The 72,089-nt window shown below is 38.3% G+C and overlaps 1 protein-coding gene and 1 long non-coding RNA gene across 3 annotated transcripts; both read left to right on the top strand.

Annotated features, from left to right (window-relative positions):
* Nucleotides 1-46,450: 46,450 nt before the first annotated feature.
* LOC107807373 (uncharacterized) lies at nt 46,451-48,502 on the top strand. The gene is made up of 2 exons (XR_001652892.2): nt 46,451-47,106; nt 48,145-48,502. It is a non-coding gene; the product is annotated as an uncharacterized LOC107807373 (long non-coding RNA).
* A 7,004-nt stretch (nt 48,503-55,506) lies between these two features.
* On the top strand, nt 55,507-60,453 carry LOC107807379 (fructose-1,6-bisphosphatase, cytosolic). 2 transcript variants are annotated; one of them, XM_016631739.2, is made up of 12 exons: nt 55,507-55,964; nt 57,210-57,257; nt 57,365-57,439; nt 57,523-57,584; nt 57,665-57,731; nt 57,835-57,948; nt 58,102-58,188; nt 58,747-58,817; nt 58,903-58,968; nt 59,515-59,601; nt 59,689-59,764; nt 60,101-60,453. In XM_016631739.2, exons 1-12 carry the CDS (start codon nt 55,806-55,808, stop codon nt 60,209-60,211), a joined length of 1,023 nt encoding a protein of 340 aa, XP_016487225.1. In that variant the 5' UTR covers nt 55,507-55,805; the 3' UTR covers nt 60,212-60,453. The 2 variants fall into 2 exon arrangements, with proteins under 2 accessions (XP_016487225.1, XP_075082541.1); XM_075226440.1 differs by having other exon boundaries at nt 57,210-57,261; nt 57,369-57,439.
* Nucleotides 60,454-72,089: the final 11,636 nt, after the last annotated feature.

The raw sequence follows: 72,089 nt of genomic DNA, 5'->3' as shown, positions 1-72,089 counted from the left end.
TGGTGGCTAAATTCATGGTCATGATTACCTCGATAAACGACAAAAGTTGTGTTGAATCATGGGATGACGCGTGTTCGGGGCATTAAATACAGAGACGTGTGTCTATTCAACCGTCATAAGCCTTCAGAGGGAGTCATAGTAATTCCCGACAAAAGAGTATTTCTACCAACTTTTCGGTAACACAAAGTTGTGTCACCAGAAAGTAGAAGGACTATCTATATAGGGTAAAATATGCTTTGACACGTGGCCACCAAAAAGAGGGACACGTGGAACCCAAGACGGGGGTATGGCTAAGATCAAAGGCAGCTATTCCGTTTGTCACCGAAAAGAATAACGCTCATAAAGATGTGATAAATACTTTTCTCCCGGTAGCATTTAATAGAGAATATTATGCGACATTAAGAACGATTACCAATTACGGGGAATTTGGCATTTATGTTCACCATTACGTCTTCATCAATGACCCTCATAATTGACATTAAAGAGGGGTACGATCCTAGGACCTCCTTCCCTAGACGTAGCTATAAATAGTGAGCTCAGTTATCATTGGAAGAGACACAGATTTTTTAACAAACTTATGCTACATTCTATTCAAAATTTAATACAATTTTATCTTCTTGCTTTTTGATTTCATTGCTGTTGAGCCCGGTAACCTTGTTCCCGGAACTGTTGTTTATGTTATTTTGTCTCCATCTCAAGGCTAAGTATTGCATAATTCTTCAATTATTTTATTATTTCAGGATCAAATTAATTTACTTGTTTAGAAACCACGTATAAATTTAACAGTACCTTTTTACGGGTAAATAATATGTATAAATTAAACTCATATTTAATTGCCAATGCAAATTGGGAGTTTAGCCCGTAAAATGAGTTTTTTTCGGTTAAGAATTATTTGAAAAATACAATTAATTCATTTTATTGGGCACTAGATCTCGATCACCTTTAAATTATTTTTCCAGCCATAATCCTAACTCCAAAATCAACTCCAGTAATTTCTGAACAAAATGACAGATATAAAAGTTCCAAACTAGACTTTACAGTTCTAGAAACGAAAGCAGAAAGGTGTCAATTAGATGTCAACAAAACAAACCTTCAAAAAAGAATGTAAAGAATCAACACAAACCTCACAAACTGAAGAAACCAAGTTAGAAAATCTGATGAATTTAAGTGAACATAAAAGATCGATCATTTTCTTTGAACCTGTAGAAAACAAACAAGAACATAAAAAATTAATTACATTGTGTAGAAAGTAAGAGATTAAGTTACAAAAAACATAAGGGAAGAAGAAAGAAAAACGAGTGAGAAAAGATTCAGAAAAATATAGTTCTTTATTAGATTTTGTTGTTTTATAGAAAATAGAGAAATGGAGAGAGGAAAGTCAACATTATAAGTATGGTATTATGTAACGTCTTTATATTATGATTCTTCTAGTGAATCTGAGCTCATTAGGGAAGATATTAATAAGTTTTGAGATAAATTTTAAGAGAAAAAATAAATAAGATGCCTTTATTTTTTCGCAAATATTTTAGGTAAGAAAGAATGCAATAGAAAAATAAGGACAGAGGGTGACTTCGAGGCCTGCAATGCCGGTAGGTATATCTTGAAATCTCCGATATGAAAGTTCTATTCGTTGGTGCCTAGCCTGGTATGAGGTACCTCGATCTGCACAAAAATATGTGCATAAGCATAGTATGAGTATACCACAATGGTACCTAGTAAGTATCAAGCCTAACCTTGGTAGAGTAGTGACGAGATCAGGTCAAGACACCTACTGGGATAATAAAAGAGGTTGAACAAGTATAACTCAGTATAAGTAAAGGAAAGGAAATGAGGAACCGAAGAAGTACAACAATATAAGCCACAACTGAATTTAAGGCAATAAAGCAACAAGGGAGGAACACATAATAAGAATACCAAGAAAACGATACAGACAAACACAAATGATGTAAGTGAAAGATTACAACAAGAATCACAAACGAGGTATCGTCTCGTATCTCATTTCACAATCACAATCACAATCTTTCCTTATACCGCCGTGTGAGCTTACATTTTAGATAGTTTTGAAAACAGTATTCCCGAAATAGATACATACACTTTAGCCCCACCTTATGTCGTCGCGTGGCTTCAAGTAATTTTCTTACTAGCAACACGCACATAAATCCCACCTTATGCTGCCACATGCATATTAACCCCTATCCTTATACCGCTGCATGCACATCAATATCATAATATAGTCAGAACTTGTACCACAAGTGCCCATATTCCATAACTTGCCAAAAGAATCAACAATACCGATATTTTCACAATAAATAGCCCATGACTCAATCACAATATGTACAAGAGTCTCGACAATAGCAAACTGAAAGTGAATAACTCAACAAGAATGGTATTTTAACAAATAACAATTTTGTCTCAATGTGATCACGACGTTTACAACTTCAACACTAATAAATCATGTTATTACATTAAAACAACAACTTCAAGTAAGCAATTCAACAATTAAAGGAGTAACAAATAATAAGGAAGATAATAACCTCAACTAAGCATATAAGAGCAAATAACAAGTAAAAGGTGGAACAAGTGTTAACAATGTCAAACAAGGCATGTGATGGCAGATTAATACACGTAAGGGTAGACTAACAATGAAAAATATAACATGCTATAAAAATTCAATTAAAAGCATGAAAATGATCTAAATAAACCAAATCAGTCAATTACCATATATAGCCTGTGTACCTACTCGTCACCTTGCGTACATGGCTTCCACATACCACAAATAACACAAACAACTCAAATCCTAAGGGGTAATTCTCCCACACAAAGTTAGGCAAGATACTTACCCCAAACAAGCTAACTCAATCCACTAGTAAGCCTTTTCCGTAAATATCCAACTCAGAACAGCTCGAATCTAGCCAAAATAACTTTATACCATAAATACAAACCATAGGAAACTATTCTGGATAATAAAGTTTCAATCTTTAAAGAAAATCAAAAAGTCAACTCAAAAAGTCAATCCTGGGACCGTGTCTTGAAACCCCGACCAAACTTACAAAAATTCGAATACCCATTCAATAACGAGTCCAACCATACTAAAATTATTCAGTTCCAACCTCAAATCGACCTTCAAATCCTCAAATTATAGCTTAGGAAGCTTTCACAAAGATTCTCTAATTTATCCAACTCAAAACACTAATTAAATGATAAAAACAATGATGAATTCACGTATAATAGTCAAATCCAAGTTAAAATTATTTACCCCGATCAACTCTTTGAAAATATCTCCCAAAACCGAGGTCTCTAACTCAAAAGATGAAAAATGGGAACAAACCCTCGATCTGTCCCATTTCAGCCTAGTAATTCCGCTTCTGCAGACCAACAATCTCTCCTGCGGCTCCGCACCTGCGGCAAATCCATCGTAGGTGCGGATTTCACTTAAGCCAGGGACTGCAGATAATCTAGGTGGCAATGCAAGCCTGTAGGCCGCCTCTTCCACTCTCTCAAGGATATCGAAAGGGTCGATATACCTAGGGCTTAACTTGCCCTTCTTCCCGGACCTCATCACACCCTTCATACGTGAAATCCGGAGCAAAACTCGCTCTCCCTACATTACGAACCTTCCGATCAGCATAACTCTTCTGCCTAGACTGTGATGTACGAAGCGGATCCTGGATCAACTTGACCTTCTCCAAGGTATCTCGAACCAACTCTATGCCCAATAATCTAGCCTCACCTGGCTCAAACCAACCAACTGGAGAACGACATCGCCTGCCATATAGGGTCTCATAAGGAGCCATCTGAATACTCGATTGGTTACTGTTGTTGTAGGAAAACTCCGCAAGCGGAAAGAACTGATCCCAATAACCCCCGATATCCATAACACAGGTACAAAGCAGATCCTTTAATATCTTAAAAGTGCGCTCGGGCTGTCCGTACGTTTGGGGTGAAATATTGTACTCAACTCAACCCGTGTGCGTAACTCATGTTGTACGACCCTCCAGAAATGTGATGTAAACTATGTGCCATGGTCAGAGATAATGGATACCGGCATGTCATGAAGTCGAACAATCTCGCGGATATAGATCTGAGCCAGCTACTCTGAAAAATAGGTAGTCACCACCAGAATGAAATGAGCCGACTTGGTCAACCTATCCGCAATTACCCATACATCATCAAATTTCTTTTGAGTCTGAGGGAGTCAAGCAACAAAGTCCATGGTAACACTCTCCCATTTCCACTCGGGAATCTTAAGTTTTTGAAGCAAACCTCATGACCTCTGGTGCTCATACTTCACCTACTTACAATTTAGGCACCGAGCTACATACTCCACTATGTATTTCTTCATCCTCCTCCACCAATAGTACTGCATCAAGTCCTAATACATCTTAGCGGCACCCGGATGAATGAAATACCACAAACTGTGAGCTTCATGAAGAATCAACTCACGCTAGCCTAACCTCAACCGAGTAGTGACGAGGCCAGGTCAAGACACCTACTAGGTTATGAAATAGAAAGTATAAAAATGTAATATAGATATGTAACGGGAAATGAAGAATAGCTGATACGGAACAATATAATATCAAGAACTAGTACCAGAAGTTAATACTAGAAATAACATAAAATAAGCAACTAAAGTGCTGCAATGATCATGTACGGACTATAACTGCTAGAATGAATAAGAATGAAGCAACAAGAAATATTCCTTCCACAACACTTTGCAACATGAAACAAACAACAAGAACACATCAAGGTACCGCCTCATGTATAATGAAATCAAACCGAGGTACCGCCTCGTATCCACATTTCTCAATTTCAATCACAATCTTTCCCAATATCGCCATGTGAGTCTTACATTTGAAAATAGGTTTTAAAAACATTTTTTCCGAAATAGTTACACGCACTTTAGCCCACCTTATGATGTCGCGTGGCTTCACGTAGTTTCCCTACAAGCAATCACACACATAAGTCCCACCTTATGATGCCGCGTGGCTTCACGTAGTTTCCCTACAAGAAATCACGCACATAAGTCCCACCTTATACCGCCGCATGCACTTCAACCCAAGCCTTATACCGTCGCATGCGCATCAATATCATATTACAATAATAACTCGCACCACAAGTGCCCACGTTTTACAACTTGCCAACAACAATAATATCAATATTTCCACAATAATAGCCCATGGCCCCACCACAACATATACAAGAATACCAACAATAATAATGGATGGAAAATTCTCAATAAGATAGATGTTTGAACAATAACCAACATCGCCTCAACGTATTAACGACTTTCACAACTTCAACACCAAATAACTCAACGATGAGAAAATAATGTATAACCACGATATTAGATAAGACTAGCTCACAATAAAGAAAACAATCTTCAACATTGAATCTCAAATAATGGAAGTCAACAAGTAAAGGGGCAACATGAGTAATTAATTCAAACAGTGATAATTAATAATGAAGAGATAACATACAACAATAAAGGGGACAATAAGTTCAACTAAAGCATGGGGCAATTTAGCAGGTAGGATGTAGAACAAATTCTAAACAAGTCAACTAAGGCATTTAAGGATAATCTTACACAATTAAATATGATTTGACTATGAGAATTTAGAACATAATATGGCATTTCAATTAAAGCAGGAAAATAGTCTAAGTAGGCCAAATCGGTCAAATACTATGTACAACCCATGTACCCACTCGTCACCGTGCGTACACGAATTTCACTTCGCACAATGGAATCAAACAATACCAATCCTAAGGGGTAGTTCCTCCACACGAAGTTAGGCAGGACACTTACCTCAACTAGGCAAATTCAACACTTAGAAATACCTTTTCCCTTATAATTCGCCCCCACATAGCTCAAATCTAACCAAAATCGACTCAATATCATCAAACAATGCTAGGGAATTTAATTGTAATGGATAAAGTTAAAATTTTTACACTTTTCCCAAAAAGTCAACAAAAGTCAACCCGGGGTTAGCCCGGTCAAAACTCGGGTCCAATGGTAGATTCCATCTACCCATGACGCCATGAGTTCATATATGTGATTAGTTTCAAAATCTGAGTCCAATCGGCTCTCAAACCTCAATTTCTTATTTTTCAAAAACTTGACAAAGTTTCATAAATTTTTACTTTGATTCACATGGTTTTGATGTTAAAATCTTAGATATATTGATGAAGTATGATTAGAAGTAGATTAGAATCAATTACCCACGGTTTGTAGGTGAAAATCCCCTCTCATAATCGCCTCCTACCGAGTTTAGGGTTCAAAAATGAGAGAATGAACTCAAAATTCCCGTCCTCAGCTATTTGTCCAGTCGTAGATGTCGCATTTGCAATTGTGACCCCGGATTTGCAATTGTGACCCCTGCAAATGCAAAGAATCACTCGCAAATGCGAAGTCCTTCCATCTCTACTGTCATCGCAATAGCGATGAATAGTTCGCAATTGCGAACAATGGACCCTCTGCAAATGCGACTATGTTGATCGCAAATGCGAAGAAGCTCTCCCCAGGTTCACTTCACAAATGCGAACATTGGGTTCGCAAATGCGAACCCAGCAAACTTGGCCTACCTTCGCAAATGCGAACTCAAACCTCGCAAATGTGAGATCTGAGGTCTGTGCAGAAAAACTAACAACTTTGATTTCCAACAACACTCCGCTAAGCGTCCGCAACTCACCCGAGCCCCAGGGGCTCCAAACCAAACATCCAAACAAGTCTAAAAATATCATACAAACTCCCTCGTATGATCAAAACAGAAGAATAACATCTAAAAGTATGAATTCAACTCAAAAACGTATGATTTTCAAAGAGATTTCAAGAACTTCTAAATCCTTAACTAAGCGTCCGAATCCTATCAAACCAAATCCAAACGAAACCAAATTTTGAAGACACATTTCTAAATGCCATAATAGACCTATTCCAAATTCCAAAATCAAATTCTGAGCTCAATAGATAAAAGTCAACCTACGGTCAAACTTTTCAACTTAAAATTGCCAAATTTTGGCAATTCAACTCAAATCAACCTACGGACTTTCAAAATTAATTCAGGGCATACGACCAAGTCTGAAATCACGATACAAAACTATTGGAGTCATAAAAATATAGTTATGTGGTCGTTTTCACAAAAGTCAAAGTTTGGTCCACATTTTCAAATTTAGACTTCTAAGTCTAGAATCAAGAGTCCAAATTAACTTGAAATCTTCTCGGAATAAAATTAATCAGCCCCGCAAGTCATAAAAGCACAAGCACACAAATGTGAAGCAATAAATGGGGTAATGGGGTACAATTATACAAAATGACCGATTGGGTCATTACAACTTCTAATTATTTTATGGATTTAAGTTCATTGTTGAAGTTGTTACGTTACTTCTTCCTCTTCCATGATTGCCACTACCTTATCCTCGTCCATTCCCAGGATAGCTCTTTTACCTCCATAATCCTTAAAGGATACTTGAGTTTTAAGAAGTTTCTCCAGTGGCACTTCTTGTCTCCTCTTGATCTTTTCTTTGTGAGCTTATAAAGAACACTCTAATTGATCCACCGTCATAGGGTTTAAATATTTAGTCTCCTCAATAGCATACATCACAAAATCAATTTAGGTGTTAAAGTGCAAATGATCTTTTCTACCACACAAACATCTTCTACGTCCCCTTGTATCTTTTTAATTGATTGATAACAACCTTTACCTTTGAGTAATAATCTGAAATGCATTCATATTCTTACATTTTTAAAACTTCAAAATCACCCCTTAGAGTTTAAAGTTTTACCTTTTTCGCCTTGTCCACTCCTTGGAGAGTATTTTATAAAATTTTCCAATCTTTTTTTGAGGTGGTAGCATTGGGCACCTTCTCAAACATTACATCATCCAAACATTGATGGATGAGTGTGAGGGCTTGTTGATACTTCTTCCTTTTATTTGCCAAAATATCTTTTCTATTTAGCGGCAACTTCCTAAGTATCGGGGCATGTCCTCTATCTACAATTTCTCACACATCCTGGGAGCCAAGAATGACTTTTATACGTAGACACCATTTCTTATAATTATCTTTTGTAAGACGGGAGTACTGAAAAGAAAACGGACCATTGTTTGCCATGGCTCTGACACCATATTGTTGAAAAAAAATAATATCCTATCCATAAATAATAAGAACAAAAGAGTAACAATGACACTAAATTTTTAATGGGGTAAAATACAATACCTAAAAAATATAATAATATTATAATATTATAACCTGGTAGTATCAAGAGACAAGTACAACTTTAAAAGAAATAATACTCTTTTATGTTACGCACTTCACTATAATATTACTTTCACTCTCGAATTGTGACGATCCGATAGGTCATTTTGAGTACTAACTCTTAATTCTGAGCTCTGAGACCTCCATTAGCTTCATTCAATATTTTTTGGTTTGCGTGCATGGTCCGTGTCATTTTTTGAAAAACTTTTATGTGAAAATTTAAAGAAAATAGGATTTTTAGCTTTAAAAGTAACTTGAGTTGACTACGGTCAATATTTTATGAAAACTACACTGGATCAGTATTTTAACGATTACAGTAGGTCCGTATTATGATTTCGGACTTGGGCGTATGTCCAGAATTTAAATTAGAGGCCCCTAGGTTGATTTGACTCATTTTGTCAAAAGCTAGTAATTTGAAAGTTTGAAAATTTACTAGGTTTAACCGTAGGTTGACTTTATGGATATCGAATTTAGATTTAGATTTCGGGACTTGGTATAAGTCTGTTTTGATAATTGAAACTTGTCTGCAAAATTTAGTGCAATTCGGAGTTGGTTTGATATGATTCAGACGCTTAGTTGTGATTCTAGTTGTTCCTGAGTTTCCCTTTGAAACTTCATTCATTTTAATGTTCGATTTGTAGTTTAGATGTTATTTTGGTGATTTGATCGTGCGAACGAGTTCGTATGATGTTATTATACTTGTGTGAATGTTTGGTTTGGAGTCTGTAGGGCTTAGGTGACTTTTGGACGCGTTTCAGATGAGTTTGGATGGTATGAATTCTACTGGTGTCTTTCCAGTTCTAGTGTTCAGTTGCAGATCTCGCATTTGCGAGCCTCGATTTTATGGACAAAGGTTCACATTTGCAAGTATGGTCTGGGATTGGGTAACCTCGCATTTTGCAAGGAAATAGTTCGCATTTGAAAACTAGCTAGGGACGCTTTTGCGAGCATTGGGTCGCATTCACGATGCTGGCATAAATATAACATCTTCGCATTTGCAAAGAATCTGCCCGCATTTGCAAATGTTGGGTTTTCACAATTGCGATTATTTTCTCGCATTTGCGACTTCTGGGCTTCTGATGCACAATTCACATTTGCGAGCTTTGCTTCGCATTTGTGATGCTAGAAATTGCGAATAATATATCCCAATTGCGACATCTGCATCTGGGTAAAAGAGGAAAAATCAGGACTTAGCTCATTTTACACCATTTCTCTAACATAAACACTCTAGAGGCGATTTTTCAAGAGATGTTTCTTCCCAAAATAATTGGTAAGCAACTCTAATCCAGTTTTTTTTAAATTCCCCATTACTTTTCATGAAATTTCAATATCAAATTTAGGATTTTCATGGTACAAAATTAAGGATATGGGTAGGAATTGGAGATTTTGTAAAATTGAGGTTTAGACCTCAAATTAAGGTCGGAATTCAAAATAAATCACATAATCGGGCCCGGGGTGAATGGCTAATCGAGTTTTGGTCCGAACCTCGGGTTTTGACCAAGCAAACCCGGGTTTAACTTTTGTTGACTTTTAAAAAATTGATCAAAATTGAACCTCTCTCGTTAATGTGTAGTTTCTAAAGCTTATTTTGAATCGTTTGATTGATAATTTGCTAGATTTGGTTGGTTTGGAGGCTTGTTCAGACGGTAAGATCGTGGTTGATTGATTGCTTTGTTCGCGGAGTGAGGTAAGTGTTGTATCTAACCTTTACTTGAGGGAATTAGGAGTTGTTGAATTAATTATTATGTGAATTATGTGGGGAAACGTCGTATATACGGGGTGACAAGTATATATAAGTTGTCATGGGATTTAGCATGCGGGATTTAGATATTTATTTCCATGTTCGATTATTCGTTTGATATTTCTTGTTATATGCTTTAACTGTTACATGTTCTTACTCAACTTCCATGTTATATTTGTTACTTGTCATTTAACTGCTACCTTACCTTAATTTGTTCATTCCTCACATGATTTTTGCTTATTTGTTACCTGTTTCTAATTGCTTTAACTGTATATTTAAATTGTCACATGTTTTACCTGTTTTTATTGTTCTTATACTATTTGATGTACTCTAAAATATTGTTTCTCCGATTATTTTATGGTTCTCTACTGTCTTGTACGTTCACCTTCTTGATGTTGATGTTTTGTAAATATTGTTGTTGGATTGTTTATGTTGATGTTTTTAAATATTTTTGTTGAATTTCTTATATTGATTATTTGAAATTGTTTGGGGAGTGGGGTGCACGCCGCAATAGAAATTGAGAGGTATTGAAATGAAATAAAGGAATAAGGACGGATTTGTAACGACCAGAGCGGTTGTTTTGAGTATTACAATCCCGTTCCCCCGTTTACTGCTTTATTTATGCTTTATAGTTGTTGTGTGACTTGCCGGGGTAATTGGTTCGGGTCCGGTGAGGTTTAGGAATGAATTGAGACACTTAGTCCCAAAGATGAAAACTTAAGTTGAAAAGGTTGACCGAATATTGATTTATGTATAAACGACCCCGGAATAGAATTTTGATAATTCCAATAGCTCCGGAAATTTTTTTGGAAGTCCGTAGTTAAATTAGGCTTGAAATGGCTAAAATAGAAATTTAAGTTGGAAGTTTGACCGGGGAGTTGAATTTTTGATATCGGGGTCGGAATCCGATTCTTGAAATTGGAATAGGTCCGTTATGTAATTTATGACTTGTATGCAAAGTTTGAAGTCAATCGGACTTGATTTGCTAGGTTTCAGCATCGTATGTAGAATGTTCCGACGTTGTTTCTTCGAGAATAAGTGGTATCACATTAAATAAATGAGATCCAAATTCAGTTTTGATTGAAGCATTAGATCAGTAATGAAATTTCAGAGCCATAGCAAAAAGAATCGTCAAATTCAGACATTGTATGAGAGACTTATACCAATTTCTGTGTCGGGAAAGATTTTCCGTCGCCGCTAGCACCCAGAGTGGCGTGGGGTGCTAGCCATGGTGCTGGGAATTATTGGGGTTCTTGAAACTACGCCACAGGCAGCGCCCCACGCTACCTGTGGCGCTCAAAAACATCAAAGGCTCTATAAACGGAGTGTTTGGCCATATTTGACAAAAATAGAGTTGGAGAGCTCGGTTTGGGCGATTTTCAGAGGCAAAAATCACAAATTGGACTGGGGTAAATAATCTTAACTTGATTTGGTCTGTTATTCAAGAATCTAACACTATTTCCAGCACCTATTTCATGATTTGGGGGATTATAATAGAAAGTTTTCAAATTTTGATTTGAGGGTTTGAAGGCCGAATCAGAGTCGGAATTTAGTAATTTTTGTATGGTTGGATTCGTGGTTGAATGGGCGTTCATATTTTGTAACTTTCATCGGGTTCCGAGATGTGGGTCCCACTGTTAATTTTTGAGTTAATTTCGGGGTTCTTTTTTGTGAAATTTAGAATTTTCATATGGAATTGATTCTTATACCTCGTGTTGATTGTATCGAATTATTTTGACTAAGATTCGAGGTGTTCGAAGGCCGAATCATGAGGAAAAGACTTATTAGAATAAAGAATTGCTCGGATTGAGGTAAGTAACAGTTCTAAATTTGGTCATGAGGGTATAAAATCACGAATTTTGTGATATGCGATTGGTTTTGAGGTGACACACATGCTAGGTGACAGGCGTGTGGGCGTGCACCATAGGAATTGTGACTTGGTCAATTCCATGGAGCCGTGTAGTTGAATAATTTATTGATATCCGTACATTTTTCACGTATTAGAGAATTCGAACTATAAATCATGTTTAAACCATGTGTTGACACTGTAGGGACCCTAGAGGTCGTGTACATGTTGAATTATCTGCTAAATTGTTATTTTGTACTCAGTCATAGTTTTACTTGCACATTACATCTCAGTCTTTATTGTTCATTATTGATGCATCATATCATTGTTGTTTGGGTTGCTTATCATGATTTCTGAGAACCCGAGAGATTAGAGAGGTTGATGACTGAGTGAGGTCGAGGGCCTGATTGTGAGGATATTTATGGGATCGGGATGCATGTCGTAGCATGTTTCATTGTTATATGCCATGATTGGCTTGTTATAGCGCTTGGGTTGAAGGAGCCCCTCCGGAGTCTGTACACACCCCCAGTGAGCGTAGGTACCTACTGAGTGCGAGTGCTAAGTGATTGAAAGGAATGAGTGACTGTGAGGAAAGAGTGATTGTGAGGTTGGAGTGAATGCGAGGATTGAGTAACTGTTGATCTGAGATAATGCATTGGTTTCATTATTGTGGCACTTCAGTTGTCATATATCATTGTTTTTAAAAAAACATTCTGAGAGATATTATCTTCTGTTTCAGATGAACTTGATATGAAATTACTGTTTGGGTCTTAAATGTTGAACTTGAAAGTATGCCTACCTTCTTATGTTGGAAATTACTGTAATTGGACTTAGCTATGAAGCTCGTCACTACTTTCAGTTCTTTATTTAGTATTGTTACTTACTGAGTTGGTTGTACTTAAACTACAACCTGCACTTCGTGTGCAGATCCAGTTGTTCCCGGACACAGTGGGTGTTGATTCATTCACACATTTGATTTTTCGGAGATTTCTAGGTAGCTGCCGGTGTTTTGCATACTTTGTCTCTCCTTCCCTATCTTCTTGTTTATTGTATTTGGTCACAGACTATTATAGACCGTGTTTTCCAGACTTGTGATGTATATATGCTCATGTACTTTGTGGCACCCCGATAGTTGGGAATTTCGCGTTATGTTTGGGTTTTTTTAATCCCATTTTTGACAATTGTTGCTATTAAATCTGTTTTAATTCATTCTTGTTAAAAGTATTTGAAATATTTTGTGAGAAGTTGGCTTGCCTAGTACCATGTTAGGCACCATCACGACAAGTTAGGATTTTTGGGTCGTGACAAGTTGGTATCGGGGCCTAGGTTACATAGGTTTCACGAGTCATGAGCAGGTTTAGTAGAGTCTTGCAGATCGGTACGGAGACGTCTGTACTTATCTTCGAGAGGCTGCCGAACCCTTAGGAAATTTCATTTTCTTGTATTCTATCGTGCGACATTGATTCAGCTTGAAACATAACTCTTTGAATCCTTTCCACGCATTCGTGTGCGCATGTGAGCGCTCGGTATCGTCTGTGCATCGCCGGCTTGTGATTCTATGAATGAGGTTCGAGATGAGTATTCTGTATTTTGGTGATCGTCCAGTCTAGAGGACTTGAAGTCGGGGTTAGACCGCATCTTAAGCTCAGTAGTTTCGGTTGTGAGAACTTGTGCGTTTGGACTTATGCGTTTGGTAGTATCCCTATGAGTGGAATTTGTGGCTCGATGAGCGGTTGAATGACTATATGATGAGTATGATGTGAATGTGGGATGTGTTCAGATGGGTTGAATGACTATATGATGAGTATGATGTGAATGCAGGATGTTTTCAAATAGGTTGAATGAGACAAATAAAGTTTATTTATGACTCAGGAGTTTTTTATTGGGTACTTGATTCCTGTTTTGATGTGATGTATAGTCTTGAGTTGTGAGTGCGTTGAGGGATCTGTCATGCTGTTTAATTGTAGAGAGAAGTCGATTTTTATGTCATGTTGATGAGTTCAAACTCAGAAATATTAAGTGATTTTGTAGTAATTGTGGCTGTGAATAGCAAGATGCCAATTTGAGGCTAAGCAGGTGGGTTATCTCCTGCGGAGTAATTTACGCATGTGTGTTCCTTATAATGTTGAGTGAAGGGTTTCTTTTCTCCTAGCGGGGTATATGTGTTGATATTTGAGTTTGGATTAGTTGAGAAAGTTGACTTTACCATCACAGGGATGAAGGCGAGCTTAGTAGATGATTTGAGGTATTTTATGGTTTGTGTTACCTGAGCTTGTGAAGAATTTTCGTGGAATTGACTGCGGGATTATGATAATAGTAGAGTATGGGTATGGTAAGTTATCAGATGTTTTGTTATATGGCTTTGAGCCAAGTGGGGGGGGGGGAGGGTCTGCTATCTACGATTTGATTGCACGATTATGTGCGGTATTGGTTTTGATCCGAGGCATACTTTTTGATTAGTTATGACTTGCAGAGGTTGATATCGGGGATTAATCGAGTAAGAAAAAATCTTGAATGCGGGTTATATTGCACTTTATGAAAATATGAAAAATCATGAAATGATTAAATTGTTATTTTGAAAGAGGTAGTGCACACGAAGTATGAATTTGATTGGTGGTGTTAAGGCAAGATTACTTCTTTGAGGGTTGTTGTGCTAATGGGGCTTGTATCTTACGGCCCGTTTGGGCGGTACAATTTAGATTTGAGCATAGTGGGTGACTTTCCAAAGGGTTTTAATGGATTCAAAATGTATATGTGTCAATTCAAAATTTTTCGGAATTTGTATATCGCCAGAATCGGTTATTTACACTGGATGGTGTCGGGACTTGCGGTAATTCTGTATGGCTATGGATTCTACATTTCAGGGAAAAAAGGTAAAAAGGAATAATTTTAAGTCTATTGAAGGTCTTTTCAGTATGGGGGTCTCGGTTGTGGTACTTTTGTGGTGCGTAAGAAGAATACAGTGGCTTATGGGCCTTAGGGCGGTATGATTTTATGTTAGGATGTCTTGTAGTGAGCTTTGGGTAAGGATCATAGTGTTCTGACAAGGAGAAGTGTCAACTTAAGGGTAATTCTGAAGAAACTCTAAGTAAATAGGACAACTGGGTAGTAGGTTAGACCAATATGGTAATGGTATGCTTGGTTCTTTTAGGTAATTATGATGTGGTGAGACTTTACAGATGTTTTGGTGGCAATATTCTTGGGTTTGGTGACCTGCGTGGCTTGGTCGAGTTAGAGGAATTCAGTTCTGATAGTTTGGTTATGTGCAAATGGATGTTAAAGTGTTCTTGATGGTTTCTACCATGGTTTGAGCCAGATAATTTCTACCGGTGTGGGGAACATGTTGTGTATTATGATTTCCTCTTGGAATGAAGCAAGATGGAGGTTTCTAACTGACCGGGTATGTAATTTGTTGGTGACTCAGAGTTGATAATGAGATTCTCGAGCTTGTCACATGATGGCATGATAGATGTGCTGTGTTGTGTGGGATTAAGATTTACATATATAAGCTGGCAGTTTATTCTTGAAGAGAAGGTCATGAATTCTGGATAGAATGGTCAGTTTCAGATATTTAGATTAATGTTATGGAATTTAGCATGATTTGGATATTTATTTCCATGTTTTCGATTATCCCATGATATTTCTTGTTATATGCTTTAACTGTTACATGTTCTTACTCAACTTCCATGCTATATTTGTTACTTGTCATTTTACTACTACCTTACCTTAATAACTTGATTTGTTCATTCCTCACATAATTTCTGCTTATTTGTTACCTGTTTCTAATTGTTTTAACTGTATATTTATATTGTCACATGTTTTACCTGTTTTTATTGTTCTTATACTATTTGACGTACTCTAAAATGTTGTTTCTCCGATTATTTTATGGTTCTCTACTGTCTTGTACGTTCACCTTCTTGATGTTGATGTTTTGTAAATATTGTTGTTGAATTGTTTATGTTGATGTTTTTAAATATTTTTGTTGAATTGCTTATATTGATTATTTGAAATTGTTTGGGGAGCGGGGTGCACGCCGCAATAGAAATAGAGAGGTATTGAAATGAAATGAAGGAATAATGACGGATTTGTAATGACCCGGCAGTCGTTTTGAGTATTACATCCTCGTTCCTCCATTTACTTCTCAATTTGTGCTTTATAGTTGTTATGTGACTTGCCGGGGTAATTGGTTCGGGTCCGGTGAGGTTTAGAAATGAATTGAGGCATTTAGTCTCAAAGATGAAAACTTAAGTTGAAGAGGTTGACCGGATATTGACTTATGTATAAATTACTCCGTAATAGATTTTTGATAATTTCAATAGCTCCGTATGGTAATTTTGGACTTAGGAGCGTGTCTAAAAAATTATTTGAAAGTTCGTAGTTAAATTAGGCTTGAAATGGCTAAAATAGAAATTTAAGTTGGAAGTTTGACCGAGGAGTTGACTTTTTAATATCGGGGTCAGAATCCGATTATGGAAATTGGAATAGGTCAGTTATGTCATTTATGACTTGTGTGCAAAATTTGAGGTCAATCGGACTTGATTTGCTAGGTTTCGGCATCGAAAGTAGAATGTTCCGACGTCGTTTCTTCGAGAATAAGTGGTATCAAATTAATAAAATGAGCTCCAAATTCAGTTTTGCTTGAAGAATTAGATCCGTATTGAAATTTCAGAGCCATAGCAAAAAGAATCGTCAAATTCGGACATCGTATGAGAGAGTTATGCTCATTTCAGTGTCGGGAAAGATTTCCCATTGCCGCCAGCGCCCAGGGTAGCGTGGAGCGCTAGCCCTGGCGCTGGGAATTGTTGGGGTTCTGGAAACTGCGCCACAGGCAGCTCCCCACACTACCTGTGGCGCTCGAAAACATCAGAGGCTCTATAAACAAGGTTTTTGGCCATTTTTGACAAAAAATAGAGTTGGGGAGCTCGATTTGGGCGATTTTCAGGGGCAAACTTCACAAATTGGACTGGGGGTAAGTAATATTAACTTGATTTGGTCCGTTATTCATGAATCTAACACTATTTCCAATATTTATTTCGTGATTTGGGGGATTAGAATAGAAATTTTTCAAAAATTAATTTGAGGGTTTGAAGGCCGAATCGGAGTCGAAATTTAGTAATTTTTGTATGGTTGGACTCTTTGTTGAATGGACGTTCATATTTTGTAACTTATGTCGGGTTCCAAGACGTGGGCCTCATTGTTGATTTTTAAGTTAATTTTGGATTTTATTGTGAAATTTAGCATTTTCATATGGAATTGATTCCTATACCTCGTGTTGATTGTATCGAATTATTTTAACTAAGATTCGAGGCGTTCGGAGGCTGAATCGCGAGGAAAAGGCTTATTGGAATAAATAATTGCTCGGATTGAGGTAAGTAACAATTCTAAATTTAGTCCTGAGGGTATGAAACCCCGAATATTGTGATATGTGATTGGTTTTGAGGTGACACATATGGTGGGTGACGGGCGTGTGGGCGTGCACCGTAGGAATTGTGACTTGGTCAACTCCATGGAACTATGTAGTTGAATAATCTGTTGATATTCGTAAATTTTCCACGTATTAAAGAAACCGAACTATAAATCATGTTTAAACCATGTGTTGACACTATAGGGACCAATAGAGGTCGTGTACATACTGAATTATTTGCTAAATTGCTATTTTGTACTCAGTCACAGTTTTACTTGCACATTACATCTTAGTCTCTATTGTTCATTATTGATGCATCATATCATTGCTGTTTGGGTTGGTTATCATGATTTCTGAGAGCTCGAGAGAGTGGAGAGGTTGATGACTGAGTAAGGCCGAGGGCCTGATTGTGAGGACATTTATGGGATTGGGCTGCATGTCGTAGCATGTTTCACTGTTATATGCCATGATTGGCTTGTTATAGCGCTTGGGCTGAAAGAGCCCCTCCGGAGTCTTTATATACCCCAAGTGAGCACAAGTACCTACTGAGTGTGAGTGCCAAGTGCCGAGTGCCGAGTGATTGAGAGGAATGAGTGACTGTGAGGAAAGAGTGATTGTGAGGTTGGAGTGAATAGGAGGACTGAGTGACTGTTGATCTGAGAGGATGCATTGGTTTCATTATTGTTGCACTTTAGTTTTCATATATCACTGTTTTTGGAAAAAATTATGAGAGATATTATCTTATGTTTCAGTTGAACTTGATATGAAATTACTATTTAGGTCTTAAATATTGAACTTGAAAGCATGCCTACCTTCTTATGTTGGAAATTACTGTAATTGGACTTAGCTGTGAAGCTCGTCACTATTTTCAGTTCTTTATTTAGTATTGTTACTTACTGAGTTGGTTGTACTCATACTACACCTTGTACTTCGTTTGCAGATCCAGATATTTTCGGACACAATGGATGTTGATTCCTTCGCACATTTGATTTTCCGGAGATTTCTAGGTAGCTGCCAGTGTTTTGCATACCTTGTCTCTCCTTCCCTATCTTCTTGTTTACTGTATTTGGTCTCAGACTATTATAGACCGTGTTTTCTAGACTTGTGATGTATAGATGCTCATGTACTCTGTGACACCCCGATAGTTGGGAATTCTGCGTTATGTTTGGGTTTTTTTTATCCCGTTTATGAGAATTGTTGCTATTAAATCTATTTTAATTCATTCTTGTGAAAAGTGTTGGAAATATTTTGTGAAAAGTTGGCTTGCCTAGTACCACGTTAGGCGCCATCACGATAAGTTAGAATATTTGGGTCGTGACATGATTATGATATGAACAAATGATGATATGGTGGGATCGGGTTGCGTACCGCAATGGATTGAATATGTTGTAAATGCTTGTGATTGTTGAATTATCCTTGGTATGGTGATGTGTGACTTGAGAATTTATTATTCTGAGTTCTCTGGTAGTTGAATCTCAGATCCGTTTTCATGAGTTATTATTATTATTATTATTATTATTATTATTATTATTATTATTATTATTATTATTATTATTATTATTATTATTATTATTATTATTATTATTATTATTATTATTATTATTATTATTATTATTATTATTATTATTATTATTATTATTATTATTATTATTATTATTATTATTATTATTATTATTATTATTATTATTATTATTATTATTATTATTATTATTATTATTATTATTATTATTATTATTATTATTTCGTACATGTTATTTGTGAGTGACTTGCCATAGCCTCGTCACTACTTCGTCGAGGTTAGATTCGGCACTTACAGAGTACATGGGGTCGGTTGTACTCATACAACACTTCTGCACTTCTTGTGCAGATACCAGAGTTGATCCCAGTGGTGCGTAACAAGACTGCTCATATTTAGCTACTAGTGGAGACTTGAGGTATAGATACCTTTGTATCATTACTGTTTACTCAGATTCAAACATATGTATTTGTTTAGACCTTATCTGTAATACTTTAGATGCTCATATATTCATCACTCCAGATTCTGGGATATGTTTAAATTACTTTGTTTAGCACCATATCCCTATATTTCAAACTATTACGGTTATTATTATTATTATTATTAATATTTTGTTTTGAATTGTTGGTTAAGTAATTTAGGTAACGTTGGCTTTCCTAGCAAGTGAAATGTTAGGCGCCATCACGATCCCGATGGTGGAATTCCGAGTTGTGACACTATTTATCTCACAGATTACAATCTATGTATTACTCTCTCTATTTCTTCTCTATTTTAGTGTGTTTGAAATGAGAAACGATGGCCTCTGTTTATAGCAAGAAGAGCCAATAGTTTAACCATCAAAATTGATTGGTATCTCACAACTTCAAATCAATTTGCCATTTTGCAAATTTTGTAAATTGGTTCCACCCCTAGCCGTAAATCCGACCAATCAACATTTTTTTCTTTTTCTTTTTTTTTTTTATTTCTTTTATTTGGCTAGGTCCCACGACATTAACATTTAGACACTAATTAGTATCCACCATTTGAATTGCATCATCCATGGAAAATTTAACTTCCATGCTCTCCGCGTAAAGAATCAAATTTTGAATGGTAAACCTTTAACCCAATGTACTTATACACTTCATTAGGTTTACCCTTACTTCGAATAAAATTTCAAGTAGTGCTCACTGTAAATACATCATTTGCCGATAATTTCCATCAAGCTTTATCCCTACCATGTGCAGCATCACCAACTGGAATAGTATGGAGAACTAGTAAATTTGTCTGTGTTTCACGCGGTTACATCTCTTTTTTGTTTTACTTTAAGTTTAGTTGTAAGCAGGTAAACTATGTTTAAATACCAAGAAATAAAAACAAATATATAATGTGAGAAGAGAAAAAAATCAAATTTAAAAGAAAAAATACATATTAATGCTTGATTATTTCAATTTCATTTTTTATGGGGCGTTTTCATATATACCCACTTTTGGGGTCACCATTCAAGTTTATACCCATAGTACACCAAAATTTGCAAAGTGTACCCGCTCGAATATGAAATAGTTAAATTTCTTTAATGTTCCATCTTTCAAATGCAACTTGAGAAATTCGAGTTTTAAAACTTGAAAAATTCGAGTTTTAAGTAGTTCAATCTCCTCAATGCAACTTCAGAAAAATAAATATGAAGTTCCTCTATTTTTCAAATGTAACTTCAGAAATTCAAATCTTAAGTAGTTCAATCTTTTCAATGCAGTTTCAGATTTCGAATCTTAAGTTCTGAAACATAAACATCTTTTTCGGATTTCAACAATGTAACATATGATTCATCGCCCAAATGCACATCAAATTAGCTCAAATTTGAAACATAATGCTCAAATATAATAAAGAGCAAACCCTAGTCATCAAATTATCAAAATAATAACAAATGTAATAAACTCATTTTGCAACTAAGAAGAAGAAGAAGAAACCCTAAGCACAAAGAAGAAAAAAGCATAAGCAAAGAAGAAGAGATATGTGTATGTATCTAAAGTTACCCAAAAATTGAGTATTGATTAAAAATTTTTTAAAATGAATATATAATTCAATAGGTGGCGCAAAACTTGGCAACACATGAAATTTTTACGTTTTCTTTGTGATTGAGGATCTCCGTAGATGCAACAAGTGAGGACCCAACAACCACAAGCAGTTATATAGTCCACCTCCATAACTCACAATTCTATCTCTATAACCCTGGCCAAATGCTTATTGAGTTTGTTACAACTAAAAACTTATGTCTAAATATCTGCTGTTTCATTCCTCCATACTCATCAGGTTATTAGAGTAATAAATGCTCCAGATAGAGCTAATCAATAATGAAGAAGTTAATTTCTATAAAGACTAAATAGGGGAAGGGAAAAAGAACCAAAATATTTAGAGTTTTCGATATTTTATTATTAGAGGAAAGGCATAAAGAAAAATAACGTAAAAGTTGAAAGAGCAAGACAAATGTCTTTGCAGTCTAAAGATGTGCCACATCATGACCTCTAGCATTAATTTGATTCTATCTCAAACAACTGTGCTAAGTCTAGGAACGTAATGCTTCAAGCGTTAAAGTGTAGAAACTAAAATGAAAAAGGTGCTTTATCAAAATGGAAGAGTGTTCTTTGCCATCTTTGAACTACTATTGCTATTTTTTGTTTTACATACTTACAGTTAATATAAAAATACATAGAATATGATTACTTTTAGCTTCTTGTCCAACTGCATGCTAGTGTACATCAGTTAAGCTCATCCCATGATAAGCAAATTGTATACCCGTAAAATGAGTAACAATTAAATTTGTACGCGGTTTAAATGATACATGGTTTAATTCAATACGCATAATTAAAAATAACAGATAGATGAATTAAAGATAAAATAAACGATCAAACCAATTGCAATGCGATGGCCAAGCCTGATCTTAGATTGAATAGTAGAATTCATCCTCGATTGGACCCTCGATGCAAGCGCGATTGTGAGTAAAGAAAGGAACGAATAAGTAAAGCCTTGAACAGTAGCTAAAAGACAAAAGACAAATTTTCTTATTGCTTTGAATTGCATGTTACAATGTATCAAACTAAAGAAAAACTTCCCCTTTATGTAGTAGGAGAATTTGAGTCCTAGTATAACTCTAAAAGAGGTAAAAATCTTCTTTTTACGGTAATTGTTGATCCATAATTGATACTGGGTGAGATTCGCGCCATAATATCTGATTGAGGGTGAGTATTACGGCCCCCTATCCATCATGCATAACTGTCCACCGCGTCTCTCGAGATCTAGAAGTAATACTCGGTCCAGGGTGTGCTTTACCATGTCCGATGTCCGATATATTGTTCCTTCTTCCAAGGTCTCAATATAAAGGGTCTCTGACTTCAATTATAATCTCGCGGATCCGTGCTCCCCCTTCGTTATTTCATTGGGAAATCAGGGTAGACATTGCCCTCGATTTTACTCGTACACAGATAGTCCCCTCGTTTTGAGGAGGATAGATTTATCGAAGCGACGAGAAGCAATAAATGAACCCTGATTCCTTCCTTCGTATGTTACAACCGAGTTGACGTGTCAAGGAAATGTCCCATCAATCGCGTCGTTCTGACTTCGGACATGTGTCAGCCGCCGGTTGATTGTCCTCCAATGTGAAGCATCACGCATTGATTGTCTTTCCTCTATAAAAACTCTGACCCTTTTTGCATTTCTCCAATTTTCGATTCCAGAGCTCTTTGACTTACCCTCGAATTCTCCACTTACCTTTAACCTCTTCAATTCTTCATACATTGCTCCTTAGATCTTCATATCTTCATCCTAAAATCTTCATATCTTCATCCCGTCTTTAAATTTTCATATATTTTCTTCAAACCTTCATATTTTTCAGAATTTGATGGCAAAAACTTCCAAATCCGTGCCTCAGCAAACCACCCCTTCATCTTCCTACCCGACCACAGATGCCGAGGTGGCCATTCCCGAGGTGTCCCATGAGCCTTCCTTGAAGAGTTTCGTCCCCGGGGGCTGCTCTATTGAGAATGACTTCAACGTCGAGAAGGCCTCCAGTCAACAGGACCGAGGCGAGGGAGCATGGAGGTACATATGCTCCGTTAACGAGGAGACACTCCCCATAGTTCGGATATACTGTAACTGGGAGGGCAAGGATGTGGTAGTCCTAAAGCCCAACGAAGACATCGCTACTCACGTGGATGGGTACCTAAGTGTTTACACTTACCCCTTTATGCACGCCCTGGTAGACCTCGTAGTCCTCGACTTCTGCAAAAGGTACAAGCCTTCCTTGGGCAGATTCACCCATCCTTTTAGAGGATCGTAATCCTCTTCCGTCACTTCGTAAACAACACCGAAGCACCTCGATTCACCCTCGACTATCTGTTTCGTCTCTACAGTCCATGAATCTTCCGAGGGGGTTGATCAAGATTGTTCGTCGAGTAAGTAAAGCTCTGTTCATGAGCATCGATGAGGACCGAGATCAAGGTTGGCAGGGGAGGTTCGTTCAGGTGAAAACTGAAGACCTTATTCACTATAAATTCTATTGTACCCTAAAAAGTGGAACGCATCCCGTAAGTCTTTTCCTTCTTGAGTATTAGGCACTCCCTTTTACTCTTTTCCTAATTGCCTATGTTTGTCGTTGTGCAGCGGTTGTCCAGGTTCCTAATGCAGTCCCCCGCTTCAAGGGGTGGATCGAGGGGATCTACAAATAGATGTCTTACTTCGAGCGGGCATGGCGCAAGCTCTCGAAGAGCAAGTGAGAGGCATGTTCCTGTAGTGAGGATCTCTCCTGAATGATTACACTCACACAATTGACTTGTATTTCGCTAAGTCTTCTTCCTTCTCAAAGGTTTGCCTAAGAACATCGAGCTCAACCCGTTGGATGAGGATCCGTCCTCACTCGCCAAACCCTCTATTTCGGGACAGCCACGGGCTGCCGCAAAGGAGGAGAAAAGGAAGAAGAAGAGGAAGTCCTTGGACTCCTCGGATGCTGAGGTGAAGAAGAAGAGGGTGGTCGTCTAGGTCCGGAAAATCAACAAAAAGAGAACCAAGTCCAGGGTGCCGGACTCTGCTTCCCTCTACCTACTCAGGGATTACCCCGAGGATGAAGACCTTGAATTCATTGCTCACGAGTTGACTATCAACGACGGGGAGCAGGAGGCAATCAAAAAATGTTACCAAGAGGTCGATCCCCCTCTAGCTCGGGAACCAGAGGGAGAGTCAGAGGCCACGGCCTCCCGAGAAGCCACTCTTGCCCCGAAGGAGGTAGCTGGTGTCATCGACATCGCGGAGACGTCGTCCCACACTAAGTACATGTTCGAAGAGGCTCAAGCTGACAAAGAGAAATCAAACGAGACGGTACCAGGTCCAGATGATGCCCTCAACATGTTCTTTGATGGTATGGACATGACCGCATTGGAGGACTACTCCGGGATTGGTCACCTGGAGGTCCCAAAAAAGGATGTGCCATATAGAGCGGGCGAGCCGAGCTCGAGCCCGAAACTAGTGAGGAAGTTTCCTACCCCAAGTGTGGATCTCGAATGTAAGAGAATGGTCGTTCTTACTATCCCAGTAGATGCTCGGGAACTGTCCTCTCCGGTGGGTGTGACCAGCTGCCTTGGTGATCGAGGAGGACCAGGCAAAGATGAACGAAGTAGGCACATCAAGCCTCTTCAACGGGCGTAACATGCACTGAACCGGGTAAGACGTCTATCCTTTATATCCTTTGCATATTTTTGCTTAGCATGTTCTAATGACCTAATTGTTTTTCAGGCTTCGATACTTCATCATGAAAGCTTCCTTTGGTCTCGCTTGGAAATCAGTCAGCTCGAGTTCGAGATCAAAGAGTAGATCTGGAAAAAGGATATGTATAGGGCTCTCAGTGAATAACAAGATGAGGCCCTTAAGGACCTCCCAATTCTCTGAGCCAAACTGGAAAAGGCGCAGAAGGAGGCCTAGTCCGTGAAGCGAGAGCATGCCGATCTGGTCAAGAAGGTAAGGATCTTTGAAGCTACAAATAAGAAGCTACTCGTGATGACTAACAATGCAACTTCGTAGGTCCAAGAGAAGATAGAATTGATCGACCAACTTCGGGCTGAGATGGACGAGGTCAAGGCCGCGACCGAGTCTTGGAGAGGTAGGATGGACATGCTGGCTTCGGAAAAAGAGGCTACAAAAGAGGAGCTGGCATCGATCAGGGACCATCTACGGGTGGAAAAGGACAAGGCCGACAATTGGTCTCGGTTAAATGATGAACTCCGGGCACAATTGAACTCTGTCGTCACGGAACGGGATGCACTCGACCAAGAATATACTACGCTGAGGTCCAAATTGGAGGCAACTTTGAGTGATTCCTCCAATGTCGAGGAAATGCTAGCCCAATATAAGGCTAATGTGAAGATAGCTGAGGCCTGCTTGATGACGAAGACCGAGTATGTAAAGCGGCTATCCCGAAGAGAGACCTTCGAGGAGATTCACACCAGAGGGTTTGACCTGTCGGTCGAGATCGAAGAATCCAAGAGGCTCGAGGTCAAGGCAAAGAAATTTTATGAGCCCGAAGGTCCCGAAGGCTCTGACGGTCCTGGTGGTTCCGGTGTGGAGTCGAGCCCTAGAGAAGATTAGGCATAAGTGCCTTAATTCTTTTTTAATTTTCTTCGTACATTTTCGTTCTTGCTTGTTTTGAGGCCATTTTACCGTGCCTTTGTTAATATTATTTTTAAAATATATAAAAATTTTCCCTTTGGAAATACCATGTTTTTACTTTTCAACATCTCTTTGCAATTTTTTATTTGTGTATCATTCTTAATGCCTTAGCATGGAATCAAATGTAATCTAGAGTATCCATTCTTTAGAGTCCCGAGTGGGGCCCGATTTCAATGGAAACTCCGGATTACTCGTGGCTTCGAGATTTTGATAAAATTGAAGGCCTTTAATATGCTTAAGTGTCTTAGTCATATACGGTGATGTTTTTGCCGAGGGTAACCTTTTAATAGGTTTTGATAATACGTAAGGGCCTTACTTTCTAAGTACGGACTTCGTACGTCTCCGAGCCATTTTTAGGGTGGTCGTAACCTTTCGCATTCGGGCACTGCCTAATAGGCTTAGTGCTTCTAGGATTTTATAGCCCGGGCCGTCCGAATTTTTCATCGGATGACAGTTCCCGAGTAGAGCTAGCCCGTGGGCTTTAGGATCTGGGATTCGTTGTGAAGCATCGAATAATCAAAATGTGTAGTAAAAAAATATAAGGGAGGCAGAAAAATCTTTGTTTATTTTATATGTAGGGTATATAATCTGAGGCGCGTAAGCCTTGTGCCATGGCTAGAGTGGGCTACATGGGCATGGTTTGCATAATCGTTTGACCCTTACAATGAATCCTAACCACCAAGCCTTGATTTTTGACATATAGAAATTCCCCTTGCTAAGGACCTTAACCTAGGGGCAATGGAACCAGTATTCGAGGCTGAACTTGTGAGGGCTAGGATACTGTTGATTTGGAGCAAACGATCATAAATTCTAGTTTAAGGCCGGTCTTCAAAACTAAGGTAGCACATTTTACCCCTTCCTCGTTAAAACCTTTCCGAAAAAACCGCTTCTAGACAAAATCGGTTCAAGGAAAAAAGAGTACAACACGTGCTGTCAGACCTAATAGTCATATTTGTCCCTAGTCGAGTACATGTATATGTTAGTCCGTAATATAATTAAATTAAAAAGGAATTAAGTTCGTACCTTAGCAGTAGTACCACTTTAAGTGTGCCACGTTCCAGTTGTTTGGTAGTTGTACATCATTTCCCGATTTGAGTTTATACAAGCCTTTGTCGATTATTCCGATGACACTATACGGTCCTTCCCAATTCGGGCCCAGTTTCCCTTCGTTTGGGTTTCTGGTGTGTAGTGTTAACTTTCTCAATACCAAGTCCCCGACTTGAAAATATCGGAGGTTGGATCTTCGGTTGTAGTACCTCCCTCCTTGTTGCTTCTGGGCGGCCAATCGGACCAGGGCGATTTCCCGTTTTTCATCCAATAATTTCAGGCTTGTGGTCATAGCCTCGCCGTTTGACTCTTCGATAGCATACAAGAATCTGAGGCTCGGTTCCCCTACCGCGACTGGTATTAAGGCTTACGCTATGTAGACTAGAGACAACGGGGTCGCCCCGGTACTCGACTTTGAAGTCGTACGGTATGCCCACAAGACTTCGGGCAAGATTTCCTTCTACTTTCCTTTTGAACCGGTCAATCTCTTTTTCAAGTTTTGGAGTATAGTTTTGTTCGTCGATTCCGCTTGCCCATTCCCACTAGGGTGGTAAGGCATTGATAATATCTTCTTGATCTTGTGTTCTTCGAAAAACTTACCTACCTTGCTGTCGATGAATTGTTTTTCCTTGTCGCAAACGATCTCGGCCGGTATCCCAAATCGGTAGTTTATGCGATCCCAGATAAAGTCGATGGCTTCTTTCTCTTGGACCTTCTCGAACGTCTGGGCCTCGACCCATTTGGAAAAATAATCGATCATGAATAATATGTATTAGACTTTACCGGGTGACCATGGTAGGGGGGCGACGATGTCCATTCCCCACTTCATAAACGGCCATGATGAAAGGACTAGGTGGAGCATCTTTCCTGGTTGATGCATCATCGGGGCGTGTCTTTGGCACTCGTCGTATTTTCGCACGAAGTCTTTTGCTTCCTTCTCCATTTCATTCCAGTAGTAGCCGACTCTGATTAGCTTTCGAACCAAGGATTCTTCCCCCGAATGGTTCCCGCAAGTGCCTTCGTGGACTTCTCTCATGGCGTATTCGGTCTCTCCCTGACCTAAGCATCTAGCCAATGGGTAGAAGAAGGATCTCCTGAACAATGCCCCTTTGACTAAGCTAAATTTGGCAGCTTTGGTGCGCAGGGCTCTCGATTCCTTAGGATCTGATGGCAATTTTCCTTTATTCAAGTAGTAAATGTATTTGTTTTTCCAATCCCAAGTCAAACTTGTCGAGTTTACTTCGGCGTGACCTTCTTCTACCACCGAATTCATCAGTTACACTACTGCCCCCGAGCTAAATTCATCGGAGTGGACAGACAATCCCAAGTTGGCCAGTGCATCGGCCTTGCTGTTTTGATCTCGAGGTATATGTTGCAGAGTCTATTCCCTGAGTTGGTGTAGGGTTACCTGCAATTTGTCCAAGTATCTCCACATTTGTTCCTCTTTCACTTCGAACGTTCCATTGACTTGATTCATGACGAGGAAGGAGTCATATTTGGCTTCGATCACTTCGGCCAAGAGTCTTTTGGCCAGTTCTAGACCTGCAATCATAGCTTCTACTCGTAATCATTTTTAGTCAATTTAACAGTTCTAATAGATTGTCTAATTACGTTGCCCGTGGGTGGTTTTAACACGATACCGAGCCCAAACCCTTTTGCGTTGGACGCATCGTCCGTGGATAGGGTCCAGATCCCCGAATTAGTCCCCGAGGCGAGCAACAATTCCCTTTCGATCTCGGGTATCAATGCTGGCATAAAGTGAACCACGAAGTCTGCCAAGATCTGAGATTTTATGGCAGTCTGGGGTCGGTACTCAATATCATACTCGCTGATCTCCACGACCCATTCGGCGAGCTACACTGAGAGATCAGGCTTATGCATGATATTCCTCAGCGGGTAAGAAGTTGCAACACATATGGGGTGGCATTGAAAGTGCGTTTTTAGTTTCCTGGAAGCACTTAGCAAGGCGAGTGCTAACTTTTCTAGGTGAGGATACCTTGTTTCAGCATCGCCTAGGGTTCTACTAACATAATAAACAAGAAATTGTATACTTTCTTCCTCCCAAACTAAGACACCACTTACCTCCACCTCGGAAACCGCCAAGTAGAGGTATAGTTGTTCACCTACCTTCAGAGTGTGCAACAAAGGGGGCTCGATAGGTATCACTTGAGTTCTTCCAAAGCTTGCTCGCATTTTGGAGTCCAAGAAAAGTCTTCTTTTTCAATAGCGAGAAGAACCGACGGCTCTTATCCGACAACCTCGAGATAAACCGGCCCAACGCGGCTATCCGCCCGGTCAGTCTTTAAACCACCTTGATGTTGTCATCTATGGTGATGGCCTTTATATTTTAGGGGTTGATCTCTATCCCCCGATTAGATACCATGAACCGGAGAAACTTGCTCGAACCGACCCTAAATGCACACTTCTCCGAGTTTAGCTTCATATTGTACTTCCTTAGCATGACGAAGGTTTCCTGCAAATGTTTCAAATGGTCCTCTGCTCGCAGGGACTTGACCAATATATTGTCAATATAAACTTCCATTGATTTTCCTTTTAGTTCTTCGAACATCCGGTTTACTAGGCGTTGATATGTGGCACCCACGCTCTTTATTCCGAACGACATTGCATTATTGCAGTAGGTGCCGAACTTTGTTATGAAAGAAGTCTTCTTTTGATCGTCCGGGTCCATTCAAATTTGGTTGTACCCGCAGTAGGCATCGAGAAAATTGAGTATCTTGTGCCCAGTCGTCGCTTTGATCATTCAATCGATGTTAGGAAAAGAGAAAGAATCCTTTGGGCATGCTTTGTTTAGATCTTTATAATCCACACACATCCTTACTTTATTTCCTCTTTTAGGTACTACCACTATGTTAGCTAACTAATCTGGGTATTTAACTTCCTGGATGGATCCTATTTTTAGAAGTTTGGATACCTCATCCTTGATGAACGCGTGTTTGATCTCAGACTGTGGCCTTCTCTTCTGCTTAACCGGATGGAACTTCGGATCCAAACTCAGCTTGTGGGTAGTTACCTCTAGTGGGATCCTTGTCATGTCAAGATGGGACCAAGCAAAATAGTCGGCGTTAGCTTTAAGAAAATCAATAAGTTTTTTCCTGAGTTCGGGGGTTAACCCCATGCCCAGGTATACCTTTCGATCTGGTAGATGCTCGACTAGTATAGCTTGATCCAACTATTCGACTGTTGATTTGGTGGCGTCGGTTTCATCGGGAGCTATGCATGATCTTGGGACACTGTAATCATCATCATCGTCCACTCTCTGTTCTTCCTGTTTCTCTAGTTTGACTGAGGCTGGTATCAGTGATTGCTATTTAATCTCTTCCTTTTGGGTCAGTGGCGCTCCTCAACGTCGAAACTATGGGCAACGGGATCACTCCATCGATAACAAACATTTCCCTTGCGGCCGACTGCTCTCCGTAGACCCTTTTAACTCCCCTCGGTGTGGGAAATTTCAGTGCCTGCTGTAAGGTCGAAGGTACCGCCCTCATGTTGTGGACCCATGGCCTTCCTAATAAAGCGTTGTAACTCATATCCCCTTCGATCACATAGATTGTCGTTTCTTGGATTGTCCCGACAGTGTTTACCGATAGAGTTATGTCTCTTTTCGTGGTCTCACATGCCATGTTAAATCCTTTAAATACCCCGATTGCCGGTACAATTTGATCCTTTAACCCTAATTGCTCTACGACCCTTGATCTGATGATGTTGGCCAAGCTACCTGAATCAATCAGCACATTGTTGTGAGGCTGTACAATGCCTTCGGCATCTTCATCGCTGAACGAAATGACTCCCTCCGGAACATAATCCCAGGTGCGTTTTTCCCTCGTAATAGACACTTTAGTGCACTTTATCATTGGGACTTGAAGGATTTTGAGTCCCCCAATGATCATGTTGATCACGTGCTGAGGCTCCTCTTTTTCAAGCTGTTAGTTGGAGTCCCTGTTTCTTAAGTGGTTTTTGGCTCGCTCACTTAGGAATTCTCGGAGGTGCCCATTATTGAACAATCGAGAAACTTCTTCTCCTAGCTGTTGGCAATCTTCGGTGTTATGACCGTGAGTGCCGTGATACTTACACATTAAATTAGGATCTCTCTGGGTTGGGTCGAACTTTAATGGTCGGGGCCACTTGGTCTCTTTGATGTGCCTATGGCTGACACGATGCTTGCAGCTTCTACGTTGAAGTTATACTATGATAATCTTGGTGCCTCCCTATTTTAGAGTGACATGTTGAACCCGTTCTTGCTCATCAATCCCCGGTCACTAGGCCCTCAATTGCTTCTCTTCTCATTTCTTACTGGGTAATTCCCGAATCTGTTTCCCCTCCAATCTGCGATGTATGGTTGATATCGATCCCGGACCGGTCTTGGCTTCTGATCAATGAGTCTTTTAGATGTATCATTGGTCATGACGGGATAAACAGATCCAGAAGGGTCCCCGAGTTGGCCGTCCTCGACCCTGATCTTCGACTGGTACCTATTGTGGACGTCGGCCCAGGTTACCACCAGATACTCCTCCAAATTTTGTTTTACTGTTGAGAGGCCACAAAACTTCGGGGGTTGAGCCCCTGAGTGAATACTTGAACGGCCTAATCATCTGCAATTGGTGGCAGGTCTATCCGCTCCATCTAGAATCTTGACACGAACTCCCTAAGCATCTCGTTATCCCTTTGTTTGACCTTGAAAAGATCTGACTTTCTAGTCTCGACCTTGATGGCTTCGGCATGGGCATTTACGAAATCATCTGCAAGCATAGCAAACGAGTCAATGGAATTTGAAGGCAAGTTGTGATACCATATCATCGCTCCCTTGGACAAAGTTTCCCTAAACTTTTTCAGCAACACCGACTCGATTTCATCATCTTCCAAATTGTTCACTTTGATCGCGCATGTATAGGAGGTTACATGCTCATTTGGATCTATGGTCCCATTATATTTGGGAATGTCGGGCATACGAAACCTCTTTGGAATCGGCTTCGGTCTCGCGCTCGGAGGAAAGGGCTTCTGGAAATTATTTTTGGAGTCCGGTCCCTTCAATATCGGGGGTTCCCCCGGGATCTGATCGACCTTGGAGTTGTATATTTCCATATTCTTGTCGTTGGCCTCAATCTTTTTCTCGCCTGACTCCACCCGTTTTGTCAACTTTTCGAGCATCTTCATTACCTCTGAAGTTACCCTGGGCTCGGCTTCCCCTGGTCTCTCTGTAATTTGTTCGTCTCTTCGAGTGCTTTCTTGAAATTGTTCAGGCTCGACCCTGAAGGGGGCGTCGCTTTGATTCTACAGTTGTACTATTGCCGCTTGTTGAGCTTGCAACATTTTGAAAATTAGTTTTAGGCTCACCCCATCACCATCACCTTCGGGCGCTTCTCGAGCTATTGGTCGGGGTCCCCCGCGAACACTCTTTTCGGGATCAGTTTGCAAATTGATGTTAATGGCCACCTACGAGTTAGCATCGACAGGGTCGGTGGCTGGGACACCGTTGGGATCGGTAGGAAGCACATCACTGTCGGGCACAACATTATTATTTTCACCATAATGGCCTGACTCAGCGTCAATGTTCAAGTTAGTGGATTTAGAGATTGGCATTTTTAGGCTGACCAGGAATTATAATTTCAAAGAACAAGTGTAAAGTAGGGTGTGTTATGGACATTCGTATTAATCACCATTATTATCCTTATCCCCGCGGTGGACGCCAAACTGTTTACCCCTAAAATGAGTAACAATTAAATTTGTACGCGGTTTAAAGGATGCGTGGTTTAATTCAATACGAATAATTAAGAATAACATATAGATGAATTAAAAATAAAATAAATGATCAAACCAATTGCAATGCAATGGCCAGTCCTAATCTTAGATAGAACAGTGGAATTCATCCTCGATCGGACCCTCGATGCAAGCTCGATCGTGAGTAAAGAAAGGAACGAACAAGTAAAGCCTTGAACAGTAGCTAGAAGACAAAAGATAAATTTTCTTATTGCTTTGAATTACGTGTTACAATGTGTCAGGCTAAAGAAAAACTTCCCCTTTATATAGAAGGAGAATTTCAGTCCTAATATAAGTCTAATAGAGGTAAAAATCTTTTTTTCCCGGTAATTGTTGACCCATAATCGATACTGAGTGAGATTCACGCCGTAATATCTGGTTGAGGGCGAGTATTACGGCCCCCAATCCATCATGCATAACCGTACACCGCGTCTCCCGAGGTCTAGAAGTTATATCTCGATCCAGGGTGCGTCTCTTTACCATGTCCGATGTCGGATATATCGTTCATTCTACCTGCGTCTCGATATGAAGGGTATCGCAGATCCGTGCTCCCCCTTCGTTCCCTTGTTGGGAAATCGGGCTAGATATTGCCCCCGATTTTACCCGTACACACAAATAATATATACTTCACTTAACTATAGATATAAAGGTGCAGAAAATGAATTAATTTCATTAGCTCGAATTGATAGACTCAGGGGCGGCCAGAGGCTCAAGCAACTAAAGCAATAGCTTTGGGCCCCAAAATTTCAGGGCCCCCTAAAATTTGGTTTTATTTTTATTTTCTAACCGTATTTGGTTTTTCACATTGAGACCCCGATTAATTTGAATTCGCTCGGCTTAATAAAAGTTAAAGCGCACACTAATAGGATATCATCCATATGGCTCAAACCCAAAATATCTAATTAAGGTAGGTTAGATCATATCCATCCCGGCATAATCCTTGGGAGTGGAACCCAACTTTTACCAATAATAGATTTATGAGTAAATTTTTTTAAAAATATATAGATTATTTCAAAGTAGAAATAGATTTCGGCCTTCGTACGTCTGATCGAGTTCGAAAGATAAACGATCGAAGTGAGACTTCGAGATGGGTTCCGAAGATGGTATAGACAAGTTTCGAACCCGAGGGGCCGATCAATGTCATGTTAGATATCATTATCAAGCTCGAATCCAAATCAAACTATGATGCAAAGTAAAGCTATCAAGATTATCATCCAGAGACCAACAAACATTGACTCCGAATCAATTCAAGGGTCCTAGTCAGAATCGAGATTAAGCCAAGATCGAGAGCTCGAGTCTGGATCGAGCTCAAGTCAAGATCGAGAGCTCGAGTCAAGATCAAGCTCACAGACAAAAGTTGTTGCAATCCTACTAGAGGAGAGAATCTTGGCAGGAATTGTGGAAAAGTTGATTTATCATGAACTTCCCACTAGGTATTTTTAATTATATTTAAAGTAAGATCCCTCTACTATAAAGGCGAAGGGTTATCATTTCTGTAAGGGTAGTTTTTATACATATCTCACATTGTAATTCAAGCACCATATCCTCTTATATTCAAGAGTTATTCTTTTAAGCCTAAAAATCTGACTCATCTTGCTTAGTCCTAAAAATCGTCTTCTTTACAACTTTGTTTATTTTACATTCTTTGCTAATCATATTTGATATTTCCTTTTATCCTTGTGATTTGTATTAAGCTATATCATATATCCTTAAAACTATGTATAAATTCAACTCTATCCATTTTTCAGGTAAACAGTTTGGCGCCCACCGTGGGGCTAAGGATAACAGTGGTTATTTGATATGAATCTGAAAAAACACGCCATTGTGTTTTGCGCTTGTTTCCGAAAATATCTTCAATTTTGGATTAGCTACGACTAACCACCAATCAAATGGCTTCACCAATCGACAACGGAGCCAGCCTTCAAGACGAAAACAACAACTTGACACCCAGTACCGAAAGACCACTTGTAAACGCTGTTGGAGCTCTAATCGGAGCGCCAATAGATATCAATTCGCATGTAGCCATTGAGGCGAACCTACATGCCGAACCCGAGAATAACATCCATGGTGGTACTTGGTCTGCTTCTCGAGATGCCCATAACGTCAAGGAAAATGACATTAGCTTGCGTATCATTTTCAAAATATTGCAAGCCCAACATGCAGCAATAGCTCAGTTGCAGAGCCAAACCCAGCTACAAAGAAGGCTGGAGCCCAATCCACCTCGAGAAATCACCCACAGAACGGGGCAAGCCATAGTGAAGTCAAAATGAGCAAGAACCGGGGACTACTCCCGAAATTGCTAAATTGCTCGAGGAACTCACAAAGCGAGTCAAAGCCAACGATAAAAAGTAGAAACTTATAACTCTAGGGTCGATCAGATCCCGGGAGCTCCACCAATGATACAAGGGTTGGATTCAAAAAAATTTGTGCAAAAGCCTTTTCTCTGGAGTGCAGCCCCGAAACCAATCCCTAAAATATTTCGTATGCCCGAAATTCCCAAATATAACGGAACGACCGATCCCAATGAGCACGTCACTTATTACACATGTTCCATCAAGGGCAATGATTTAGAAGACGATGAAATCGAATCTGTATTGTTAAAAAATTCAGAGAGACCCTCTCGAAGGGGGAAATGATTTGGTATCATAACCTACCACCAAATTACATTGACTCGTTCGCCATGTTAGCAGATTCTTTTGTTAAAGCACATGCCGGCTCCATAAAAGTCGCAACAAGGAAATCGGACCTCTTCAAGGTAAGACAAAAGGATAACGAGATGCTGAGGGAGTTTGTATCTCGTTTTCAAATGGAACGAATGGACTTGCCACTAGTCATAGACGATTAGGCTGTTCAGGCTTTCACTCAAGGTTTGAACAAACAAAGTTCGACGGCTTCACGGCGATTAAAGCATAACCTGATCGAATACCCAGCCATCACGTGGGCCGACATGCACAATCGGTACTAATAAAAAATTAGGGTCGAAGATGATCAATTGGGGTCTGAACCCACTGTTCAAAGGGGTACTAATCGAGAACGAGGTCTGACCGGGGATTGATACCAACCATACAACGGAAGCCACAGAGTCAGTGAATCGAGACATAACCTCGGGCAAAATAACAAAAGAAGTGATCGAGGTCAATGGTATAAGGGGCTGATGAACAGAAGTAGGTTCGATAGTCCTGCCGGATCTAAGAAAGCACCTCGACTATTGGAATATAACTTCAGCATTGATGCATCCGCCATCATTTCGGCTATCGGACGCATCAAAGATACTAAATGGCCTCGACCCATGCAGACCTATCCTTCCCAGAGGAATCCCAATCAAATGTGCGAATATCATGGCACCCATGGCCACATAACGGAAGATTTCAGGAAACTAAGAGAGGAAGTAGCCCGGTTATTCAACAAAGGGCACCTTCAAGATTTTTTGAGCGATAGGGCGAAGAACCATTTTAAAAACAGGGATTTCGGCAAGCAAAACGAACAAGAAGAACCACAGCACGTCATTCACATGATCATCGGCGTCACCAATATCCCTCAGGGATCAGTTCTTAAATGCACTAAGACATCGATTGTGAGAGAAAAACGATCTCGAACTCAAGATTACACACCCATAGGAACTTTGTCCTTCAATGATGAAGATGCAAAAGGAATCATACAACCTCATAACGATGCACTAGTAATATCCGAACTCATGAATAAAACAAAAGTTAAGTGTGTGTTGATTGATCCAGGTAGCTCGGCCAATATCATCAGATTGAAGGTCGTAGAATAGCTCGGCCTGCAAGACCAGATCGTACCTGCAACCTTGGTTCTAAACGGATTCAATATGGCATGTGAAACCACCAAAGGCGAGATAATTCTACTAATAAATGTGGCCGGAACCATCCAGGAAACGAAGTTCCACGTGATCGAAGGCGACAAGAGATACAATGCCCTTTTCGGAAGGCCATGGATCCACAACATGAGAGTTGTACCTTCGACCCTACATCAGGTCCTCAAATTCCCAACATCGAGAGGGGTCGAAACAGTGTGCGGAGAACAACCAGCCGCAAGAGAAATGTTCGCCGTCGAGAAAGTGAAACCAATATCCTCACTTTTGCCAGTAAAGGGATCAGACTCACAAGGGGAACAAGATACCAAATAGCAATCACAAACATCGGCCTTGACCCAACCAGATAACCAGAAGATGATGATCAAAGGATCTCTCGATCCTTCGTGATTCACGATAACTCCGACGCCACCAAATCAATGATTGAGGAACTAGAGTAAGTCACACAAATCGAGCACTGGCCCGAATGAAAGGTATACCTTGGAACTGGGTTGAGCTCCGAACTCAGGAAGAAACTTATTCAATTTCTTATCAATAGCATCGATTGCTTTGCCTGGTTCCATTTAGATATAACATGGATCTCACCGGACATAACAACGCATCAGCTGAGCTTGGACCCTAGGTTCAGACCGGTGAAGCAAAAGAGAAGACCCCAGTCCGAGGTAAAGCATGCATTCATAAATGACGAGGTAGCCAAAATTCTCAAGATGGGGTCCATTCGGGAGGTGAAATATCCCGAATGGTTAGCCAATGTAGTTGTAGTGCCTAAAAATGGAACAAACTTAGAATGTGCGTGGACTATAAGGATTTGAACAAAGCATGCCCCAAAGATTCATTTTCGCTGCCCAACATTGATTGCATGATCGATGCCACAGCCGGCCACGAGATCCTCATTTTTCTCGATGCCTATTCCGGGTATAATCAAATCCAGATGAACCCAGAGGACCAGGAAAAGACTTCAGTTGTCACCAAATATGGAACATATTGTTATAATGTGATGCCATTCGGGCTAAAAATGAAAAAAGGCTACTTACCAACGCCTAGTAAATAAAATGTTCGAAGAATAAATAGGTAAATCAATGGAACTTTATATTGATGATATGCTAGTTAAGCCCCTGCGCGCAGAGGACCATTTGACCCATTTGCAGGAAACGTTCGAGATTTTGAGAAAATACAACATGAAGCTTAACCCCGAAAAATGTGCTTTCAAGGTCAGTTCGGGGAAGTTCCTCGACTTCATGGTGTCAAATCAGGGAATTGAGATTAACCCCGACAAAATCAAGGCCATCAAAGGCATCACCATCGTGGACAACGTGAAAGCTGTACAAAGGCTAACGGGATGAATTGTAGCCTTAGGCCGATTCATTTCGAGATCATCAGATCGAAGTCACAAAATTTTCTCTCTATTAAAAAGAAGAACGATTTTGTTTGGACCCCGGAATGCCAACATGCATTAGAGGAACTAAAATGATATCTATTGATGCCACCACTACTTCACACTCTAAAAACAGACGAAAAACTTTGCTTGTACTTGGCAGTATCGGGAATCGCAGTAAGCGGTGTCCTAGTTCCAGAAGAGCAAGGTACGCAATTTCCCGTTTATTATATAAGTCGGACCTTGGGTGAAGCAGAAACTAGATATCTGCACCTAGAAAAATTGGCACTTGCACTGATAAGTGCCTCTAGAAAGTTAAGACCGTACTTTCAATGTCACCCCATATGCGTATTAACCAGTTACCCGCTTCGTAATATTTTGCACAAGCCCAGACTATCAGGTCGATTGGCCAAATGGGTCGTCAAACTCAGTAGGTACGATATCGAATATCAACCCCGTACGACCATCAAGTCTCAAATTTTAGCAGACTTCGTGGCCGATTTCACGCCAACCCTCGTACCCGAAGTCGAAAAAGAACTCATGTTAAAATCGGGTACGTCATCGGGGGGTATGGACCCTTTTTACTGACGGGGCTTCGAACGTGAAGGGGTTCGGGCTAGGCATAGTTTTAAAGCCACCCACGGGAAACACTATTAGGAAATCTATTAAAACTACCAGGTTGACTAACAACGAGGCCGAGTATGAGGCCATGATTGCAGGTCTCGAGCTAGCTAAAAACTTGGGAGTAGAAGTCATTGAAGCCAAATGTGACTCTTTGTTGGTGGCAAGTCAAGTAAACAAACCCTTTGAAGTTAGAGAAGATAGAATGCAAAGGTATTTGGACAAACTACATGTCACTTTGCACCATTTCAAACAATGGACTTTATAGCATGTTCCACGAGAGCAAAACAGTGAGGGCGATGCACTTGCGAATTTGGGTTCATCGGTCGAGTAAGGTAATTTGAGCTAGGGGACTGTCATTCAACTCTCAAGATCCGTGATCGAAGAAGGTTATGCCGAGATAAATTCTACTAGCTTAACCTGGGATTGGAGAAATAAGTATATTGAATAATTAAAGAACGGAAAGCTCCCATCGGACCCTAAAGATTCAAGGTCACTACGGACTAAAGTTGCTCGATTCACGTTGGCTTCAGATGGAACGCTATACCGAAGGACATTCAATGGACCATTGGCAGTATGCTTGGGTCCAGGAGATACCGATTACATCCTACGTGAGGTACATGAGGGAACATGTGGGAATCACTTCGGTGTAGATCCACTACTCCAAAAAATAATCAGGGCAGGGTATTATTGGGTCGATATGAGAAAAGATACGAAGGAATTTGTTCAAAAATGTGACAAATGTCAAAGGTTTGCACCAATGATCCATCAACCCGGGGAGCAACTTCACTCAGTCCTATCCCCATGGCCATTCATGAAATGGGGAATGGATATCGTCGGCCCTCTACCATCGACCCTAGGTAAAGCTAAATTCATTTTATTTATGACTGACTTTTTCTCTAAATGGGTTGAAGCACAGGCGTTCGAGAAAGTAAAAGATAGAGAAGTTATAGACTTTATCTGGGATCATATCGTATGTCGATTCGGGATACCCGCCGAAATAGTGTGTGACAATGGGAAACAATTTGTTGGCAGCAAAGTGACGAAATTCTTCGAAGATCATAAAATAAGAAGGATATTATCAACACTGTATCACCCCAGTGGGAACGGATATGCCGAATCAACGAACAAAACTATCATTCAAAACCTAAAGAAGAGGTTGAACGACGCCAAAGGAAAATAGAGAGAAATCCTACCTGAAGTCCTTTGGGCATATCGAACAACGTCAAAATCTAGTACGGGGGCAACCCCGTTCTCCTTAGTATATGGGTCCGAAGCCTTGATACCCGTCGAAGTCGGCGAACCCAGTGCCAGATTTCGATACACAATAGAACTGCAAAATAACGAGGCTATGAACACTAGCCTCGAATTATCGGACGAAAAACGAGAAACTGCTCTCGTCCAATTGGCCGCCCAAAAGCAACGAATCGAAAGATACTATAATCGAAGAACCAAGCTCCGCCCTTTGAAGCCCGGGGACTTAGTTCTAAGAAAAGTCGCCCTCAATACCCGAAATCCGAATGAAGGAAAACTAGGACCGAACTGGGAAGGACCATATCAGGTTCTCAAGAATGTTGGAAAGGGATCATACAAGCTCAGCATTATAAACGACAAACAACTATCAAGCAATTGGAATGTGTCACATCTAAAATGATACTACTGTTAAGGTACGACCCTCCCATATTCTTTATATTTCTATAATCGAAGAACCAAGCTCCGCCCTTTGAAGCCCGGGGACTTAGTTCTAAGAAAAGTCGCCCTCAATACCCGAAATCCGAATGAAGGAAAACTAGGACCGAACTGGGAAGGACCATATCAGGTTCTCAAGAATGTTGGAAAGGGATCATACAAGCTCAGCATTATAAACGACAAACAACTATCAAGCAATTGGAATGTGTCACATCTAAAATGATACTACTGTTAAGGTACGACCCTCCCATATTCTTTATATTTCAAAACTAACCCCTGCAGAAGTCCGACCAGGATCTAAGATGGATCCTTCAATACGAAGTATTAGGTCTGAAAGCACGCGTTGCACTCTTTTTCCCTTAGACCGGTTTTATCCCAAATGTGTTTTTCGGCAAGGTTTTTAATGAGGCAACCAATGATCGTGCTGCACTTACAACAGTATCTGAGGCCTCTTTACAATTGACCTCGAATACTAGGGGGCATTAGCCCTCAAATACATCAAATTCTGATACAAGAAAGTTATCTCGCAACAACGGGATTCCAATAGAAAAAGTTGTAAGAGCCAAATGGTCAAAACGAACCATACTCATGTAGTTGGCCCGAACCCAGACGCGAAACATGAACACATGTATAATGAATTGCAAAGAAAGTTCTCCTCTTTACCGATATCTTATATCCAAGAAAAATTCCTCTATTTGGGGATTTATTATGCAAACAGAATTAAGATAAACTCTACCACTAAGCCTACGGGCTACTTTTATTTCGAGTTCGAGCAAGCACTCACTCGACCATTACGCCTACGGGCTACATTACTTCGAGTTAGAAGCATTCACTCGATGACTAAGCCTACGGGCTACTTTTATTTCGAGTTCGAGCAAGCACTCACTCGACCATTACGCCTACGGGCTACATTACTTCGAGTTCAAACCATTCACTCGACGACTAAGCCTACGAGCTACTTTTATTTCGAGTTCGAGCAAGCACTCACTCGACCATTACGCCTACGAGCTACATTACTTCGAGTTCGAATCATTCACTCGACTACTAAGCCTACGGGCTACTTTTATTTCGAGTTCGAGCAAGCACTCACTCGACCATTATGCCTACGGGCTACATTACTTCGAGTTCGAATCATTCACTTGACTACTAAGCCTACATGCTACTTTTATTTCGAGTTCGACAAAACACTCACTCGACCATTATGCCTACGGGCTACATTACTTCGAGTTCGAATCATTCACTCGACTACTAAGCCTACGGGCTACTTTTATTTTGAGTTCGAGCAAGCACTCACTCGACCATCACGCCTACGGGCTATATTTCTTTGAGTTCAAATCATTCACTTGACTACTAAGCCTACGGGCTACTTTTATTTCGAGTTCGAGCAAGCACTCACTCGATCATTATGCCTACGGGCTATATTACTTCGAGTTCGAATCATTCACTCGACTAAGCCTACATGCTACTTTTATTTCAAGTTTGAGCAAGCACTCACTCGATCATTATGCCTACGGGCTACATTACTTCGAGTTCGAATTATTCACTCGACTACTAAGCCTACATGCTACTTTTATTTCGAGTTCGAGCAAGCACTCACTCGACCATTATACCTACATTCTATATTTCTTTGAGCTGGAATCATTAACTCAACTAATAAGCCTAAGGGCTACATCACTTCAAGTTTGAGTAAGCGCTCTCTCAGTTATAGAGGCTACAAAGTCCAAATTTGATTAAGTTGTTTAAATCCTTGTGAAAACATTCATAAGGCGTGAATAAAGTTTTCACAAGACAGGAAACAAAACAGAAGCAAGTCGGCAAAAAAGGGATGTTTTTGTATACAAAATTCTTTACATGATTGATTACAACGTAAATTAAGGACTAAGTTTCCTGATCATCCCCAGGAGCGGTCTCTTCTCTATCGGGCTCCCCCCATTCTCGGATCCGCTCTTACTCCCATCGTCATCATCATCGTCATCAAAAACCAAGGCTTCAGCATCGGCTTCGAGTTCTTTGGCCCTTTTTATCTCTTCAGCGAGGTCGAAACCACGAGCATGGATCTCATCGAGGGTTTCCCTCTAAGATCGGTACTTATCAAGTTCAGCGACCCAATGTGCTCGAGTATTGGCGGTCTCGGCTGCCTATCTTGCTTGGACCTAGGCAGCTTCAACATCGGCCCGATAGATGGCCACGAGTGCATCTGCATCAGCCTTTGCCTTTTCGGCATCAGATTCGGCCTTGGCAAGTACATAGGCCAACCGAGCCTCGAGCTCATCTATTCTTCTTGCTTGAACCGGGTTTTTTTCCTTCATTCTCTAAAGTTGGGTTTTGGCCGATGATAACTGGGCTCGAGCAGTTTCTTTCTCTGCAGAAAAGCTGTCCATACCTTCTTTCCACTGCAAAGACTCCGCTTTTATCATGTTGACCTCCTCACAAAGCTTCCCGATCATCTTAATTTTTTGCTGCAACTATGAGACCGAAAAATTAGCCATCGTTACGGTATCAAGCCTATAGGATTTTAAAAGTATCATTACCTGGAAAGACAGATCGGTCTGATCTCGGTAAGCCTTGGCCAACTCAGCTCGGAGGTCTCTTATTTCTTCTTCCCTTTGCCCTAAGAGAAGTTTTAGGGAGTTCCTCTCCTCAGTAACCCGTCGAAGGTCAGCCTTGTATCGACGCAACTTATTTTGGGACCGAGAACATGCTTCTCGATGAACTACCGCTGCCTGCAAAGAAACAAGAAACGAAGTTAGAAACGAAAAGTAAACATAAAGGTAGTACCGATAAAATAATTTTAAGGCTTACCTGATTCAAAGCCTGCTGCACCCCGTGAAAAAGATCTGATTCATCACTAGTACTAGCAACGTCCTCGATACCGGTAAACAGGTCACGAAAGGGATCCTCTCCATCATAAGGCATGTCTAGATCGAGGGCCCCCAAAGCTTGGGCTTCCCGAATCACCTATGCGGAAAAAGCAGGGAAGGTGGGCGAATCTTCGATTGCTGCTGCCCCAAATGAATCACTTGGAGCATTCTCTTCGGTTCGAAGGGATTCAAGAGGGTCCCCATCAGACATATCCTCCATCTGTTGGCTCCGATGGGATGCATCTTCGATCTCCGATAATTCAGGGATTCCACCTGAATATTTCTCTGGTATATGCTCAATTCGAGGTAGAGCCTCATGAAGCTTCATCGAACTAGCTACCGACGGGGCATCGGTGATTCTCTTCATTCGGATCGCCAGCGCGGACCCATCATTTTCTTCTTTTTCTTCATCCCTTAGATGCAAAACTGATTCCACGGTCAAAGGAATGGCATTCTTGTTCGGCTTACGAGCCGTCCTCTTCTTCGGTTTTGGATCTTCGGGAATGGAGGCTCTTTTCCTTTTATTTTCCTTCATCGGCTTTGGGACGGAGGCCAAAGTTTCTTCCTCGTTGGACAAGGGCCTCAAAACCGCATCTTTGCCCAAACCTGCATATGGAAAATTTTATTAAAATATTTGGAAAACATCTCGTTCGAATTATCAAAGAGTATGAGAAAGGGGCTTACCATGATTTGTGGCCTCCCACCGACCCTTTGACAAATCACTCCATGAGCGCTCGACGTATGTTGAGGTCGAAACAAGAGCTCATACCCAGTTCTTCAGATCGGGAATTGCTCTGGGCATCCATGGAACCGCTGCATCACAAAATGAAGAGGATCGATGAGAAAAGAAATGAAAGAACAAAATATAAGGAAGTAACAACACGATCACACTTACGTTTCATATTCCACTCCTCGAGAAAGGGCATCTTTTCGGTCGGAATCAGGTCTGAAGTCCTCACTCGAACGAACCTGCCCATCCAGCCCCGATCCCTGTCCTCATCAATGCTCGAGAACAGAGCCTTGGTAGCCCGACGCTGAAGTTTTATTAACCCTTCTCAAAAAAGTCGAGGATGGTACAATCAGGTAAGATGGTAGAGGGTGAACGACATCTCCTCGGTTTTGTTCACAAAGTATCGGATTAAGATAACGATCCGCCAAAAAGAAGGATGGACCTGGCCCAAGGTTATTTGGTATTGATGACAGAAGTCAATAATAACGGAATCGAGAGGACCTTCAAAAACCCTTTCACGTAAGTGGTGATATCTTCGTCAGAAGTAGGAATTATTATTTCTTTTTTATCCCAATTGCAATCTTTCTTTAGTTGTTTGAGGTGCTTCTCGGTTATTGAACACATGCACCTCGATACTGGCTCACATCGGCCAGGGACCGATGAGCTTTTATCGACCTTAAAATTAGAAGTAAGAACACACGCCCCAGGAATGCACTCCTCAGGCCATGGTTCTGTCGGTGTCTCATCGGCGGCACATGGTGAAGACGAAGCTTTCTCTTTCTGAGGAACGATTTGTGATGTTTTCGCCATTTTCGAATTCAAAGGTGAGGAATAGAAGAAAGTGACGAATATTTGGTAAAATTTAAGAGGGGCTTTTTGCAAAGAGAAATCACAGATTTGCGGTCAAGTCAGAGAATACGAAAAGGGACTTGGGAAATTTGGAAGATTGGAGATCTAAAAGTGGTAAATGATGAAATGAAGGATTATTTATAGGTTTAAGCGATGGCGGTTCAGTATCAGCGGTGGCCGACCACCGTTTGACATGCATTAAATGTGTTGAAAGACTAAATCGACGGGACAACTATCACGTGCGTCATGATCGAGTCCGATGGAAACGTCAGTTTATAATCCGATCGAGCCATTGAAAAGTCATATCGTTTCTCACCACATTCTTCCTGAGAAACGAGGGGACAATCTGTATACAGTCGAAATAGATTTCGGCTTTCGTACGTGTGATCGAGTTCGAAAGATAAGCGATCGAAGTGAGACTTCGAGATGGGTTTCGAAGATGGTACAAACAAGCTTCGAACCCGATGGGCTGATCAATGTCGAGTTCAATATCATTATCAAGCTCGAATCCAAATCAAACTATGATGCAAAGTAAATCTATCAAGTTTATGATCCAGAGACCGACCAACATTGACTCCGAATCAATTCAAGGGTCCGAGTCAGAATCGAGCTTAAGCCAAGATCGAGAACTCGAGTCTGGATCAAGCTCAAGCCAAGATCGAGAGCTCGAGTCAAGATCGAGCTCACAGACAAAAGCCGTTGCAATCCCACTAGAGGAAAGAATCTTGACAGGAATTGTGAAAAAGCTGATCTATCATGTACTTTTCACTTAGTATTTTTAATTATATTTAAAATAAGATCCCTTTACTATAAATGTGAAGGGTTATCATTTCTGTAAGGGTAGTTTTTATACATAGCTCACATTGTAATTCAAGCACCATATCCTCTTATATTCAAGAGTTACTCTTTTAAGCCTAAAAAACTTATCCATCTTGCTTAGTCCTAAAAATCGTCTTCTTTACAACTTTTTTTATTTTACATTCTTTGTAGTCCATATTTGATATTTCTTTTTATCCTTACGATTTGTATTAAGCTATATCACATATCCTTAGAACTACGTATAAATTCAACTCTATCCGTTTTTCGGGTAAACAAATACCTATCTATGAATATAGAACATATAGTAGTGTTTCGCTTATATAGATGCCTGATTGGAATATTGACAGGTCCAAATTACTTTCTTAAATAGATGAATGTTGGATATTGATAAGAATTTTCAGAATAGTCAACTTCTGTTTCACTTTGTACGTGGGCCTATCTAATTTAATTTGGGTGGAGACATGAAAATTTACTTAATTCATTTAGTAGTGAGCCTTAATATTTCACTTATTACTTAATTCAATTTTATAGTCTTCTGCAGTTTTTCTTTTTAATAACTATCTTCTCCAATAGTGGTTTTGGTGTGACCAAAAAAGTAGGATTTTAAAGAAAATTTTCGAAACCCGAAAAAAGAAGAAGAAAAACTTCGAAGAAATAGCAGTTCATTAAGCATTTTCCCAAAATAAATATAGAAAAAATATTGGCATGCATATGTGAACACATAATTTTTAACCCATACCTAAAATACTCCTAAACAATTTTATTACCTTTATGGAATTTTAGGAATTTTCTTCTATTTTATTTTTATTTGTTTGGCATTTATTTACATTTTTAGCATATTTAGTAGCATTTCAAATCATGAAAATAACAAAAAAAATATCTTATCTTTTGCTCTTTACAATTTTAGATTTTTAACTGCATCATTAGCATTTAGTTGCATGTTAGTTGCATTTATAAAATACGGAATCACAAAATACATTTAGTTGTTTTGCATTTTAGTAATTGTAGGTCTAATTAGTTAGTTTCTTTTGTTAACTTGTAAAAAATCAATTAATGAAGTAATTAGTTATTAGATAACGCAGACAATTGGTGTGATTCTACAAAGATTGAGTACAAAATAGAGTGGTAAACTAAGTGGTTAAAATTGAAAGAGAGGGAAATGCTTAATTTGAGAAAGAAGGGAAAAGAAAAGAGGTTTGTTGATGCATTTCAATTTCAAAATTGGGCTAAGGTCATAGGCCCAAACCCTGTTTAACCCCCATTCGCAGTCTACCCCACAACCCGGTCCACACAGCCCTACCCTCAGGCCACCTAAACGGCGTAGTCTTGTGACAGAACTACGTCGTTTTGGTGTTTGCTCTCTTTTAATAATATTGAGGTTAAAGTTTCAATCTTTACAAATTAAACCTAATCTCACCCCCAATTCAAATCCTGGGCGGCAGGAAATCGACTCCGCCGCCGAGCACCGCTTTGCCACCACCTCGTTGACCGCTGCCGGATCGCCCCACGGCGGCGGGTCACCTCCAATCGTCCCCAAATTTTTACCGTACACTCCTCATCCTCTCCTCATTCCTAATCTATCATCGCCTTCCCCAAAAATCTACACAAACTCCACGATAGTGGATCTGAGAAATCATCAAAATCCAAAATCGCCTCTTTTCTTCTCTGGTTCCATTCCGACCAATTTGTCACTGAAACTTATATCAATCAATGGCTTTTTGCATAAGCTGTCGATTGATTTTAGTTTTAGGTCGATTGGTGGTCGCCGGAGGCCGGTCAAATCGCCTTTGACCGGCCAGAAACTTTTTATCCCCCTCGTCTCTTTCCTCTTTCTTTAACCCTGTTATTTTGAGTTTCACCTGAATCTCATAAGTCTTTCTACCAAGATGATTCCTCTTGATTTCATATCTAAGAAGAATCTCTTAGAAGAAAGACCTTTGAGGGTCGGGTAACCCACGCAGAAGTCGTCTCGTTTGTTCCCGGTGGTAAATTTTATTTGCCTCATCATTTTTCTTCGTGGCCGTCACTGTCCGCAATCCTCTTCGCCGGCGTTTGATACTCCTGTTGGTAATTTCTTCTTCTGTCCGTTGACTTCTTAAATTCATATAGTTTAGTCAATGATTATTTTAATTCCAGTTTTCGATCAGTTAATTGCATGCTTAATTGGGTTTTCATTGCAATCGTTCTAAGTTTGTTTAAATTGTTAACTTTGATCGTTGTGGGCATGATGGTGGCCAGATTTGTAACCATATGGTCTGTTTGGTTTTCTTTGTAAAAGTTGGGCCAGCTTTGTTTGACAGGCATACCCGTTAAATTTGAGGCAAGTAAAAAAGAAAACTCAAGGGAGCAGCCCTGAAAATTGGTTATAAAAGAGAATCTTCCCTCACACTTTCTACCCTCATTCACTCTCACCTCCACTCACACACGCACTTAGGCATTCATAGCAACAGCCTGGAATTTTTAAAATTCAAACTCCAGATCTGCTAAACAAAAGCTCCAAAAAACCCAAAAAAAAGATCAAATGCTATTCTGATTTCTACTATTTTACTTCGATAATTTCTGGGATCTTCAAGATGTTTCTGGATCGTAAATTGAAGTTATTTACTGACTCTGCTGCTGTTTGTTGTCGATTGTAGCTGATTTCATCATTTTCTTCAGTTATGACCTTTATTTGGTCAATTTCTTCTACTGTTTTTCTGCTGCTAGGTATGTGACGGCACGCATGTACTTCTTCGTTGAATGTATAAATGAAGATTTGAAATACCTGATGTATCCATGTTTAATTTTGTGTATTCATTGTGATTGATTACCAGATTTATTTACATGTGTTTGTTCTGCTATGATCTGCTTATAACTGTCTTTGTAAGCTGAAAATTCTGAGTTGAATTTGTTCAAGTGTTTGAAAGGCCATGTCACAGATTCAGCTTATTTAATTGCCGTCATTCATGTACTAGTTCTAATTTGTAATAAATTTGAACTTTAGTTTGTTCATATGACTTCTAGTGTCAAGAGTTAATTGAGATTATAGCATGACCACTAGAGAATCTATTGGGGTTATGAAGTTCTGGAAGTAACTTGAAGTGTTTAGTGATTTGTTGATAACAGCTTTGCGCTTGTGATTGCAAATTAAGAATCAGCTTAGAAGATCGCACGTACTGGTGGATTATCACTGTCTCTGCAGTTGATCTCATTAACTGGAAATTTGTAGTTAATTCGAGATAATATCTGTGGTTATACATGTAATTCATTTCGTATTGGGTTGTATATAATTAATTGTGATTTTGATCATTTGAAATTGGTTATTAGTTAATTTTTTCAAATCAGTTTAGTTAAATCCTTTAACTCTGTTAAAGCGCAGAGTTTAAGAATTGGTCATTCATGACAAGTATGGTTTGTGATATTAATTCCAATCGTTGAAACACTAAATCTTTAACCATTTAGTTGTAATATGAAGTTTCCTCGATATGAGTAGTTCATCTTTTTATTCATGAGTGCATTGCTTTATAAAAACGGTTCAAACTAGTATTGTTAGGCCATCTCCAACCCTTGCCTCCATTTTCTCCTCCAAAATAGGGTAAAGTTACTCCAACCATTACTCCATTTTAAACTCCAAAAAAAGAATATTCCATTTTATATTCTTCTCTCTTCAATATTATATTATTATTTTTATTTAAATTTTATTTTCCTATTTCTATTAAAGAAATTCTATCTTTTTTCTTTTTTCCATATTCATCACATATAATTCAATATAAAATTATTTTATACCATAAATTTTTAAATAATATAATTTGTAAATAAATATTATAGATTATATATATATTAATGGTTAATTCAAATAAAAGTGAAATCATTGAGATACAAGATAATTAAATACATATTACATTATGGTAAAATTCATATTAAATATTACATAAATATGCAACTTTCATCTCTAGTATGCTCCCATAAATAATCTATTAATGTATTACGAAGTGTAAAATGAGCATCTTTGTCCTTAATTTTTTTTTTGTGTCGAGCTAAAAATTGCTCAAATCGGTGATTTTCATCTACTACCTTTGGAGGTGGACATTCCCAATCATCTTGAATTGGTGTATTAAGATCACGTTCATCCTCTATTATCATGTTGTGCAGTATAATACATGTAGTTATTATATCATGTAACACTTCTTTTCTCCAAAAATGTGATGGCCCTGACACAATTCCGAAACGAGCTTGAAAAACTCCGAATGTACGTTCAACATCTTTTCGACATAATTCTTGTTTCATCGCGAAATATTTCTTCTGTGGCGAACGTGGGTCACGATTAACTTACAATTTTACATAAAAATAATAAATGTACGAAAATTAATTTATCAAAATTATACACCAAAGTTAAGATATAAAATTAATATTATAAAGATATTACATAAACATAATTAGGTATATATAAAGAGATAAATTAAAAGAGTTAAATAATAAAAATAATAATAATATAAGGATGAATAGTAATTGATGAGATGAATAGTGTCATTCTATATTTGAGGTAATACTATTCATTTCCATTTTGGGGGCAAAAATGAAGGAGCATTGGAGCCCCATTATGACAAAAAATGCCCATATTAGGGAGAAATGGGGAGGGTTGAAGATGCCGTAAGTGTTAAGCAAATGCACGTTTTTTTCACTGTTGATAGAGACGAATGAAATGCAATGTTTGGACATGATGGGCCTCAATAGAGGCCAGAACTGATTTACTTGTGCCATTATCCCAATACGTTGAATTAGCTTAGAGAGTCAAATAGACTCTGAAGCTCATGCCCTGAAGCTAAAAATAGCACGGACTAGTCAGTTTTCGGACTGATAATTGAAAAAAGTAAGCGTTTGCAATGTCATTGAAAAATAGCTACTATTTTGCTGCAACGCGGATCGGTCCAGCATAATATACTGGAGATTGGTGCACTTGTGTATGAACTTCCAGCATATTATGCTGGAACTCTAACACGCGGAAAGTTTCAGCATAATATACTGGAGATTGTAGCACCTATGTATGAACTTCCAGCATATTATGCTGGACCGGTATATTATACTGGAACTCCAATATATTATGCTGGAATATTTTTTGAATTTTGAACAGTGTTTTCGTTCAAATTTATCTTTACATGAAAAGTAGCTAAATTTTGATTACTTTTGAAACTATAACTATTTTTCAATTACCACTTGTAAATCTAACTATTTTTAAATTTCTCCCACCCCGGCAACTTCCAGGTCCCATTAGGCAGCTGCTGTTCATGAGTGGGCCTCAGTAATGCACCAATCTAGGGTGTGGGCCTTTCGCCTGAGCTCATTTACCCACTTTCTTTGATCCATATTAATAAGATAGTGGTGCGGTAAGTATTGCCAAACGCTTTGTTAGGCCCAAACATAATTACCTCAACCAATTTCCCGTTTCACTAACCAACGATAACAACTCCAAACTAACTTAATCAATTTTGTAGTTTGTCCACAATAAATCATTCCATAACTCCGGTCCTTCACAAACGACCCCGAACTTAGGAAAAATAAATAATTCATGAACCACTCGTAGTTGCTTTAGGCACGCTTTAATTAATTTTTCGTCATGGTTATGGATACGGCTCTCATGGCATAATTATGACACGTAATCCCAAACTCAAGTGCACGTTCGCGTGACTTGACCCCAACTTCAAAGAATCATAAAATCAATATGTCGTAAATTGCGGGTGCGTTTCACAGTAAAAATAGTACGGGCTAGCCAGTTTTTGGGCTGGTAATTGAAAAAAGCAAGCGTTTGCAATGTCATTAAAAAATAGCCACTATTTTGCTGCAACACGTAAAGTTCCAGCATAATATACTGGAGATTGGAGCACCTGTGTATGAACTTCTAGCATATTATGCCAGACCAGTATATTATGCTGGAACTCCAGTATATTATGATGGAGTTCCAATATATTTATACTGGAACTCTATCATAATATACCGGAACTCCAGTTATTATGCTGGAACCCAGTATATTATGCTAGAAGTTCACATGTAAAAAATTCGAACTCCAGTATATTATGCTGGAATATTTTTCGGATTTTGAATAGTGTTTTCGTTCAGATTTATCTTTACATTAAAAGTGACTAAATTTCGATTACTTTTGAAACTGTGACTATTTTTCAATTACCACTTATAAATCTGGCTATTTTTTAATTTTACCCCGTTTCACGTGGCGCGATTTACGACATGTATAAAACGATAAGTGTACGACATCATAACTTGTTTAAAATAACTCCATAAATATTAGAATGATTTAAAAGATACAATTAAGAGCGATAAATATTTAAAATGCACACATGTTTAAAATATGTAGTAATCAGATAATTAAGCTAGGTGTAATTGTAAAGCGATCGTGCTAAAATTACGAAATCCAGGAGTGCCTCAAACTTTTTTGCGGGTTAATATAATTTCTTACCCGATCTTCTGTGTTTCGCAGACTTTAACAGAGTCAAAAAGTTCCTTGATTTAAAGTAAACGATGACTTGGGATATCTTAAATAATTATCCCAAGTAACGACTCTTAAAATTAAAATAATTAATCTTATTTCAATAATGTCACTTAAAATGAAAAAAATTCTTGTCCGGAAAAATGGTGATGTGAGAGCATAAATTGATAAAACGGAAATAAATAAGATAACGTTACCAGGAAATATCTTCATCAAGAACATTACAAATGAATATGCCAACTAGCACCTTTAGGCAACACTATCAAGGCAAAAAAATATATGATTGGCGGATATTTCTGGGGTTTGGATTTACTGGCTATCAGTGTAAATCTTTGCATGCAAAATAAAATTCATCGGTTATCCACCACTTATCCGGTTTTTAAGTAGATAATATAGATCTTATTCATATTTGACCCATATATAAAAATTAACATATTTTAGTAGATAATATAAATAAGTAATTATTTTTTTTAATCAATCCATGTTGTCACCACATTATTTTTTTTAATCAATCTATTTTGTCACCACTACACCAGCTTATAAGTTTATTCAAACACCATCTTAATTCCCAAAGGCATGGTTCTAGAGGGTGGTGGGAGATAGTTTTGTTGCCACGAATTCCTGATGAAGATCACGGGCAAAATTTCTCTCTATTTTTCTAGTCATCCTTCTAAAGCTTCTCCCTGATACTAGGTTATTCATGAATATTTTATATAAAGATGGATGAAAATAGGAATTTGGAGTCAAAAGTCACTATAAGAAATGGGTTAACAGGTCGACACGAATAATAATCCTTCACAATTGCTCGAACAAAAAAAGTTTTTATGACAACGTTCTTAATAATAATCACGAAAAATAACATACTAGTAATGACGAAAAAATATCATGAAAAATAATGATTTCATGCATTTTCAGGACGATCTTTAGAACAATTTCGTCTATGATTTTTTTGTGGCAGCTTTAACCATTTTTTGTGGCAACTTAAGAGCCCGTTTGAATTAGCAGGAAAAATATAGCTTTTAAAAATAAGTGCTTAAAAGCAGCTTTTAAGTGCTGGGGCTTGTTTTATAAATAAACAGTTACATGTTTGGATAAAATTGCTGAACCTTAAAAAATGCGTTGAAGTGTTTGGTAAACAAGTGCTGGTAAGCACTTTTTTCTGTTAAAAAGACAAAAAAAATATATCCTTAAAGCTGTTAACATTATAAATGAGCTAATTACTATAATATATTTAATTTTAAATTAATACAAATAATTTATATTTTAATTTAAGTTCAATCTAATTGATTACATAATTCTTGAATGCTCCTTTTTTACCACTTTCAATCAAGTAAACTTCCATAAATTTCAAACTTATTTTTGTACGGACTAATAAAGAAATGATGTCATACAAATTGGAGTCTTAAGTCTTAAACCATATGAAAGAGCATATATAAATGGAGTAAATTGGGCAACTACACAAATTAAGAATCTATAGCTTTCTCATTTTCTTTTTGGTCCGAAGCATCTATCCGACCAGCCATTTTGGGTATTGCTCCAAAAAGAAAAGAAAAATAAAACTCAAAAGAGCAAGTAATGACTCTTAAGTAGACAATCCAGCTCACCAACAAGAGCTTCAAATCAAAAGGAGCAATGAGCAGAAGTATGGCGCATCTGAAGACAAATGCTGCAAACACCTAAAGAAAATGCCAGAAGAGGAAAGAAAAATAATTTGTTCCTCTAACTAATAAAGATTCAGAATATAATGAAGTTGGGGAAAGTTATGGAAGAAGAAAGCAGAGGCGGCAACAAGAATGGAGAAAAGAAAAAAATGTATGTTTTAGGGTTTTCTACTGAGGGGTAATTTCGAGATTAAGAAAATTATAAGGGATAACAATGTAATATTTTTGGTCAAAACAATATGGCTTTTAAGCCAATTTCGAAAAAGTTGGGTTTATCCAACTTGTTGGTTTTGACTTTTTTAAAGCAGATTTTAACTTTTTTAAAACCCTTTTTTTGATTGTCAAACACTTTCAGAAGTTAAATTAAGCCCATCCAAACAGGCTCCGAGTCATTACAAAAGTGACTACTTAAATTGTCACAAAAGCATACCCACTGTTATGGTAATCGCACTATTCTCAATGCCCTTTAGAAAGTCATGAAAAAAAAAATTTATTACGACTTTTATAGTTTTATAACGACTATATAGTCTAATTTTTTATATAAGTGTAGGCACGCTTTTCTCTCAATTTTTTTTGTCAAAAGTTTTAAGATGAATTCAAAGAGATTCTAGTTAAATGCGCCAGAGCTATATATATTTGCACAGGTGAGATGATTTGGATATGCAAAATTTTCGAGATTGGTAGTTGCTCTTAAGTCATTGATCAAAAGAGAAGAAAAAGAATGGTCTACTTTCTTGGAGGTGTTCAATGTTATAGCTTTATTTCGACGTTAACTAACATGCACCATTATCTGTCCAACAATGCATTGCATCAGCATACATCAAGAAATTATGTTTATCTAAATATTTGAGAAATCAAAGAATGCCTAATTATGAGATATTAAAATTATGATATCTACGGAATTTTGGGAATTTTGGAAGCTGACAGGTAACGTAACGTCGACACGAATTTCATGTATTTCCACCAATTTGCTACAGTTGACTAGACTTAGTTCGATTCTTTTCTTTTTGAATTGTAAATACATCAATCTAGATTTGCTTTCATAAGATGTTAATAACTGTCTAAATTTCATTGATTATGTCAATACCTACTTTCCAAAGCAATCTTTAACTCATCCTTAACTTAACTGTCTCCTTTAATTTGTTGTGACTTGATATTTTACCGTCATAACTCTACTATCTAAACCGAAAAATAAAACTTCAAAGCATAGACTTGTATCCTTAATACCAACTTAAATAAACATCTTTACAAATATTAAATTTTTTATAACATTTTACTATTTTTATTGCCTCTATTTATATTTTTTCTATTAAAGAGCGTTTGTTTGAAGGTATTTATCCGATTCTTGGAGTCCTCGTGGATTAGTCATAGCTAGCCTCATAGGGTTGGTTCGTTGGCCAACCCTCCAAAAACAAGTATAGTCAATGGCCAATAAATATTCACTAGAAGAAAAATAATGTTTAATGTATATTAGTGTTACACGTAAATCTTCAATCAAATATTTATATGAGCAATAAATTAAATATATTACATTATAATATAATTTACATGGATAAAGTTCAATAATTTAAATACTAAAAATCAATATTATTGCAGTATATAGTACTTGAATTTAAAATGATTTCACACCGGTTGAATTCACAAAGATTATCGATTTAGTTAAATTAGATAGTATTTTTTTTGTAGCACAGAGATGTACAACTTTGTGTCTTTATCATATCTTGCCTATTTCTTTGTGAACAGTATCTTGGTATATGTTCATTTAATTTTATGCCACTTCAACTGCTTTGTGGGACATAATTTTGACTGATTAGGTTTTTCTCTCTTCTTGTGCCTTTTCTTCTAATAATTCAGAATTAGGACATGCGGATTCTTTATTCGAAGTTATTGTCCAAGTGTAATTAGTATTACACGATCAGTAATATTACGATTTCATCCTTTAGGGGTGATTCCTTTTAAAATTAATTTAGGTTTCAAAGGGTATAAAAGTCGAGTAATATTTTGAGGATATTTTCGTCATTCAATATTTAATGTTTTAATATTTGTGCTTTTATAATAAAATATAGATAGATATAGATTGATCATTAGCATACGGGGATTTGACCTTTAATATAAAATCAATATCTTATACTAACCTATTACATAGATCAAGAGGTTTAACTTCAACGAGAGAGATATTTATCCTCATATATATGTTTAAGCCTTTATCGGCATGTATTGTGAAGAATAATAGAGGCGATAATAAATATCTAAATCTTTTTTTTTGGGGGGGGGGGGGGCGGGGGGGTTGATCAAGTAAAATTTAAAGGATAAGTCCTTGAAGTCCACGAAATATGTGACGTCGATAATGAAGATCGATAGAAACAAAGGAAGAAGAAAGAATAAGCATGCGGACGAAGAATTGCATTATCTTAGTGCCAACCACTAATCACATGCATCGCTCTCCTCTTTCCACGTGTCATCCTAATCAGATAGCCCCATATCTTTCTCCTTTTTTACTTCTTCTTCAGCTTCAGTTAGTACGGAGTACTATATATCAGCATTGAGCAGCGTGCCCAATTTCTTAGTATAGCATATTACAATATATTTAATACGGCGAGTTGCCGGAAAATCAAGAAGAGCTAGCAATGGATCACTCGGCGGATGCACATAGGACTGATTTGATGACCATAACGAGGTTTGTGTTGAATGAGCAGAGTAAACATCCTGAATCCCGTGGTGACTTCTCTATCTTGCTCAGTCACATTGTTCTTGGTTGCAAGTTCGTCTGCACTGCTGTTAACAAGGTCCCATTATTTTTTTTGTTTTATGTATTTTTCTTTTCATTTTTTTGTTGAGAAAGGTGGCGTCTTTGTTTTAGGATCTTTACTATATTTGTTTCATGTGTGTGTGTGGCGCTTTTGCACGTCTCTCAATCCATTTTCGGAATTCTCATCATACATACTTTCCTTATCATGATATATTTGAGTAATTTTATGGAATGTTGTGTATGAATAGTTAGTTTGCTGTGAAGCACGATAGCTATACTTAGTCGATACATGTTGTAATTACTCTATGGAAATGAAAATTTACATGTTCTAATTTCTATAGAATCAAATTTTTGTTATCATACATTCACGGCAATTTCATGTCTTTGACCAGTACAGCTAAATTATAATCCAATGTGGGCATCATTACAAAATGAGAAAAGTCTAACTTGTTTCTGTAGTTTGAACTGGAACTGCTGGTAAAACCATTGAGAAATATGCAACAAATTCATTCTGAAAAGCCTAAACTTTTCTGTGGTTAATTTATCGGAAAATGGCCAAATATACCCATGTATATCAGAAAAAATTTAAATGTACCTTTCGTTATATTTTGAGTCCAAATATACCCATGTCGTTATACTATTGATTCAAATATCACTTTTCTGTTAAGTTTGTCCGAAGTGGACATCCAATCCTATGTGACACTGATGTCACATGACTTGACACCTCAGCGCTCCTAACCTATTTTTCCCCTCCCTTCTATTTTTTTCCAACCACTAAAATTTCCCTTCCTCTCCACCACTATTGTCTTCATTATCGCTACCATGAAAAATATTGTATTTCAAATTTTAGTCTTTTATATACGGATTAGTGGCGCTGAGATAACATGCCATGTGGCATCCACCTCATCAAATATCAGCGCCACGTAGGAATGAATGTCTACCTTGAACAAACTTAACAGAAGCAGGATATATTTGAACCAATAGTATTAAGGCAGGAGTATATTTGGACCCAAAGTATAACGAAGGCTATATTTAAACCTTTTCTCATAGTACCGTTAATTTATTTGTCTTTTAGCATCCCCATTGAATGGAGGAAACAAATTAGTTGCAAGAAACCATAATTGACTGTAGGTACTGATGGATAGACCTACAAAGATATAAAAGGCAGAAGAAGCTTCAGTAGAATAAATCTGTTTTTGTGTAGTTCATGTATTCTACCTTGTTTTGTTTTTCCCTTTATTTCCTATATTGATATATTTTACACATGGATACATCTTTTCAGGCAGGTCTGGCCAAACTCTTAGGGCTTGCCGGTGAAACGAATGTGCAGGCAAGTTCATGCAGATGCTGCCCTTATAGTATTCTGATGAACTCTTCGTTTCTTATCAGAATCCATTTGTACTTTGGAATTACTCTGCTTTTGATTTCTAACTGTAGGGAGAAGATCAAAAGAAACTGGATGTACTCTCAAATGAAGTATTTATCAAGGCTTTGGTTAGCAGTGGCCGAACAGTAAGAATCGAGACACTCATTTTATTAATGCACTCTAGAAAAATATGTAATGATGTTAATCTAAAAGATGTCAAATTATGTAGTGCATTCTTGTCTCTGAAGAAGACGAAGAGGCTACATTTGTGGAGCCAGCTAAACGTGGAAAGTGAGTGCTATTGTTCTCTGTAGTTTGACATTTGTCATTATGTTTTGAGATCTAACCCGTCGATGCTGTTTTAACAACAGATACTGTGTAGTTTTTGATCCTCTTGATGGATCCTCGAACATCGATTGTGGCGTTTCTATTGGAACGGTATGATTCTGGTTTAAGCAATATCTAAATTGTTTTTACTGGCTTTCCACTACTACATCCTCTTTTACATCACAATGAATAATATGTCTCATTATTTGTCTAGATCTTTGGGATTTACATGATCAAAGATGGTCATGAACCAACACTAGATGATGTCTTGCAACCTGGGAAGAACATGTTAGCTGCTGGATACTGCATGTATGGAAGTTCTTGTACGGTATGGTGCTCACATTTAAGTTTAATATAATTTGAAATTTTATATACACCGACAAACAAATTTTATACTCTTATGTTGTGATCGCAATTCTTTGAAGACAATGATGAGTTGGAAATACAAGTAATAAGATTTTCCGAGTTCGGTTATTTGCAGCTAGTTTTGAGCACTGGATCTGGAGTTAATGGTTTTACCCTTGATCCCTCTCTTGGCGAGTTCATTCTAACTCATCCTGACATCAAGGTACCATTGTTACTTTGCCCCTTAGATCTATGTTGAACGTAAAACTTGTCGTTGACTCTTAATCTTGATCATGTCTTCAGTACTCAAGAGAAAGGACATAATTTGTATGGACAAAAGTCCTAATCAATTTATAGACAAGTTTACAAAATCCTATCAAGATACCCCAAGTCTTTTTTAAGTTTAGGTGTGTTTTAAATAGTCTATCGACTTCTCTCCGGTTGCTGAATATTTGAATGGTTTTTGAACCACACATAATGAGCTTTCAGTGCAGTCTGTTAGTAATACGAACGGTCTAACATAAGATTGGTTTAGCATTTCTGACGGTCTATGTCCTTTTTGAGCTTTGAGTTTATCTCAAATTTAAGTTAAAATATCTAGTTCTTCGATCTCTTTGTTTTACATCAAAGATTCTCAAGCTTGTTCAGATTTTGTAAATTTTACCTCTTCAAATTCCAACTATGCTTTTCCTATTTAATTTTTTCTGTAATTTCTTTGGAATATTTCCTAGGAGTACTATATTTCCGGTAAACATGGTTTTAATTTTGCTTTTACTTGCAGATTCCTAAGAAAGGGAAGATCTATTCAGTAAATGAAGGGAATGCCAAGAACTGGGATGGTCCAACAACCAAGTACGTTTAATAGACTGCAATAGAAAGCTAAGCTTGTTTCTCTTGTTCTGTTGTTCATGATGTCCTACTTTTCTTTTAATCCCAGATATGTGCAGAATTGCAAGTACCCCACCGATGGTTCTTCACCAAAATCTTTGAGATATATTGGAAGGTAATTGAAATTTCTCTATATGCTGAGGTTATCTTGTTGCAGTGTCTTGTATGAACCAATTCACCTACCTACAATCTAAATCCATAGAATCTTGAATTCATTTTTTGTTTCTTGACATGCTAGGCAGTAATAACTATAATTATAGGAATCATTGCTTGATCATTCTAGAATTCTTACAAGTCATCTACGGTTGAAATATTCAAATGTTAAAGGTTCATATTACATCTGCAGACAGGGTTAAATGGAGTATTTTTGTTGGATTTCTTATTAAATGAATCCTTCTATTTCGACCATTACATGCAAAGAGTTAATTGGATTCTGTTAAGTGATAATGGGTTTGACGTTGGTTCTAATTTCAATTTGCTTATGCTTAGAGCCGTGCTTGATAGCCATGATGAAATGCAGACAAAGTTGTTTCTTGTAATTTGCCTATGTCATTGAATTTGTTAATGCTGTATAGAGTAACTCTTGTTTTCATGGAGGAAAAAAAATGAGAATGAACATATTGTTAATCAACTTATACAAATCTGGACTCTTAACTCGCAGCATGGTTGCTGATGTTCATCGTACATTACTCTATGGTGGTATCTTCTTGTATCCAGCAGATAAGAAAAGCCCCAATGGGAAGCTGAGGTAAAGTTATACGCATCTTCTGAGTAATTGAAGCATTCCCTGAGCAATAACTTTCTGAAAGCTTTACAAATGAATTTTACTAAACAGGGTTCTATACGAAGTATTTCCCATGTCATTTCTGATGGAACAAGCAGGAGGCCAATCATTTACCGGGAAGCAGAGGGTAATATTTCTGAGTCTTTGGTCACAGTATAACGTATAACAGAAACATCAAGTTTAGACCAGTAATCCTTTGCTGAAGAAACTGAAAATGTCGTTGACCTGATATTCTTTTTCCAGTTCATTATAGCTTTAGATGTTGACGTCTGTTTATTTTTCTGAATTTAGTTAGATTAAGAATACCTACAATAGTAGAAAGAAAAAATATTACTGTAATAGAACATATCTGAGATTGCAACTGGATTCATACTCTCATCTCTATGAACACAGGGAAAGCGAAGAGCTTTGGTTTTCGAATTAGAATGTGAAACTTATAATAGTAATTAATGTTATTATACAGGCACTTGACCTAGTTCCAAAGAAGATACACGAACGCGCTCCTATATTCCTTGGTAGTTATGATGACGTTGAAGAGATCAAAAAGCTTTATGCTACTGAAGAGCAGAAATGATGGATGGATGTACATAACCTCTGATCATCACTTTAGTGCTCTTGCTGGTGCAGATAACTGATTTCTCAAATCAGAGCAAGTTGCAGATTGTTATAGTTAGAGAATTGCAGATGATGTTTATGTTGCACAATAGCTGCTGCTGTGATGCGATAATACGTGCATATTACTGTCTTGTTCTAATTTTTTCTCCCAAGTAACTACTACTTATCAACAATAAAAGGTTGAATAGAGAAGTTCTGGCTTATATATCGCTCACTTACATTTCCTTTTAAAGCCAAAGTTCTCTTCGTTGCGATTCTACCTAATTATTTTCCGAGGGACGATTTCTCTGGTTTTCATAGCATATGGAAACGGGATTAACATCAACTGGTTTACTTGCTGTGAACATTCTTGAAAAAGGAACTGCAAGATCATAAAGTTGATGGGGTCCACACCCATGTGATCGAAAAAAGAAAAGAAAGGGAATCTAACGATTTCAAGAGAAAGTTGTAGAGATGGCAACCAATTTGCACTGCAAATTACGCTCATGTAATACACCAAGAGTAAAATATATCTGAGAGTTAGCAAAGAAAGAGTGAGGTTTTACATAGGGTATAAGAAAATAGTATTTGAGAAAAATAGAGAGTAAGCGATATTGTAGTGAGGTGAGAATATCAAAAGAAGGTTATTTCTTTTAAGTATTGTAGTGGTCTTTGGAGTATTTTACTCGGACCTACAAAGTGTAAAATTCTTTGCTATAGTGATATCAGTTGCTCATTTCGGGGTCGTGATTTTTCTCTTATTCAAAAGAATTTTCTATGTAAAAATCTTGGTATCGTTGTCACTCTTTTATTCTTGTTTATTACCGTATCTCGGTGCTACGTTATTATTTCGATTTTATTACCGTGAATATTATTTATGTAGGGGGATTTGTTCCCAACAACTGGTACCAGAGCACAAGTTCAGCTCGTTCATAGAAATAATATTCACTGTCGGTAGTACTATATTCGGTGAAAAATAAAAAATATCCGGAGTAAAGTACGAGGTAGCAAAATTTAACGGAGATAGCGATTTCTCAACATGGTAAAGAAGGATGAGGGATATGCTCATCCAACAAGGATTACACAAGGTACTAGATGCTGATGCCAAAAAGCCGATACCATGAAAGCTGAGGATTGGGCTGACTTGGATGAAAAAGCTGCTAGTGCAATCAGGTTGCACTTATCAGATGATGTGGTAAATAACATCATTAATGAAGACATCGCATGTGGTATTTGGACAAGGTTGGAAAGCCTATACATGTCCAAAACGCTGACAAATAAATTGTACCTGAAGAAGCAGCTCTACGCCCTACATATGGGTGAAGGTACGAATTTTTTGTCATATTTAAATATGTTTAACAGACTAATCACACAGCTCGCCAATCTCGAAGTGAAAATCGAGGAAGAAGATAAAGCCATCTTGCTATTGAACTCGTTACCATCTTCGTACGATAATCTGGCAACAACCATCCTGCACGGTAAGTCTACCATTGAGTTGAAAGATGTCACATCGGCTCTTCTACTCAATGAGAAGATGAGAAAGAAGCCTGAAAATCAAGGACATGCTCTCATCACATAAGGTAGAGGCAGGAGTTATCAAAGGAGTTCGAGCAACTATGGTAGATCCGGAGCTCGTGGGAAGTCTAAGAACTGATCCAAATCAAATGCCAGAAATTTCTACAATTGTGATCAACCAGGTCACTTCAAAAGAGATTGCCCAAATCCAAGGAAGGGCAAAGGTGAAAGCAGTGGCCAGAATAATGACAACAACACAACCGCCATAGTGCAAAACAATGATAATGTTGTCCTCTTTATAAATGAAGAAGAGGAATGCATGCACTTGTCAGGTCCAGAGTCGGAATGGGTGGTTGATACAGCAGCATCTTACCATGCCACACCGGTAAGATATCTTTTTTGTAGATATGTAGCAGGTGATTTAGGCACTGTGAGAATGGGTAACACAAGTTACTCAATGATTGCGGGGATTAGTGACATTTGTATCAAGACAAATGTCGGATGTACATTGGTTCTAAAGGACGTGCAACATGTACCTGATTTGCGGATGAACTTGATCTCGGAAATTGCTTTAGATCGAGATGGATACGAGAACTATTTTGCAAATCAAAAGTGGAGACTCACCAAAGGATCATTGGTAATTGCAAAGGGAGTTGCTCGTGGCACGTTGTACAGGATAAATGCAGAAATATGCCAAGGTGAATTGAACGCGGCACAAAATGAGATTTCTGCAGATTTGTGACACAAAAGAATGGGTCATATGAGCGAGAAGGGATTGTAGATTCTTGCCAAGAAATCACTCATTTCTTATGCCAAAAGTACAACGGTAAAACCTTGTGACTACTGTTTATTTGGTAAGCAGCATAGAGTCTCATTTCACACATCATCTAAAAGAAAATTGAATATACTTAATTTGGTATATTCTGATATTTGTGGTCCAATAAAAATTGAATTGATGGGCAGTAACACATATTTTGTTACTTTTATTGATGATGCTTCACGAAAATTATGGGTTTATATTTTGAAAACCAAAGATCAGGTGTTTCAAGTTTTCTAGAAGTTTCATGCTCTGGTGGAAAGGGGGACAGGCCAAAAGCTAAAGCGTCTCCGAAGTGACAAAGGAGGTGAGTACACTTCAAGGGAATTTGAAGAGTATTGTTCAAGTCATGGGATCGGGCATGAAAAGACAGTTCCTGGAACCCCACAGCACAATGGCGTAGCCGAGAGGATGAACTGCACCATTGTTGAGAAGGTGAGAAGCATGCTCAAAATGGCTAAACTGACGACAGTCATTCTGGGGTGAAACAGTTCAGACAGCCTATTGCCTAATCAATAGGAGTCCATAAGTTCCATTGGAGTTTGACAACCCAGAGAGATTTTGGACCAACAAGGAAGTGTCCTACTCACATCTAAAAGTGTTCGGTTGCAAAGCTTTTGCACATGTACCAAAGGAGCAGAGAACAAAGTTGGATGATAAATTTGTTCCATTCATATTCATCGGGTATGGAGATGAAGAGTTCGGGTACAGATTGTGGGATCCTATAAAAAAAAGATCATTAGAAGCAGAGATGTAATCTTTCGAGAAATTGAAGTTGGAGCTGTAGATGATCAATCAGAGAAGACAAAGAATGGTATAATCCCTAACCTTGTTACCATTTCTTCTTCTTCTAACTATCCCACATGTACAGAAAGTATGACCGATGAGGTTTGCCGAGCAGGGGGAGCAACCTGATGAGGTTATTGAGCAGGAGGAGCAACTCGATGATGGTGTCGAGCAAGTGGAGCACCCCACTCAGGAAGAAGAACAACGCCAACCTCTGAGAAGATCAGAGAGGCCAAGGGTAGAGTCATGTAGGTACCCTTTCACAGAGTATATCCTCATCAGTGTTGAAGGGGAACCCAAAAGTCTTAAGGAGGTGCTGTCCCATCCAGAAAATAACCATTGGATGAAAGCCATGTAAGAAAAGATAGAATCTCTACAGAAAAATGGCACGTACAAGCTGGTTGAACTTCTAAAGGGTAAAAGACCACTCAAATACAAATGGGTCTTTAAACTCAAGAAAGATAGAAATGGCAAGTTGGTCAGATACAAAGCTCGATTGGTGGTAAAAGGCTTCGAGCAGAAGAAAGGTATTGATTTTGACAAAATTTTCTCACATGTTGTGAAAATGACTTATATTCGAACAATCTTGAGCCTAGCAGCTAGCCTAGATCTTGAAGTGAAGCAGTTGGACATGAAAACTGCATTTCTTCACGGAGATTTGGAAGAGGAGATCTATATGGAGCATCTAGAAGGATTTGAAGTAGCTGAAAGGAAACACATGGTGTGCAAACTGAATAAGAGTCTTTATGGGTTGAAACAGACACCAAGGCAGTGGTACAAGAAGTTTGACTCATTCATGAAAAGTCAAACTTACACAAAGACATATTCTGATCTATGTGTATACTTCAAAAAAATTTCTGACAACAACTTTATTATTTTGTTGTTTTATGTGGATGACATGTTAATTGGAGGAAAGAACAAGGGGCTGATCGCAAAGTTGAATGGAGATTTGTCCAAGTCATTTGATATGAAGGACTTGGGCCCAGCACAACAAATTCTGGGTATGAAGATAGTTCGAGAGAGAACAAGCAGAAAGTTGTGGTTGTCTCAAGAGAAGTACATTGAACGTGTACTAGAACACTTCAACATGAAGAATTCTAAGCCAGTCAGCACACCTCTTGCTAGTCATCTGAAGTTAAACAAGAAGATGTGTCCTACAACAATAAAGGAAAAGGAAATCATGACCAAAGTTCCTTATTCCTCTACCATCGGAAGTTTGATGTATTCAATGGTATGCACTATACCTGATATTGCTCACGCAGTTGGTGTTGTCAGCAGGTTTCTTGAAAATCCTAGAAAAGAACACTGGGAAGAAGTTAAGTGGATACTCAGGTACCTGAGAGGTACCACGGGAGATTGTTTGTGCTTCGAAGGATCTGATCCAATATTGAAGGGCTATATAGATACTGATATGGCAGGTGACATTGATAACAGAAAATTCACTATTGGATATTTGTTTACATTTTCAGGGGGAGCTATATCATGGTAGTCAAGGTTACAGAAGTGTGTCGCACTCTCTACAACTGAAGTAGAGTATATTGCCGCTACTGAAGCTGGAAAGGAGATGATATGGTTGAAACGGTTCCTTCAAGAGCTTGGATTGCATCAGAAGGAGTATGTCGTCTATTGTGATAGTCAAAGTACAATTGACCTTAGCAAGAACTCCATGTACCATGCAAGGACCAAACATATTGACGTGAGATATCACTGGATTCGAGAAATGGTAGAGAATGAATCTTTAAAAGTTTTGAAGATTTCTACAATTGAGAATCCCGCAAATATGCTGACCAAGGTGGTACCAAGAGATAAGTTCGAATTGTGCAAAGAACTTGTCGGCATGCACTCAAGCTAAAAGTCTGGTGTTGTCACACCTCATTTTTCCCGAAGGGATAGGGGAGTTTTTTCAATTAAAGTGACATTATTCGAAACAAGATTATTTATTTAATTTCAGAGTCGACACTTGGAATAATTGTTATGGTGTCATAAGTCACCGGTTTATTTTAAAATCCCAAATTAAGAAAATTTGACTCTGTTTTAAAGTCTGCGAAAACTAGAAGACTGGGTAAGGAATTCTGTTAATCCGGGAGAAGGTGTTAGGCATTCCCAGATTTCGTAGTTTTAGCATGATAGCTTTAATCATACCTGGCTTAATAAATTTGTTTAATTACTTAGTTTTAGAACCTATGTATATTTACCCTTTTTATAGCTTTTAATTATGGCGCTTATAGATTTATCTTTGAAAATGGATTACATGTGTGTAAATTCGCTTTATTTGGGGAGCTAAAATCATGTCACGCGTACGTGTACAAAATTTATCACACTTTATTAATATTAAGAAATTAGTTTGTCAAGTCGCGTGAACGCGTACTTTGCCTTTAAACTTATAGATCACAACTATGTCACGCGAACGTGTACATAGCTACGATAATTAAATAAGTCGCGCCTAAAGTATGCTAGCACATTTCATTTCCTAAGTTGGGATCACATGTGAAAGTTAAGATTATGGACTAAATGTGATGACCAAATCACCAGAGATGTTCAAGGCTTAGTAAGGTGTTTGAGATTCCCAGCGGACTCCATTACTTGAACCTAAATGAAAGCTAGCATTTTAAGAAATTTCATTAATAAAAGAGGACGTAGCAACCATATTGGTTCAAAAGGTTATGCCAAGGCTCATCTTTCGTGGTCTGGATAATTCTAAGATTTCCATAATCCATATAGAATTAGGCGCAAGAGATTAATATATCCAATATGTTGTTTACGGCCAAATGACTAAACATAATAGGTATTTACCAAATTCTTACCATGGACATACCAAAAATGATAGCATTAGCTTGAACTAAATTAATTGAACAGTGCATTCATAAATCACAATATACTACTCATAGGGAGGAAGTTTTAATTAATTGCAAATTTGAGATCAATAGCTACTGAAATTAGAAATACATGCCGTAACATTGCAAATAATTAATCATGAACCCTCATGTTATTATAAGATGAATTTCAAAATTCAGCAGCTTCTACAATAACCACAGGGAATAACTGAATGATTCAAACAACTTGAATGATATTTAAATCTGCCAGACATGACCTCCAACACAAATACCCATATGAAGTTAAATGAATTTCAACCAGCCTTCATAGATTCACAAGAGCACTAAACAAACTTTCAAACTACTAAATTCTAATTGATAGCTCACTAACACTTGAACCTTTAATAGAAGCACATTCAACATTAGTTATTGATCAGAAAAGAGATAAACAAACAGAATTTGAGGCTTAGGCGAGCCAGATCTAAATCAGCACGAACTCAGCAGGAATACAACAAAGTTTTATCCTAAAATTCGAAATAAAGGACAAGTGAGGATTTACATACCTAAAGCAGGGAAACAACATCACAAAAACCAAATAAAAGCCTAGAACTCCTAATTGGTGAAGTTCAACAGTGATGAACCGCAAAAACAGTCCCGAACCATAGGAAGGAAATTTCGAACTCACGTAAATGAACTCGAAATCAACAGCAAACAACCACATCTTTGATTTTGAATTATTTGAATCTGAAACATCCTATCAAAACTCTACTGTTCTTCCTTCTTCTTTTATCAGATTTTTCATTCTCTTTTTTTTTGGTTTTCTAGATCTCGGATTTTTGAATTTCAAGCTTGCTTTCTAGCTATTTCGTGTGTGTTTGTGAGAATATCAGATGATGGATTTCGTGTGTGTATCCAGATATGATAGTGAGAGATCAGTGAGATTAGAGAGGGAACTTAGGAGGCAGCTAGTTTTTTTTGGTTTTTGGAGGGGGTCTGTTCTTCATGCTCGGCGGCTAGGGTTTTCAAATGGGGGAAGGTCCTATCTCTAGTGTGTGTGAGAATGAAAGATAGGTTTAGGTTTTAATGAGGAGAGAATTGGGCCAAGCGGGTTGGGTATGTGGGTCGTTGGACCAGGTTGCTGGGCTAGGGCAAAATTGGGGGGAAAATAGAGGCAACTGGGCCGTTTGGAAATTGGCCCAATTTTGGACAACCCTCTTTTCTTATTTCTTTGTATTTTGCAATGTTGGCCACTTTAGACTCAAATTTTAATTTAAATCCCATTTTTTGTGTGGCTAGCCTATTTATCTATTTTATCTAATGATGGACTAATGCAACTAATTAATTAATTAACCAACCTAAGAATGCACTTTGTGATTTTATGTATTTAACTAATGCATTTAACAATGTAATTAAATTCTAACATGCAATTTAAAATCGAGAATGCTATGAGATTAAGATCTGAAAATTATTTTTTATGATTTTCTTGATTTATGATATTCCTAACATGTATAAAAATGTGAATAACTGCAAAACAAATAAAGAAGACTTCTAAAATTCATAAAAATAATTAAAATCATTTTTGGATTATTTTTAAGGAGTAATTTGCATTGGAGCAAAAATTAAGTGCTCACAGCTACCCCTCTTTGCTCAAAAACATGAAGAGTTTTCGGGCAAAGATAAAGTGAGCAACTATGAGCAATTTTTGCCCGTTAGACACTCCATTTGGAAGCACTTTGAAAATATTTGACTGAACCTTGTTTCGGAGGTTGCCTACATATCCTTGACTATAATGGAATCAAGTCAGTGTAGTTCTGGAAGTTTTGGTAGCTGGGACTACCGAGAAGCTGTGATTTCACTGCTGTTGTTGCTGTTACTGCTTGCTAAACTCCTTATTACACCAAAGTCAAAAATGAAAAAGACTAACTAAGCTTATCAGCTACGACTTACAAGATTCCTATCTATAAGTCTTTTGGAACTTGATCTTGAGTATTGGATGGTTCTTCACACAGACTCTAATCTGAACCTTGATGCTTGCCACCTGAAGCTGCTAGTCATTTTTCTTCGGCTTTCTCGGATCAAGACGGGACATGCAAAGCTTGCGACTTCAGTCATGTCTTGAGCAGTCCACATCTTTTCTCCACTTATGCATTTTGGATTCATTTTTTTTTTCTTTTATTCCGGATTGAGACCTCTTTTTGGTCGTCTCGATCCTTGCGCCTCGAGGTATAACTTGCTCAGGAACCAAAACAAATGAACGGACGAAATTTTCTGCCCCAGTTTTCACTAGAATAATTTCATGAGTTATTTGTAACAAAAGCTCTATACTACTTCATTATTGAAAGCAATAAAAGTCGGGATTGGTGTACCCTGAAAAAACAGAGACTAGGGAATGGAGACCCTATGTCTAAAATGAAAGCAACTAGGGAGTGGAGACCCTGGGTTGAAAAACCGACTAGGAAGTGGAGATACTATGTCTAAAACAAAATCAACTAGGGAGTAGAGACCCTATGTTGGAAAAGAGACTAGGGAGTAGAGACTCTATATCTAAAATAAAATTACCTATGGACTGGAGACCCTATATTAGAAAAGAGACTAGGGAGTGGAAACCCTATGTCTAAAATAAAATCAACTAGGGAGTGGAGACCCTATGTCTGAAACAAAATCAACTAGGGAGTGGAGACCCTATGTTGGAAAAGCGACTAGGGAGTGAAGACCCTATGTCTAAAATAAAACCATTAACTAGGGAGTGGAGACCCTATGTTATAAAAGGGACTAGGGAGTGGAGACCCTATGTTATAAAAGGGACTAGGGAGTGGAGACCCTATGTCTAAAATAATCATCAACTAGGGAGTGGAGATCATATGTTGGAAAATCGACTAGGAAGTGGAGACCTTTTGTCTAAAAATATCAACTAGGGAATGGAGACCTTATGTTGGAAAAGCAGACTAGGGAGTAGAGACCCTATGTCTAAAAACATCATCAACTAAGGAGTGGAGACCCTATGTTGGAAAAGCAACTAGGGAGTGAAGACCCTATGTCTAAAAATATCAACTAGGGAGTGGAGACCATACGTTAGAAAAGCAAACTAGGGAGTGGAGACTCTATGTCCAAAAACCATCAACTAGGGAGTGGAGATCCTATGTTGGAAAAGCGACTAGGGAGTGGAGATCCTATGTCTAAAAATATCAACTAGGGAGTGGAGACCCTATGTTGGAAAAGCAGACTAGGGAGTGGAGACCCTATGTCTAAAAACATCATCAACTAGGGAGTGGAGACCTTATGTTGGAAATGAGACTAGGGAGTGGAGACCCTATGTCTATAATATCATCAACTGGGGAGTGGAAACCCTATGTTGGAAAACGCAACTAGGGATTGGTGTACCCTATACTACCATGATTTTGAACTTTCTCTTTTTTTTTCTTTTTTTTTTTCATCATTTTAATGTTTTTGTTTCCTTTTTTTTTTTTATAGAGAATGAGTAAATACGGGAAAGAATTTGAAAAAGACTTCCCTTTTTGGAATGTTTGTTGCTGCAGAGTTATTTCAGTCTCCGCATGATTTTCTTTTTGGTTGCACCTGCTTCTTGCAAGGTTGCTTTGAATTACACCTGTTTCCTGTAGTTCAAACAAAGAACAATTTGTCAGTTTGAAATGGTGGTTGGTTTTGCGGTCTTGAGTGCTTCAGTCACTTGATCTCGGCCCGTCTTCTTTGATGGTACTTTCAACTGCAACTGGTTGTTCCCTGAACACCGACTTCATTTCTGGCTCTGGAGAACCCTTGGCTTTTCTAAAACTTTACCATGACGGTTGGTCGCGTGGGACTTAACCTTTTTCAGCTTTATTTTGCCTTTGTAGGCTTTTCACTTCTTTCCTCTAAATTTAACTTCAGAGCGTTGGGGAACCTTTAGCTTTTCAAACTTTGCCAAGACGGTTAGCCACGTGGGACTTATCTTTTCAACTTTATTTTGCCTTTGTGGGTATTTGACTTTGCTTTTCTTATTTCAAGAGTCTTTGACTTCGAGTCATCGACCATCATTGCCAGTCGGAGTCGACTTGATGCCCCTGCCGAGGCTGGGTGCCCTTTGGCATATTGGCTTGTATCAAATGAGAACCCTATAAATCAGTCTTGCTATCCCTTCTTTGCCTTAGTTTGGAACAGAGTTAGACCGAAAGGGATTCAAAGAAAAACAAACAATGGAATGGATAATGAATTTAGACAAGAGGTGTCCATTTCGGGGAAGAGAAAGAAGGACTTATCTAGAGTACATGCGGACTTCAATGAACATGACATACCTTTTTAACTGGATGCCTGATCTGTGTGAACCATCCGGCTCTCAGATATTCATCACAACATTTGCCTCGAAACCGAGAGACCTTGCCCAGGACTGTGTCAGTGCCAGTGACTATGAGGATCCTCTTTACGATCAGTGGCGCCCTTTATGGGTTTTCACTAACTGAACTCTCTCATTTCTCTTCTCACCATCGCCTTACTCTTTGCGAGTTTTCACTAACAAGACTCTCTCATTTTCAATTTCTCTGCTTACCATCGCCTTGCGGTGCCCGTCAGGGTTTTCACCAATAAGACTCTCTCATTTTATTTCTCTAATTTTGGTTGCATCAAAACCAAGTGATTGTATCCTCTAATTGTGAACATTCTCGTTGATTGATCGGAAGGACTTGAAAAGGATTTGGGTAAAAAGGATTTGGACTAAATTACAACTTTAGAACATTTCAGGCGAAAACATTGCCAAACCATTATATCATTTGCCCCAGTTTCACTTTTGGGGAATGTGAATTTTTATTTTGGTGTGACTGAACCCTAGAGAGAGGCCGCCTACGTATCCTTTCGGAATCAAGTCGAACGTAGTTCAAGGAACCCTTTTTTTATTTTATTTTCTTTTTATTTTTCTTCTATTTTGTTTTTTTTTTCTCTTTCTTTTTTCCTTTCCTTTTTCCTCTTCTTTTTTTTTTCATTTTTCTTTTCAATATCTTTCTGTATTTTTTCTTCCTTCTTTTTTTTATTTTTTTATTTTTTGTATTTTTTTTTCTTCTCTTCTTTTGTTTTTTCAATTTTCAATCATTCTTTTTCAATAATAACTTCCAGGTTCCAAAGAGGGTAATCAAAGAATGGGAGCCGGCTCAAAGGGTTTGCAAAGGGTTAAATATTTGGATAGTGAGAAAGAAAGCCTTCTTCATCCCAAATGGAGAACATTAATGCTATATAGAGGATCCAACATAGTACCTTTTGACTGCATTTGCATTGACAGTTATTTCAGGGATATTTCCTTTGATGTTTCATAGGTACAATGCTCTCTTTTGGCAGTACTCTCGTTACCATGTATGGATCTTTCCAATCTGGAGCCAATTTTCCTTTAGCTATTCCGATTCTTTATTTTATTTTCTTAAACTTATCTTCATTGCATTCTGACTCTTGATTCATTATTTTAAAGTCTGACAGCATTTTAGGATCTGGACATGAAGTCCGCAAGCATGTCATGTTATTGAAATCTGCATTAACAGAACTGAAAAGAGAATAAGAAAAGTGATAAGATTAAGAAAAGAGACAGTCCTGGACAATGAAATATTCATTTCATTTGTTTTTTTTTTTTGTTTTTTTTTTTTGAATTTTAAAGATAGAAGGGTTTACATCGGAAAGTAAGACAATAAAGTAAAACATCCGGATCACACCCTAAAATAATCCGAACGCAGAAAGGATAGCAAGACTGTCTACCGAGACTCCCGTCTGATGGGGAACTTTCAAGCTTAGCGACCATTTTTTGGCTTTTCTTCTATCTCGGCAATGGTTGCAATGGCCTTCAGTGCCGGATCAAATATCTCATCTTCACTAATCATTTCGACTACTGGCCCATTGTTGTGAGCAAGCAAGGGATTGCTCGTCTCATCTGGAGCCTCCTCGTCCTAGAAAAT

The sequence above is a fragment of the Nicotiana tabacum genome, chromosome 12, assembly GCF_000715075.1.
Source record: "Nicotiana tabacum cultivar K326 chromosome 12, ASM71507v2, whole genome shotgun sequence".
NCBI lineage: Eukaryota > Viridiplantae > Streptophyta > Magnoliopsida > Solanales > Solanaceae > Nicotiana > Nicotiana tabacum.
The sequence above is the reverse complement of the archived record's forward strand: the minus strand, read 5'-3'. Positions and strand labels throughout refer to the sequence as shown.

What these genes read in the sequence shown, in the direction of transcription:
- LOC107807379 (XM_016631739.2), top strand. Translation starts at nt 55,806, where the DNA reads ATGGATCACTCGGCGGATGCACATAGGACTGATTTGATGACCATAACG. An exon ending in GAGCCAGCTAAACGTGGAAA is followed by an intron (nt 57,585 to 57,664) that starts GTGAGTGCTATT and finishes TTTTAACAACAG; the next exon opens with ATACTGTGTAGTTTTTGATC. An exon ending in TGTATGGAAGTTCTTGTACG is followed by an intron (nt 57,949 to 58,101) that starts GTATGGTGCTCA and finishes GGTTATTTGCAG; the next exon opens with CTAGTTTTGAGCACTGGATC.